The sequence below is a fragment of the Scleropages formosus genome, chromosome 20, assembly GCF_900964775.1.
Source record: "Scleropages formosus chromosome 20, fSclFor1.1, whole genome shotgun sequence".
NCBI lineage: Eukaryota > Metazoa > Chordata > Actinopteri > Osteoglossiformes > Osteoglossidae > Scleropages > Scleropages formosus.
Genome location: NC_041825.1, coordinates 24,378,573 through 24,445,103, shown reverse-complemented (window position 1 = coordinate 24,445,103; position 66,531 = coordinate 24,378,573). Strand labels below are relative to the sequence as shown.

Below are 66,531 nucleotides of genomic sequence, written 5' to 3'. Positions count from 1 at the left end.
TGACACAATCCAGATGCTTGAAGGTAATACCATTTGTTGTAAAGATTGGTGTGATTATGTCGAGAGTTTTAGCATCACCACCCACCCCAAGTACCTCTGTTTTACTGGCATTTAGAGATAAAAAAAAAAAAAAATTACTCATCCATAATTTTATACTGGTAAAACAATTAGCTAATGACACTACACGTGATGGATCATTAGGCTTGAACAATACATAAAACTGTGTGTCATCGGCATACAAATGGAAATTAACATTGTGCTTGCGAATATCATCACCCAATGGTAGCATATAAAGTGAGAACAATAGTGGACCCATCACAGAGCCCTGTGGCACACCATACTGAACTGTAGTAGAGAGGGAGTTAACGGTTAGCTAAATACGATTCAAACCACTTCAGAACAGTACCTCTTAGTCCAACCAGGTTTCCAAGTCTACGCAATAGGATACTATGGTCTGCAGTATCAAACGCAGCGCTCAAGTCTAGTAACATAAGAATCGAGATCTGACCAGCATCAAAAGAAATGAGTGCCATGATTTCGTCCGGAAACAGGAGGCGGACCCAATTGCGGAGCACACCGAAGTCGGTGGGGTAAGTCAGAAACCGTGGTCAGGGACAGGCGTGGGTCTTCTTACGGCAAACGTCGTTTAATGGACAATCCAGAATCGTAGTCGTAGAATTCAGGCGAGGGGTCAAAACACAGATCAAAAACCACAGGAAGGAAGGGGTCACGGGAGAGGGAGTCGGGCTATGGACGGGACGAGGATGAAAGTAAGGAGCAGGTTGGTACAAGCACGGGCGTTGGTCGGGTCAGCGAATCAAGGTTCCACATCCTTCTTGGTTGGACTTTTTCCTTTTATCTTGCTCGGTCCAGGTGCATCCGATTATCCCGATGGCATGGGCGTGGCAATGAGAATATCATTTACAACACGTGTAAGTGCCGTTTCAGTGCTGTGACCAGTGCAGAAACCAGACTGAAATTTTTCAAATATATTATGGTGATTAAGATATTTTACAATTTGGGACGCTACGATTTTTTTTTCTAGAATTTTGGATAAAAATGATAGATTGGAGATCGGTCTATAATTACATGGGTTATTACAGTCCAGATCCGATTTCTTTAGTAGGGGTCTAATAACGGCGATTTTAAGAGCTTTTGGAACACAGCCATTTAGTAATGACGTATTAACAATATTAACAATAGGTTCTGCAAGCACAGAAACTGCGGCTTTCAGTAATTTAGTGGGGATTGGGTCTAAAGGACAGGTAGTACTTTTCATAGAGCGAATTAGCACGGTAATTTCCTCTACAGTTATTATTACGTCGAAGTTAGTGCGGACAACTAATATCATCATCAGAAGCGCTTATGTTTGCTAAAACCGAACTAGAGGGCACTATGGATTTGCGGATATTCACTAATTTATTATTGAAAAACGACATAAATTCGTCATTAGTAATGGTAGCAGAAATACATTGTTTATCTTTGTGTTTACCAGTTAAGTAAGCAATGGTATTAAACAGGAAGCGAGGGTTCTCATGATTTTTATCAATTAACTTTGCGTAGTATTTGGATCTGGCATGATAAAGTGGTTTTTTATATTTTTTAGACAGTCGGACCAGGCTACATAATAAACGTTTAGTTGAACGCCGTTTACGCTCTAATCTATGACATTCATGCTAATCTACAACATTCTTTATGATCAGAGTGATCTGATCAGAACAAAGGTAGAAGACACATGAGGCAGTATGGTAATTCACTGCAAGTCTTGAATCTGTACACGTTCACACACTGCCACACGCAAGGGACAGTAAGACGTAAAGGAGGAAGACAGACTGTCTGGCAGAGGCCACCACAGCTGTAGGGACAACTGCTAACTCTCCGTAGAGTATGCTGGAACCTGGCCCAGTTCACCACATTGAGAAAATGTGAGGCTGAATAACCGATGATACTCCATTTAATTCTAATGGTGGTTAAAGTTCATGGAAACTAAACTGGTAAACGTTTCGGAATTTTTTGTGTTTGTGTCTTTTCTTTTTTTTTTTCTTTTTTCTTTTCCCTGATGGCTTGATGCTTTAAAAATATCTCAATATTACCTCACGGAAATACCTCACTCTTTCTGATTCCACGCCAGGAGATGGAGTGGAAGTGACTAAAACAAACTGTGATTTCAGTGTTGGAGCTAGTGAGGACTTAAGTTTTAATAATGGAGATGGGAATTAAATATGAGTATTTATATTTAATTACTAGTAAAATGTTATTTTCTTTATTATTAATGATTCATGTAAAATTTGATTTACTATTAATTTTAATTGGCATTTTGCTGTTTTTTTTTTTTTTTTTTTAAACTAACTGCAGCAAAGGTTAGTGTTTTTAACAAAATGAATAAGTTAGAGCAGAGACCTGCTTTCCGAGCCTTGTACTGAATGTAAAATGTGTCTGTTAACTGATAGGTTGTATTGGAAGTTTAATGTATTCTTTTCGGACTTCTCTGGGCAATGCTCTCTCTAGGAGATTGTTTTTATGAGTAATGTTATAAATAAAAGTAAATTTTTACTACAGTCACTTTGCCATCATGATGTTTTGCAAGTTTTCTCTGAATGTGAGATCTTTTTGATGAGGTACCATTCTCCAGCATGGTCTTTACCTTGCCAAACTCTTGAAAAGTCTGTAAATTTAGGCCTCAGCTCTTCTGCTTTTGTAATTTAATGCTGAAAGCATAGTTATAATTTTTAATCATGAGAGCTGAAAATGGGATTGTATTGAGGACTCAGACGTATAATAATGACTAGAACATGCACTGGCATTTGAGGTCAGGCAACTTAGACTTGGACTCAGATTCAGGTAGTGATTGTAGACTGTACTTGTGCTTAAGACACTATGGCCTGACTAAAGCACAAGCTGTGCTATCGACACTGACAAAGAACACAGTCCATGTTTCTCTTAATAATTAATGCTTATTAATATATGAGTGATTATAATCTGCCATCGAACAAATCCGTTTAGCTGACAGGTATCTAAAGGGGTGACTAAATTACTGTGTTTGTACTGTGTATGGAGTGATACAGATTTAACACAGTTAAACATGCTCAAGGTTAATGTTTGCACAGGCAAAATGTTTTCTATTTTTTGGTATTTGTATGTAGGGTAGCAGGTAATGTAGCGGTTACAGCTGCTGCATTTATACCCAAAGGTAATGATTCTCCCAGATTTGATTCTCACTTCCAGCTGTTGAACCCTTGAGAAAGACACTTACCGAGCTGTATAAATGGGTAAATAGCTGTAGGGAATTTAACATTGTAAATTTCTTTGGAAAAGCATCAGCTGTATGAAGTAATGTATGCTAGAGGTTTTGCTTGTACAAACCTGCACAAGACTAATGTTTGCACATTCAGATCCTTTGCTTCATTCACAACAATTGTGAAGACATCGTGCTGGCTAGCCGTGACTTATGAAAATTGTCCTCTTCCTTTTTGTACATAGATGGTTCTTGGTAGTGACTTTATAATTAGTGATGTGCAAAGGTTCTTGATTCCGGCTGCGTTGTCACGGAATGACATACCCCTCTTGCTCAGCACTGCTGAATCTTTGTCCACATTTAAAAAGGGTCTTAAAACTCATCTCTTCCAGACTCACTTCGCCCATGATCTGTTAAGTTCATGTAAGGTATAAATGTTCATGATCATGCTCGGAACAATCCTTTACAGAGCCACTCCTGCAAGGTAACGGAAATGTTTATATGTATCTCAAAAAAAAAAAAAAACTACAAGGAAGATGATTAAGAATCGGCGATATTCTAGTAAAGTTTTATGCGGCTACTTGTGTGATGAACATCGGTGCATATGGTGAAGGAAACTAACTGTACTAAGAATAACACATCTGCAGCTATGTCTCTTTCTCCTAAGGTAATGCACAGATTGTGTTTTCTATGGGGGGCACGGTGGCGCAGTGGGTTGGACCGGGTCCTCCCCTCTGGTGGGTCTGGGGTTCGAGTCCCGCTTGGGGTGCCTTGCGGCGGACTGGTGTCCCGTCCTGGGTGTGTCCCCTCCCCCCCCAGCCCCACGCCCTGAGTTGCCGGGTAGGCTCCGGTTCCCCGCGACCCTGTATGAGACAAGCAGTTCAGAAAACGTGTGTGTGTTTTCTATGGGATGTTCAGCGCTTTGGAGAAAAGTGTCTGCTAAATGAATAAATGTAAATTTCATAGATCACCCCCTCTCAGCCTTTGCGCCCGATACTTCCTGGATGGACTCTGTATCATTGCGACCCTGTGTAGTGGTCAAGTGTAGCTGTTTTTTCCACAGTGTCCTTATTATTTACTCTCTTATACCATAAACTATACTGTATGGTGTTCATTTATGTCTTTTTACCCATACACCTTTCCTTAGGTCTGAAAATGTTCAGTTCACACTCTCTCTCTTTGTCTCTCTCTCTATATATATATATATATATATATATATATATATAAAAACTGTTGGAATGCTACTACACAAGTAACCCCAGTGAAAGGGGTTACATGAAGAGGATGTGGGACCTATGGATACTTCAAAACCCAACATCAAGACTAACACCTAAACAACTAGTAGCTCAGTGTTACAACATCTGCAAGAAACAACTGCTATCACAACTAGAGATTGATGAGGTACAACACAAATGTTACTGCAAGGGGGAGCCAGGACAGGTCAGGGGGGAGATATCATCATCCCCACACTCTGAGATTGGGTACCAAGCCCCAAGAACAATGAGCCCTTGTAAGCTGAATGCAAGAGCAGCTGACCTAAGAGGTAAGATCATGGCTAAGAAGGACACCTGGAGCCCCCGTGGCCGATTACCAAGACCAAGTGAAGTACCTACTGAAAGTCTACTAGAAGCTGTGAATGCAGCACTACGAACAATCCCTACTGTGACCATCACTGAGACCAACCAGCTGATGTACAACACAGCAACAGTGATCCTTGAGATGCTTGGATACAAGATGAATACCAAGCATAAGAAGCAGTATCCTCCATGGAAAAGAAGGCTAGAGGCCAAGATCAAGGCAGCACAAAGGGACTGCAGAAAGGTGTGATGAAGAACCTACCTAAGAAGTACAGCAAGCTGTCTATACCTGAGGCCTTAGAAACTGCCAAGCAAAGACTAACAACCTTGGCTAACCGCCTGAAGAGGTACACAAGAGAGATAGAGGGCAGAAGAATAAACCAGATGTTCTTCACAGAACCCTCCAAAGTGTACTCTCAGTGGCAGGGTAATAACATGAGAGCAGACCCACCAAGGTTGAACTGAGCAATACTGGAAAAACATATGGGAGAAGGAAGCATGGCATAACAACAAAGCCCAGTGGCAAGTGGATCTAAGAGCAGACCACAGCAACCTCCCTGAACAGGATCCAGTAACCATCACAGTGGCAGACATCCAAGAAAAAGTCTCAAGTATGAAGAACTGGACAGCACCAGGCCCTGACATGATCCATGCCTTCAGGCTAAAGAAGCTAACTGGACTCCATGAGCGCCTGGCTACACAAATGAACCAGCTGCTAATGGATGGGACCCACCCTGAATGGTTAACAGAAGGCCGGGCAGTCCTGATCCTGAAGGACCCCCAGAAAGGAGCAGTCCCATCCAACTATCGCCCGATAACCTGCCTCTGCACAGCATGGAAGCTGCTCTCAGGTATCATAGCAGCTAAGATGAACAGGCATATGGCTCAATACATGAGCGGGGCCCAGAAAGGAATTGGTAGAAACACCAGAGGAGCAAAACACCAGCTACTGGTAGACAGAACAGTCACTCGAGACTGCAAGACCAGACAGACCAACCTGTGCACCACCTGTATTGACTACAAGAAAGCCTATGACTCGATGCCTCACTCATGGATCCTGGAATGCTTAGAACTATACAAGATCAACAGGACACTAAGAGCCTTTATCAGGAACTCAATGGGGCAGTGGAAAACAACCCTAGAGGCCAACTCCAAGCAAATTGCGCAAGTCACCATCAAGTGCGGCATTTATCAAGGAGATGCATTGTCCCCACTGCTGTTCTGCATAGGCCTGAACCCCCTCAGCGAGATCATCACCAAGACTGGCTACGGATACCGACTACGGAATGAAGTAAACATCAGTCACCTCCTCTACATGGATGACATCAAGCTGTATGTCAAGAGTGAACGAGACATCGATTCCCTGATCCACACCACCAGGATCTACAGCAATGACATCGGAATGTCATTCTGATTGGATAAGTGTAGCCGGATGGTAACAAAGAGAGGGAAGGTAGTCAGAACTGAGGGGATTGTACTACCAGACGGCAACGTAGCAGATGTTGAGGATAGCTACAAGTACCTTGGAATCCCGCAGGCGCATGGGAATCATGAAGAGACCGCAAGGAAAGCAGCAACCGCCAAATACCTGCAGAGAGTAAGGCAAGTCCTGAGAAGTCAGCTGAATGGGAAGAACAAGGTCCGGGCTATCGACACCTACGCCCTGCCGGTCATCAGATACCCCGCTGGCATAGTAAGCTGACCATAGAGGAGATAGAAGCCACTGACATCAAGACAAGGAAGCTCCTGACAATGCATGGAAGGTTTCACCCCAAATCCAGCACCCTGAGGCTGTACGCTAAGCGGAAAGAAGGAGGCCGAGGACTAGTGAGCGTCAGAGCCACTATCCAGGATGAAACATCAAAGATGTTTGACTACATCAGGAAGATGGCACCGACTGATGAGATGCTTAGTAAATACCTCAGGCAGCAGAAACCTGAGAAGGAGGACGAGGAAGAACAGGAACCATCATGGAAGGACAAACCCCTACACGGTATGTACCACTGGCAGATTGAAGAAGTGGCTGATATCGAAAAATCATACCAGTGGCTGGACAAAGCTGGACTGAAAGACAGCACAGAGACACTAATCATAGCAGCACAGGAACAAGCCCTAAGTACAAGATCAATAGAGGCCGGGGTCTACCACACCAGGCAGGACCCCAGGTGCAGGCTGTGCAAAGATGCCCCTAAGACAATCCAGCACATAACAGCAGGGTGTAAGATGCTAGCAGGCAAGGCATATATGGAACGCCATAACCAAGTGGCTGGCATAGTGTACAGGAACATCTGTGCCGAGTATGGGCTGGAAGTCCCAGGATCAAAGTGGGATACACCCCCAAGGGTGGTCGAGAATGACCAAGCTAAGATCCTGTGGGACTTCCAGATCCAGACTGACAAACTGGTAATGGCTAACCAACCGGACATAGTAGTGGTGGACAAACAGAGGAAGAAAGCCGTAGTGATAGATGTCGCCATCCCAAGCGATGGCAACATCAGGAAGAAAGAGCATAAGAAGCTTGAGAAATACCAAGGACTGAGAGAGGAACTAGAAAAGATGTGGAAGGTGAAGGCAACAGTGGTCCCAGTGGTAACTGGAACACTTGGGGTTGTGACCCCTAAGCTGGGAGAGTGGCTCCAGCAGATCCCGGGAACAACATCCAAGATCTCTGTCCAGAAGAGCGCGGTCCTAGGAACAGCTAAGATACTGCGCAGAACCCTCAAGCTCCCAGGCCTCTGGTAGAGGACCGGAGCTTGAAGGAGTAAGACCGCCCGCAAAAAGGGGGGGCGAGTGGGAAATTTTATTTCTTTTTTTATATATATACATGCACACACACATACACTTGTTTTCAAACTTTGAATACCAGTTACGTATTATCTTCAGTAAGATGACATTGAGATTGTTTTAAGTGTCTGTATACATGTTCATCTGCTTGTACATGTGAGCTGTATGTCATGTTAAATGGATTATGTTTTGTTTAACCACAGTTTTGCAAAGCTAAAGACAAGATCAAAAGTGGTAAATGGCCAAGCAGGAAAGACCTCTAGGGTGGAACATTTTCAGAACACCTTTATGTTGCATCATGGAGAAAATTTTCTTTCTTCTTTTTCTTTGTCTTTCATGCTCTCATTTTTGTTTAGTCTTAGACACAGGGTATTGTAAGATTTTTTTCCCTGCATTTTATGACACAAAGGACTAGTTCTGTCCCTCTCAAATAAAAAATAGTGCATAATATCACGATTGAGATTTTTTTATGAGAAAATAACACAATTATAAAAATAGTTATTGTACCTTCAGAGGGAGGAGGTAGTGCCGTTTCCCTCTGTCTGAAGGTCCCTCCACAGTACTTTTGGTAAATGTTCTTACCCTGAACTGTTCCACTTAGAATATCCAGCTTTATAAATGGGTAAATAATTCAAAGGTGAAAAGTATACAAAAACTATTAGTGTAAGTGGCCTTGGAGGAAGAAATCAGTAAAAATATGTAATTAAAATTAGTAACACGAAGTATTGTGGTAGCGCTTTACTAGTATATGCACGTCTCCAGCAGAGGGCATGTTCTCAGATGAGTGGAGGGATTCAGAACTTGCACAGTTGCTTCCATGGCTTCCCCTTCCACAGCTGCTGTGTGAACCATCTCAAAAACAGAAGGAACAATCACAGTACAAGTTTTGAATGTGACGTAGGAGGTGAAGGCATTTTGAAACTGCAGAAACACTGTTTCTCAATCCAGAACCAAAAAGATTCAGATGAATCTAACAGTTATGGGAAACTGCCTGTATGTTTAATAGACAGGTTTATGAAAATACAAGGGAATTTTTTTCCAATTTTTCAAAACTTAAAATGTGTTCAACATGAAATGCTTATGTAAACAACAAAACAATTGAACTGCTGCTCTACATAACATACTGTAGGTAAATGATTATAATTTTAAAGAAGAATCTTGACAAACATTCAACTCCACTTGCAACTGAGCAACAAATAGGAACAAGTGAAACAAGCAGAAATACATTAGTTTCATTTGTTTTTACATTTCACTGAAAGTGAGATTTTTTTTTTTTTTTTTTGTAGTTTTGAGGAAATGATGGCCTTCTCACAGGAAGTGTGGCCAGGGGGGAAGAAACTGTGATGTTGGTCTTCTGCACGGCACACACACGCACACACTGGCTGAAACCGCTTGTCCCGAGCAGGGTTGTGGCGAACCGGAGCCTAGGCAACCCAGGGTGCAATGCTGGAGGGGGAGGGGACACACCAAGGACCAGACGCCAGTCCGTCGCAACGCACCTCAAGCAGGACTCAAATCCCAGACACCCCCAAGAGCCGAACCCCCTCCACAGCACACACACACTATGCCTCATTCCATCCCTCAGTCAGATCAGAACAGCACGTTGAGATCTGACCTTCTAACCTCTATCAGTCACACTATGCACTTTATCCAATACTCTTTGATGCATCTGTGCTTCTGGTTAATTCCCTAACGTTTTACATTTGTTTATATGTCTTATTAAACAGCCAAGACCCTGTTTTAGTGGGTTATCAATGGATGCATACATACATACATACATATAAACTTTATTGGTCCCAAAAGAAATTCCACAATAAATTGTGGGTTCAGTCGATCACTTGATAGCTGTTCATGTTTAATATATAAAATTCAGGATATGAACACAGGATCATAGTCATTAAAGGCTAATTTCCTTAAATTAATATAAACACATCTAAGACACTCTAACATGACACCTTTTATGTGCAACATTAATTCATGCTTCACAGTACAATTAATTTATTAAATATCAGTTTTACAATGTGTGTTCTGGATCAAATTTTGTAAGCCATAATGGAACAAAATTAAATTTTAAAATGTGATAAATCAGCATAGACAGAAAAGATCACACATCTCTGTGAAACTTCAGACGAAGCATGACCGTATGACATAACATGAGAATTTTTAATGAACCACTGTCAATGTACAAACATTTATATTTTATACCTTAAATAAATATGAGGAATCTTTTAAAAGTAAAAAATCAAGTCAAACAAAAATTTGACAATATATTGTATACTAATGCTATAAAATTCCATACCTGCAGAAATTAAAATATGTATGGAAAAAATGAGAAAAGATATTTATAACATGTATTTTATAGTGATGATGTGTGGCTCACCATCTAGATTTATGTACATAAACTACAGCTGCCAAAATTAAAAAAGCAAATATTTGAAAATTCTAAATATAGCTCATAATATACCCATGACTCAATTAACTCAAAATTCTGATGAGTCAATTTACTTTTACAAAAAAGAATTAAGGTGAGTTATTCACCAGAAAATGTGAACATTAGAGGAAATATGTATTTATCTCTGTGTTTTGTGAGACACGATTATTTCAGTAATAAATACAAGCTCCCTTTAAAAGTTAAGGTTATATATGTATATACAGTATATATATTTAAATGCAGTTTTTAAATGTAGTTTTATTCATATCAACTTAGAAATAAACTTAGAAAACTGCTGCAAGCTCTGTGCTTAAACTACTATCCCCCCTGCTGGAGTACTAAATTCATTGCATTAAAACAAGAAACTTGTGCCAGACTCAGTACCTAGTTAATATCTTCAGAGTCCATCACTTGGTCCTGTCTTTGTGTTTATATCTTTTACTGTTAGTGCACCTGTTTCTTACTTTGAGGTGAATGATTTTCCATCTGTAGGCCTGCCTTGAGTTTAGCTTTTATCTCAGGGGAACACACACCCTAAATCATGCTGTGTTTGGTGCTAAATATACCACGAAATCAGTGGAAGTGAAAACCAGAAAAAAAAGCTTTTGCTCTTAAACGACACCTCCTGTGTTCTTACATTTTTTACCTTGGTCATTAAGTATTTCTGCCTTCTTGCCCTTCAATTCAGAGGTATCCAAGTTCAGGGAAATGTGAGACACTGGAATCACGTGCAATTTGAAATATGCCGCTGACTGTTACTGAAAATATCCCCCCCCCCCGATTTCAACATTTTTTTCTCCTACATTTCATAGATGTATTTGTCAACTGTGGCATGACATTTTTACATTTACATTACATTTATTCATTCATTTAGCAGACACTTTTCTCCAAAGAGATGTACATCTCAGCAAATTTTTACTGGTGTGTGTTTGTCCTGAGGAAGCCTATTTACAACATCAGTTTGTTTGGCTATTCAGTGCTTCAATGTTTGACAAGGTGAGAACTTTCCCAGTTTAACCTTCAACAATCATGCATCCGATTCCTGAGGAAAGTTCTGACCTCCAGTGTCCTTATGCAATGTTGTGTCTCATAGAACGCAACTGTAATGGGGTGGATTCCAAACAGCCAGTGTACCATATTTTCATCACACATTCAAACATGTTTTTTTCATCACACATTCAAACAACTCTCTGACAGCATCAAGAGATACTTGCAGGCTTTTCTCAGCCATTGTCCTGCTGTTCTGAGGCTGTATTAACAGCTTAGTTGTCATCAACCGTCTTCAGTTCGAACTGCAGTGACCTCATTGGGCTAACATAGCTCCACCCCTTTTACCCCAAACCCCTCCAGTCATCCTCTGGCTAGTGCAGAACAATCAATGATCCGCAGTGGAAATCCTCATCGATCCTGGGGCACATTATTAATGACTTTCTTCTTGCGTACGCTCACTAGATCGTAGAAAGGGTCCCTGGTGATGCTTGCCCTATTCAGTTAGAAAGAGAAGTTTTAAGCTTTGCATCTGAAGCAATAAGAAATGCAGTCATATTTAACAGCAATATATCAGGTTTTCCTGTTGGTTTTGGTTAGGCCTAAGGTCATAAAACTCCATAATGGCCTCAGATGAATATATTTGGACCTTTAGAGAACTGAAATCTAAAAAGATCTTCAGGATGTCATTCAGCAGGTTCACAATTCTGGGTTTTAGTAGGATGCAGTATTAAAACTGTTGTTTATAAAAGTTTTAATGGCCATTAACAGTCAGTTTTGCCTGAATGAAATTGACCATCCACACCAAAATGACAAGTGTAATGACTTATCCTCCAAAAAAATTACATTTACTCCATTAGCTGACGCTTTTCTGCAAAGCAACTTCAGACGTGAAGCTGCTTATAGTTATTTACCCATTTATACAGCTGGGTAATTTTACTGAAACAATTAAGGGTAAGTACCTTGCCTAAGGGTAGTAGAAGTAGGGATCAAACCTGCAACCTCTGGATCCAAAAGCAGCAGCTCTAACCACTACACTACTGGCTGCCCCATTATTTTTTCAAATTTGTTTTTAATTATTTATTTCTTTTTTTAATTTATATTTTTATTTAAGATTTTTTAAAATGATCTTCATGAACAAGAGTTGGCCTTTCAGGACTTTACACTTGTACTGTAAAAAACTCTACAAAAATGTGAATACTATGACTGTCACCTCACCAGTCCCCTTAGCTGTTACACTTGCATTTTAACCCTTCTGACCTGATGGACTCAATCCACTCATCCCGCTCCTCAGCCGTGGCTGCAGAAATCATGTAGGACTGGTGCTTGCCCTCCACGACTCGGCCGTCAGTCTCTGTTTTGCACGCTTTGATTTTCTGCCCCTTGCTGTTGGGGTTGTAGAGCTCCAGGCAGTACTGCAGACACATACATCCACCAGATCAACAACACACACCAGAATCATGCTGTAGGAACTTTAATAAAGGTACATGGAGTTCTTTTGGCAATAGAATTAAATTAATCTGATTATGGTATGTAATGAGTGCAACGAGTATCCTGAAAGAGCTTGGTAGACCTACTGGTTTGCGTGGACAGACCACTTCTCTCACACACAGATTCTCAAGTGGAATGATGCCTCTGGGCTCTTTGTCCTGGCAAAGCACAATGTCAGACACAAGTAATGTGTATCACTAGTAACTGTTTCATTGAGCTCCTCTGTTTTTACTCTTTGGGCTTCCTTCTCTTAAAACTGAAACCATGCCTTTGCTTTCAACGGTTCCCAGATGGGTGAGGAACTAGGGTGGGAGTTTCATCTAACTGCGTATGATGTAAACCAGCAGCTGCTAAAGGAATGAATTTGCAAAGTTCAAACCTAAACAGCCAAGTTATGAAATCTATACCTATATCCTTAAAGTGGAAAAATCCCACAGACAACACAAACCAGGTCAAAACTACTGTTTTGCTTCTTGCAGGTTTCAGTTACCTAGCAGGCACCTAGTTATTGACCAAAATTCTCCTTTGTGTGAGTGCAATTTGAGGGTACTTACAGTGGTATACTCAAAGTAGTAAAGGCAGCTGTCTGTTAGAATAAACCACCTTCTCTTCCAGGTCTTCACTCGGCCACCTTAACAACCAAGAGAAAAAAATGCATCTCACAGAGAGCAGGTATTGAGAGCAAGTGATTGAGTGGTCTTTTCTCACTTCTACTTTTAAGACCTGTGTAAATCCTACTGATCTTAATCTGCTGAAAGGTCTGCTACATGAACCAGTCCTGATCCATTATTTAAATTTTTTAAAATTATTTATATACAGTGAAAAAAGAATGTACAGCTCCTCTCAGACCTATATTTTTAGATATTAGGACATATTTTTAAACAATTATATTTGTTATTATACAGAATTTTTATTTTTTTTTTGTCATAAATTATGTTATTTGTAAATTCAACCACCAGTTTCAAGTATACTATTTACTCATATTATAAGCAGCAATGTCCAGTGAACCTGTATGAAAGTGTCTCACCAAGTTTGAGTAGCCAGCCCTCTCGGTCAGGATTGAAGAAGGTGTGAGTCAGGTCATTCCCATCATCCTCAGGGATTTTGAAAGGTTCACTTCGGATGCTTTCATAAAGTTTCTGAATGATAGTGAAGATAACGTGATCAGAAGGCCTCAACCAAACCATGGGGCACATTTACTGAATCCTCAAAATTTCTCCTGTAGAGCTTGATGTAACAGTGTTACTTCTTATTAGTGACACCTTGATCCCCTCCCACTGAAGACCCCCCGCCTCACCGTCAGCAGCTCACTGGGTAGATCCCCACCATTGTTGATGCCACGGTTCATACTGATGAAGCGCTCAAGGGTGGTCTTGTCCTTCACATTTGGGTTGTGCAGGCTTGTATTCAGCATAATTATAGCAAAGGACAAGATGTAGCAGGTATCTGGAGAATGAGGATTAAGCCTGTTAATGTTAAGTGTATATGTGAAAGACAATGTTGGACACTACCAATAATGGAGGCTCAAGACACTTATTTCTTAAATGACCACACAGAATAACCAATAAAAAACCATATAAAGAAGAAGCTATGAGCTTGTTACAGTATATATATTATACAGTATATGCAGCAGTGACCATGTATCTAGGTGTGAAAGTCCATATAGTTAATTCTGTGCCCAAGAAAGAAATTCTAAGGACTACCATCCTTATTAAGCAAGGACACTTTTTCACTACAAAATGTAACCATGCATTTTTAAACATCATCAATGCCATTCATTCAGAAATATTCCGCACTTGTCTGGTCATGAGCACTAATGGCTCCCTCCAGAAAACTACACGTTTCTGATTCACCTGTGGACTGAAACATGTTGGGGTTGCAGTCACAGTAGCGTATAGCAAAGGTTTCCATCATGCGGTCGATTTTTTGGGCCTCTCCAGGGAGTCGGAAACTCCACAGGAACTGTCTGAGGGACAGGTAAAGGGCAGGTTAAAAGGGAAATTACGGCTGTTTTCAGAATCACAGGTCGACACAAAGAGATGCATGACCCAACAAGCAATGAATCCCAGAGAAATCAAAATGGAAACAATATTAAGTTGAAATGCCAACATTATCATGGTCTTGAGCCACCACCAACTGCTCAGTGAGTAGAACTGCTGTTTTTTTTATTTACCTCAAAGCCTGAACCAAATTGAGGTCGGAAAACTCATGGAGTTCCAAAAAGGCTTTCAGAATCTCAATGTTCATTTCATCCCTGTAGATTAAAAAAGTAAAGCAGGCACATGATATAACAATTTTCACCACACAGGTGACTTAAAATATTTAAATATTTAAATATTATCCCCTGTATGATGTAGACGTTAATACCTCTCTCCCAGGAAGTCCCCTATGGCCGTCTTGTTCAGGCCTTCCTCTTTGTACAAGAATTCAGCCACATTCTGGGGCTTCCAGTCCAGGAGCTTATTATCCACAAGATATCGCATGCCCTGGAAGAGGGTAATGAGAGTGAGAGGGTGTGGGAATTTGATGAGGGGATGAGAATTGCTATAGGGGAAAGGGAGGAATAAAGCAAATGGACATCTTAGAAATGCTTACAATGCTGGTTTCTCACATTCATAAACCCCGAGAATCGATTGGAATGCAGGCAGGAATAACAAATCCATTTTACCATTTTTACAACCTTTTCATCAATCACTTTTATAAATGCATAGATGCAAAAAATACCCGTGAATTTGAACTTTCGAAAGAACAAAAGCTGGCTGCAGTACAGAGACCCATAAAATACCAGAGCTGGCTCAACAAAACCAGGTAACACAGTTATGTAGCAGTATTTGTATTTATATGATAGGGAGACTTGTTATAAAGATATCAATACTGCCTTTGTATATATGAGTGCAAGTGTCTGAAGCAGTCCATTCTGGTCCATTTCTGCTAAGCTGCACATATTCATAATGAGAAAGCTGTGGGTTTTTTCTTCTCTAAATTGTGTGTATTTTTTCTGCAGAGGAAGTCCATATGCAGGCTTCTCCCCTTCTGCATACTGTCAGTCTCTAGCTGGTTGCAGCAAGACAGCAGCACAATGCCGGAAGACGGGCCAAGTAACCTCACAGGACCCAGCAGCCAGTTGCCCTTCTTACTTCTTGCACCCTGACACCCTCAGAGCTCTCAGAAAGAAAGGGCTCAAACACATAGTGAATAGATAATCATTTTGCCAGATCATTTAAAGCAACATGCAGGCCTACAGTTTCACACAATTGCAGGGTTTTTTTGGAGCAATTCAAGTATCTTTCTCAAAGATATCCCAGTAGACCCCCTCCTGGAATTTGAAACAACAACTTTTGCATTAAAGATCCGTGTTGCTAGTCAAACCTACAAACACACTGTCCTGAAATTGACACATCAATGAGTCACATTTTCTCCTCTGAATCAACAAAGATCAGCTTTGCCCTGCAAATGTTTCAGAATAAACTTGCATTCGAAACCTTCAGCAAACTCCTGCAGTGGTGTGCTTGAAAGTTCATGTGGCTCCAGTGAAGGTCTTCAATCTACCAGCAGGAGCTGGGGTGTCTATTTCTCTTGAGTTTGAGGCAGGATGTGGTCTTCTCTGTCTCCTATGCAGCGCTCATGGCCATGATGTCATGGGTAGTGCATCTCTTATGTCTGTTTATTTATTGGCTTGCCTATCAAGATCAACCCAAACCGCAGAGATGCTTGGAACGTCACAGACTTGCTCAGACCATGCGCCGTCTTGTTACGCCACTATGATCGCATCTTATAGGTTAGCAAATGGCACCAAAGGACAAGTAAATAAACAGGTAACAGCCATGAGTCCTAGAATGTAACATACTTTTTCATGCCCGTCTTGGAACTTACATTTACATTTACATTTATTTTTAGCAGATGCTTTTCTCCAAAGCGACGTACATCTCATAGAAAATACAATGTGTACACTACATTAGCAGGAAGAGAGACTTAGATGCAGACGTGTGATTCTTAAGCAGTTTGTTACTTTCCACCATATGAACCAATGTACATCACACGAGTAGCTACATAAAACTTTATCTGAATATCGACAGTTCCTTTGTAGTAATTATGTATTGTGGCCCTGCGATGAACTGGCATCCAATCCAGGGTGTGCCCCCCCCCACCCCTTCAGCCTTGTGCCCACTGTCTCCAGGATAGGCTCCGGCTCACCGTGACCCCACTCTGGACAAGCGGTTCTTGAAATTGGTTGCTTGGTTGCTTGTATAGAGAAATAGTACATAAACATTTATGTTACAGGAGTACTTGCATGAAAGTTTATCCATTGTTTAGCAAATAAAACGGTTGGTAATGTAATAGTTAGAGCTGTTTCCTTTGGACCTGAAGGTTGCAGGTTTGAGCCCTACCTCCTGGTGTAGTACCCTTGAGCAAGGTACATATACTAAAATTACTTCAGTAAAATTACCCAGGTGTACAAATGGGTAAATAGTTGTAGGTAGACTAACATTATAAGTTGCTTTGGAGAAAAGTGTCAGTTAAATGGATAAATGTAAAATATAATACAAATTCCTCCTAAGATTTGAGTGAAGTGATGGTTGGCAAAGTCAAGAATAATCCACTATTATCTCAACCTCCTCTGGCTGTAAGATATCATTTTAAAGACAAAAGAGGCAAGAGGTTAAAAAATTCATGTCCTACTACTATTATTTTACCTCTGAGAAAGATGCACAATTACTCTGTTAAAATATCCAGTTGTAAAAATGGGTAAAATCCATTTAGTGAGAGAAAAGATTAATAAAGTGGCACAGCAAGCGTTAGTGGAGCCTCGCAGCTGCTAGACTATAAATTTCAAATTGCATTTGAATCCGGCACAGTCGGTATCTCCCGTTCACATGAGTTTCCTCCCACAGCCCAGAGACATGTGTTTCAGGTCATTTGGTGACTCAGTTACCCATCATTAGAGTATTATGGAGTGAATAAGTTTGTGTGGTTGACCTGCGATGGACTGCTGTCCCGTTCAGAATGGACCCTGCAACACGCCCTGTGTTTCCAGGATAGACTCCAGACCACTGTAACCATCAACAAGACTAGCATTTTACAAAAATAGGGAAAAGGTACCCTTATATTTGTAGCCGCCATTACCACCACCTTAATCATGTTTTTTATGGGATCCTTCATTTTCGGGCAGGGTTTCACACTTTATCTGTGAGGATGTCTGGCAGGGAATCTAGGTTATGGTATGTTCGCTGTACTCTAATGAAATTTGCAAATGAAACCCTTTCCAGTGTCATTTAAAGTCACATATAAGCCAAAAGACTTTACAAACAGTACCTGTAACAAACTTCAACATTAGCAACGCATCCTTGTCATTGCTTGGTCATAGCCTTCAAACATCAAGATTGTATTTCACATTGCTCATGGGAATGTTATGTCCCTCCCTCATTATTTATTCCATCCCTCGTTATTTTCTCATATTCTCCGGCACTGTCAATGCATCTTTGCAAATGTTGTATGTATGTATATATGTGTATATGTATGTATGTTTATATGTGTATATATATATATGTTGTTTTTTTGGCCAAATAAATTGGATTCTGATTCTGAGTCTCAGTGACTTACTGCAACAGGGACCTTGTTATTGCCAACGTGGCATTTTTTCCTTCAACACCCAAGAACCTTTGTTTCAGCTTGTTTTGTCACATTTTCTACCCACTGAAGATCAACAATTTTATCTTTCACAGTTTCAGTGCTTGTACAGTTAATGCACACAATTACTATGCTTTACGTTATGCCACATTTAAAATAATAGCGTATACCTTTTTTATCAACAAGATGCCAACCAACCTTTTTAGGGTCCATGTTGAATTTCTTCTTGCCCCTTGCAAACTGCTTACCCTTCTCGATAGTTTTACTGCATATAGAGAAGCAAAGAATGCAAATCCAAGGATAAGAGACACTGTAGAATCTAAATTTAGGATGCAGCTGAACAACAATCATGTTCTCTGCATTGCTTAGATAAAGAGGGCAAATATGGAAAAGGATTTGAAAATGATTCACACACTGTAAATAATTAGAAGGAATTTACCAGTAAATTCAGAATGTCAAAACTTGCCTTGTTTTGTAGGTAAATTATTTTTAACTTTCTTGAAAGAAATGGTCCATGAGATACTAAACTCACTCTTCCACTTCCCTGCAGTCAAACTAAAGAGAGGAGGACCAGGATGCTGCTGCCCACAGTTTCATTTAGCGAATGACTCATTTTCCAGCAATGAGCTAATCTGTAGTCCACTCACTTCTCCTCGGCTGTCTCGAAATCCTGAATTTCTGCCATGACGTTCTCGATCTCCATTTTCAACTTCTGCAAAGCAATCACAAAAAGATGTTGGGGAAATGATACAACAGATACTTTTTTCAGGAGTCACACAAGATTTTAATTTAGCAGTGTCCATGGGTTTTATATATATGTTCATTGATATTTTAAATAAATAATATGCCTTCTTATTATTGAAAAAAGTTATTCTCTGCACTGGAAGAAGATGTTAGCCCATCATCGACAGTTCAGCCCTAAATTTAGTTGCAGTGTGTGGCGTTAATCCACTACCTCGATGTCGTGCAACAGATCCACCTTATGCATTCTGATACTTTCGATCTCCATCCTCTCCATTGGAGTGAAGTCTGATGAGACTGCAGAAGACACACAAAAAACATGTCAGAAGTGTCAAAACTATCACAGTAAAAAAAAAAAACATGAGCAGTGAAATTCAATACCTGTAACACTGTATTTCTAACAAATTATTGCAAAATACCCTAACCCGGCAACTCAGGAGGGGGAGGGGACACACCCAGGACGGGACACCAGTCCGTCACAAGGCACCCCAAGCAGGACTTGAACCCCAGACCCACTGGAGAGCAGGACCCAGTCCAACCCACTGCGCCGCCACACCCCTGGTGCCAGGTTAGGCTCCGGTTCCCCGTGACCCGGCATGGGACAAGCGGTTCAGAAAATGTGTGTGTATGTGTATTGTGGAATAATTTTTTTTGGTCAGATGCATATCTACAAATAAAAAATTTGTGAAGTTTGACAGAAATCTGCTGTGTTTGTTATACTCCTTTAACCTGAAAAGAGGACTCTTCGTTAAGGTTGAACTTTACCTTTGAAATACTGAGCCTGTGTCCTCTCAAAAAATTTATTCATTCATATATTCATTCATTCATTACCTATATCAACATGTCCAATGCACCATCACAAAGCTCTAGAATCTATCACAGAAGAATAAAGTGCAACATGTACATTCTGGATGGGATTTTAGCCCATTGTAGAGTAATCACACATATTGACTCACTGACATGCATTTGCACACACAACGGGCAATTTAGATCCTCCAATTCAACAGAAACACGTTTCTATGGGGAAACCAAACCCCTGTGAATATGCAAACACCACATACACTGATCTGGACTCAAGCCCACATCTAAACCCACAGCCCTGAAGCTGTGAGGCAGCAGCAGAATTTGCTGTTCCACCTAGCTGCCTCCGTACATACAGACTTCCTTTGTGCGTTACTTTGCTAATTCAGACACCTGGAAGGTGTTAGTGTCTAATATTAATTTTAATGTTTTTTACTTTGTGGTGGCTACATGAATGGCAGCCTCATTTCTCAGTGTTTTACTTCTTGCATTTACTGAAACACAAATCTCCAACCGTAAGTCATAAAGTGTCAACAAAATTAACTAATGTAGAACATATATGTGTCTTTGCGCTACAATTTAATGTGACTATAACATCCCACACAAGCACTAAATCCACCTGACGATATGAATATGACACCCAAACCACACTGCCTACCAAAATACGTCTCCCCTGTTTTTCTTACTTTTCTTGAAATACCAGTGGTTTCCTGCGATCCGCAGCTGCAGCTCTTTGAGGTTTTGGTAAATATTCAGTAAAAACATTGAAAATACAGTGATGAACATAGGGCTTCATCGAATGTGCCGAAATGGTTATTTTTACAAGGTGCATGTGAACAGCAAGTTGTTTTCATCACTGAGGACAGTCTTGTGGTTTTTGGTTTGTTTCATCTGAATGAAATTTTTGGTCCACAAGATTCATGGCAACTATCTGGAAATGACTGAATACTTTTTGTAAGCCTCAAATACATGTCCACCTTATGTATTTACATATTATATATTTACTTTGGACTGACACAATTTTACTATTGGTAATCAATCAACAAATGTTCTTATTCTACTTAACTAATCAATGACTACAGACCTGTCGCCTTAACGTCTGTGGTCATGAAGTCACTTGAAAAGCTGGTGTTGGACTACCTGAAAGACATCACTGGACCCTTGCTGGACCCCCTGCAGTTTGCTTACCGAGCAAACAGGTCTGTGGATGATGCAGTCAACATGGGACTGCACTACATTCTGCAACATCTGGACAAACCAGGGACTTATGCGAGAATCCTGTTCGTGGACTTCAGCTCAGCCTTCAACACCATCATCCCACACCTCCTCTTGTCCAAATTAACCCAACTCTCTGTGCCCACCTCCATCTGTCAGTGGATCACCAACTTTCTGACAGACAGGCAGCAGATAGTGAGGCTGGGAAAATTCTCATCCAATACTCGCACAATCAGTACTGGAGCCCCCCAGGGATGTGTGCTCTCCCCACTGCTCTTCTCCCTGTACACCAACGACTGCACCACTAAAGATCCCTTTGTCAAACTCCTGAAGTTTGCAGACGACACCACACTCATCGGCCTCATCCGGGATGGTGACGAGTCTGCTTACAGACAGGAGGTCCAAGAGCTGGCTGTCTGGTGCAGTCATAACAACCTGGAGCTGAACACGCTCAAAACGGTGGAGATGATCGTAGACTTCAGGAGAAACACCTCAGCATTATCCCCACTCACCATCATGAACAGCACTGTGGCAACAGTGGAGTTATTCAGGTTCCTGGGCACCACCATCTCACAGGACCTGAAGTGGGAGCCCCACATAGACTCCATTGTGAAGAAGGCCCAGCAGAGGTTGTACTTCCTTCATCAGCTGAGGAAGTTCAACCTGCCACAGGAGCTACTGATGCAATTCTACTCTGCAGTCATTGAGTCCGTCCTCTGCACCTCTATAACCGTCTGGTTCGGCTCAGCTACGAAGTCTGACATCAGAAGGCTACAGCAGATAGTTCAGACTGCTGGAAGAATCATCGGCACATCCCCCTCCCCCCCAGCTCTCCAAGAACTGCACTCGTCCAGAGTCAGTAAAAGGGCTAACAAAATCATTCTAGACCCCTCACATCCAGGCCACTTCCTCTTCAGACCCTTGCCATCTGGCCGGCGCTACAGAGCACTGAGCACCAGGACAGCCAGGCACAAGAAAAGTTTCTTTCCTCAGGCCATCTACCTCATGCACACCTAAATCTCTCCCCTAGAGAGTACACCAGTGCAATACATAATGCTATTTATATTTATATTTATAACTATTTATCACATCATATCTCTTACTCACACTCCCTTGCATTTGTATCTAGTGACTATTTTTGTATATTGGGTACTTTATATTTTTAAATATTTTTTATCCCTTGTTCACCTACTCTATCTTCTCACCTGTCTTGTCACTGTCATTCTGTCTGTGCTGTGGAAATTCCTGTCACCAAGACAAATTCCTTGTATGTGCGAACATACTTGGCAATAAAGCTCGTTCTGATTCTGATTCTGATGTACCTACATAATCAGCTGGGTGTTTTAGTGATAAAGCTTTACACACACACATGCGCGCGCGCACACACATGTATTGTCTGAAACCACTTGTCCAGAGGAGGGTTGCGGCGGCAAGCCAGAGCCTAGCCCAGCAGCACAGGGCGCAAGGCTGGAGGGGGAGGGGACACACCCAGGATGAGACGCCAGTCCATCACATGGCACCCCAAGCAGAACTCAAACCCCAGACCCACCACAGAGCAGGACCCAGCCAAACTTCCTGTGCCACTGCACCCCCCTTAAAGCCTTACATTCAGCTACAATAGAATCAATGAGGGATTTAAACCAGCAACCTTCAGGTTCCAAGTTAATGTCTAAAATCACTATGCTACCTACTGTCTTCAGCTAATATATGTTACTTGTTACCGTCCATAGCTGTTACACCACCTTCTCAATCCTTTTAGTTAATGAAACATGTTGCATTTCAAAACATGAACAATTTTTAATAATTTGCTCAGGCTTGTCTGAAAGAAAATTATGTCTTAGCTTCAGAGGAGTAGCTCTCTGTGGCAAAGCTGAACTGAACCCCTCCCCCCGCTCTTTTAGATGATAAACAAGCCACCAACTGTAGTTAAACACGTTAACTGCACTGTTCCTTTGATCTATTAATAATTCAATAAGGTGGGTTATCTGCTTGGTGTCTTGTGCATGGCTCCTCCACAGATGAAAATACCCACGCTCTTTTGCATGTTGCTTTCTTCTTCTTAACCTAAAGTGCTCAACCATGCAGAAATGCTTCAATGTAGGTGTGGCATGGCTCCAAAAAGCACAAAACCTGTACCTCTTTTATAGTCACATCGCCCCATATACAGTATGGCTTTCTCATTTTAATTAAAGTATCTTTCACATCAGAATAACCCACATTGCCTCTGCGTATATTTAACTAAATATATACCCTTAATACTAATCCAAGAAGACATTGACATTGACATCATATACTAGAATTGGGACTGGGGTCTTCTGTGGAAGCATAATGATATGTACTGCATGCTCAAGCCAAGAAAGACTAAGAGGTACAAGCCAAGATGAGACAGTAGGTAGCATAGAGGAAGGTTTTCCTCCATGCTAATGATGACAGAGTCAAACATTGACACCTGGAGACTGAACAACCTTAGTTTGCACTGGTTGAACAAGCTGGAGGCTCAACAACCTTGAGAAGCCCGGGTTGAAGAAACTGGAGACTTACACTAGAGATGTATTGATAGAGCAAACTGAGGACTGAGCAACCACAACCAGAACAACCTTGAGAAAAACTGGTTACACAAGCCAGAGATGCACCCTGCACTAGCTAGGATTTTCTGAATGGGTGTTTATTATCATGTATGTCTCAGTGAGGGTCACAAGCAAATAACAGTAGGGGACTTTCATTTTGTGATGTAACCCCCACTCTCATGTATTTAGTTTTAAAGAGCATTTATTCTATAAAGCATTGCATTAAAATGTAACATAAGCATTGTTATAATATAAAGTTTTCCTGCAAAACTGTGCTATACACAGTTTCAGCCACTCTTATCATATCATTAAGTCATAAGAGATGGCAGGTAAAAGTGGACACCACTGTATTTCTTGAGAGCAAGTGTGTGATTTGACTCAATTAGACTGAAATCTCTCATTTGCATTGTAAGAGCTGACTCATGTGTGCAGCTGACGTCCTCCTGAATTTATGGAGAATTGGCAACAAGCCACGAAACTGTGCAATCACAATTTTCTGTGTAAATTTGTTCAGTCTACTGACTTTTGGTGACCTCTTGAGGTCACTCCTCTTCCCATAACCCCTTGGGACTGCTCTGCCACTATAAAGCATTTACCTAATATCAGTCACAGTGTGATTTGTTGATGGTTTTATCTTTTTGATAATTTGATCTTAAGTTTTTTGCATGCGACCTTCAGTATCATACTTCATCGAAGATAGGTAACATGTAGTTGGTATATTAGCACTCTTCAAAGCACTATGCATTATTTTTTGTATTGATCGGCAACAGTAGTAACACTGTGTCACTGCAACACAGAGATAGAAAAAGCAACACAGATCATGAGTTCATTCATATATATAAACGATGGACAAAAAGTTGGAATATTTCAGAAGTGGGATCTGGTACCACACACACACACATTTTCAGAACCGCTTGTCCCATACGGGGTCGCGGGGAACCGGAGCCTACCCGGTAACACAGGGCGTAAGGCCAGAGGGGGAGGGGACACACCCAGGATGGGACGCCAGTCCATCGCAAGGCACACCAAGCGGGACTCGAACTGCAGACCCACTGAAGAGCAGGACCTGGTCCAACCCACTGCGCCACTGCGCCACCGTGCCCCTGGGATCTGGTAAACATTATTCTAAAAATCCACTGTCTAAAAAGCTGTCCACAATTTATGAGTTACCATACACACACACACACACTTTCTGAACCGCTTGTCCCAGACGGGGTCGCGGGGAACCGGAGCCTACCCGGCAACACAGGGCATAGGGCCGGAGGGGGAGGGGACACACCCAGGACGGGATGCCAGTCCACCGCAAGGTACCCCAAGTGGGACTCAAACCCCAGACCCACCAGAGAGCAGGACCTGGTCCAACCCACTGCGCCACCGCGCCCCCCAATTGCACACATGCATTTTTGGAACCGCTTGTCCCATACGGGGTCGGGGGGAACCGGAGCCTACCCGGCAACACAGGGCATAAGGCCGGAGGGGGAGGGGACGCACCCAGGACGGGACGCCAGTCCGTCTCAAGGCACCCCAAGTGGGACTCGAACCCCAGACCCCCCGGAGAGCAGGACCGTGGCCCAACCCACTGCGCCACCGCACCCCCCAGAGTTACCATACAGATCGAATTAATTTTTTCTAACATAAGAAAATTCATCTCTCACACACACACACACACACACACACACACACACACACACACACACACACACACACACACCTGCAGAACCGCTTGTCCCATACAGGGTCGCGGGGAACTGGAGCCCACCTGGCAACACAGGGCAGAAGGCCAGAGAGGGAGGGGACACACCCAGGATGGAACGCCAGTCCGCTGCAAGGCACCCCAAGCGGAACTCGAACCCCAGATCCACCCGAGAGCAGGACCCGGTCCAACCCACTGCACCACCGCGCCCCTCACGTAGATCAGCCACATAAATAACACTCAAAGAACTGTATTTATATCAATATTGCAGGTAGTACAACAAAATCCTTTTAGTTTAATTAATAGCTGAAGAGCATCTCATACACATCCAGACCAGGTCCACGGTGATGTGGGCCTCTTCTAAGGAGAAATTTTCACCTACGGTGTGGTCAGCTTGGTGCCTACAGGGCTGTGACTGGAATAAAGTGAATACTTCTTTCAGGACCTGTCGCTGAAGTCCAGTGAGTAACGCTATTCTCAAAGTGAGTTACATGGCCCAGTGAGACCCACAGTCAGTAGTCAGTGTTATGAAAAGTTCACATCAGGCCTGTGGAAAGAGCAGAGGTGTGTGTCTGGGTCAGCAATCCTGAGATGGTGTGTGTGTGTGTGTGTGTGTGTGTGTGTGTGTGTGTGTGTGTGTGTGTGTGTGTGTGTGTGTGTGAGCGTGCGTGCGTGCATGCTTTCAGAGGGAGAATAAGAAACTGGGTAATTGGCTATGACTGGCGTAAGAAAAAGCATCAAAAATCCAAATAACACATAATTAAGGCCTGTCCCTCCAAGGTGGCTGTCAATCACTTAGAGTTTCATTTTAGCATAAATCAAGATCTTCTTTTTTGATTTAATAGGACAGGTCAGCATTAATTGTCCCTCTTCCTTGTTTAAAAGAATTCAGGCTGAATCAGCTATCAGAAGACTAGAGGGTAAGATCCAGGTACAAAATTCATACAAATTCCAGGAAAGGGTTTTGAAAGTCATACCACATAAAAAAAAAAAAAAAATCCTAAAAAAAATAAAGAATGGAAGATTTACACACATTGACCCTCAGTGGTACAACAATACATTCCCTGTTTCTTGCTGCAACAGTGAAATGGTTTTGAGTAGATAAATTCATTTAATTTTTAATGTATAGAAGTTACCTGTAACACATAACAAGAAACATTTAAATTTATGTTTCATAATTATCTCATGGATGACTACAAATTTTAATTATACTTTTTTATCGTTACCTCATTGCCATACTTGTGACTTTCAAAAACTACTTACACGTGAGCTGTTAAACACAATGCCTCTGTAACCATAATCCCTGTACACAAAAGACTTTTTACAACTTACAAAAATCATACTTAGCGAACCTACATGTTTTTTTTGAAAGATGGAGTATGTAAAGACTTAGCTATCTTATTTTTATGCATTAAATTAATAATAATTAATTTATACTTAGTGGATGCATAATTTCAGGGTCACAGGGAAGCATAGTTAAGGTGGGTACACGCTAGGTGGGATACCAGTCCTTCATAAGGTTGCCACCCACACCCACACACACACACACACACACACACACACACACACACACACACACACACACACACACACACACACACACACACAAACATAGAGCGCAACTTCGAGTTACCAATTTACTTGAACTGTATGTCTTTGGACTCTGGGGGGGGAAACTGGAGCCCCCAGAGGAAACCCATGCAGACACGGGTATTATGTTATTAAATGTATTTCAAAAAATGTCATCCATTGAGCAAAAAAAATTATTAATAAAACAGATCTGACACTTCTACATGAGACACTAATGACATATCAAAGCATGCACACTGACTCATTGACATCTGACCAACTGTTCATGTAGCTCAGCTGCATCGAGACCTAAAAATAGGCGGGGAAGTCTCAGACACAAATAATTGTTATTCATCAGCAGTTTCTATATCTGTAGTTTTTCTGGCATCTTGGCATACATTTCCTAAAAGCGGGTCTTTCCTTCCTTACAGAACGTGGAAGGGAAACTGAACCAAGAGGATACAGGTGTGCTATAGTACTAGTATATTTTAAAGCTGGACTTTTTTAATGGAAGCTTATACACTATGTTTGCATGTCAGGACTGAAACAGACACTTCACAATAAAGTGACATGTACAAACCCCATTTCCAGAAAAGTTGGGACACTTTCTAAAAATGCAATAAAAACTAAAAACTGTAATTTGTTCAACCACTCGAACTTTTATTGAACTGATAGAAGTACTGAGAAAACATTTTCAGTGTTTTCACTGACAAAGCTAATTGTATTTTGTAAATATAAAAAAAACAACAGAATATGACACCTGCAACACACTCAGAAAAAGTTGGGACAGAGGCAAAACAAGACTGAAAAGGTTACAAGTAACACTGTTCTGGAAGGTTCCACAATTAGCAGTTTAACCGGTAACAGGTGAGGTTATCATGATTGAGTATAAAAGGAGCATCCACCAAAGGCTTAGTCTTTGCAAGCAAGGATGGGTCGTGGTTCACCGCTTTGTGTCAAACTTCATGAGAGAATTGTCAGTCAGTTCAAAGACGGTATTTCTCAGTGCAAGACTGCAAAGAATTTAGGTCTTTCACCGTCTACAGTTCATAATATCGTGAAAAGATTCAGGAAGTCAGGGAAAATCTCGGTACGTAAAGGCCAAGGGCGGAAACCGCTGCTGAATGCGCGTGACCATCAAGCACTCAGGCAGTATTGTTTGAGAAACCGTCATGCTACCGTGATGGACATAGCCACATGGGCTCGGGAGTACTTTGAAAAATTGTTGTCACTCAACACAGTCCACCGCTGCAAAAGAAATGCAACTTGAAACTGTATTATGCAAAGAGGAAGCCATTTATTAATTTTGCACACAAACTCCGCCAAGTTCTCTGAGATTCTCAGAGTAATCTGAGATGGACCGAAAGACAGCGGAAACGTGTTCTGTGGTCAGACGAGTCTACGTTTCAGCTTGTTTTTGGGAAAAACAGACATTGGATTCTACGTGCTAAAGTTGAAAAAGACCATCCAGACTGTTACCAACGAAAATTGCAAAAACCAGCCTCTGTGACGGTATGGGGGTGCATCAGTGCCCACGGCATGGGTGATCTGCATATATGTAAAGATACCATTGATGCAGAGGCTTATGTTAGAATTTTTAAGAGACGTATGCTGCCGTCAAGATGACGTCTTTTCCCAGGAACTCCATGTCTATTTCAGCAGGACAATGCCAGGCCTCATTCTGCACGAGTTATAACAACATGGCTTCGGAGGCATAGAGTGTGTGTGCTTGACTGACCTGCCTGCAGTCCAGATCTCTCTCCTATTGAAAATGTATGGCGCATCATGAAGAGGAGAATCGGACGACGGCGACCACAGACTGTTGAGCAGCTCAAGTCTTGCATACAGCAAGAAGGGGCGAAAATTCCACTTGAAAAACTGCAACAATTGATTTCTTCAGTTCCCAAACGATTGCAAAGTGTAATAAAAAGAAAAGGTGATGTGACCCAGTGGTAAACATGCCTCCATCCCAACTTTTTTTGAGTGTGTTGCAGGCATCAATTTCTAAATTTGTTCATATTTAACAAACAGAATTAAGTTCATCAGTGAAAGCACTGAAAATCTTTTCTTTGTCCTCTTGTCTGTTAAATAAAGGTTCAAGTGAATGAACAGATTACAGTTTTTAGTTTTTGTTGCATTTTTAGAAAGTGTTCCTACTTTTCTGGAAATGGGGTTTGTAAACGCTTATAAACAGTTATGAATTCTTTCAAAAATCCTTGGACAAACTGGAAAAGTGTAAATCGAAGGGGGATTATGCGGGTTTGAATAGAGGTGTATGTGAAGGAAATAACTATCGGTTAAATTTAAATGATGAGAAAATCTGTATTTTTCCATTTTTCAAAGTACAAAATCTTTTCCCATATGAGATAAATTTGTTAAAATAAATAAATTTGTTAAAACAGCTGATTAATTGTCTTGCTGTTGGTTGTCTTTCTAATAATAGTTATAATAATGTCTTGCTAATAATACACACACACACACATTGTCGGCATCGCTTGTCCCATACGGGGTCGCGGGGAGCCGGAGCCTAACCCAGCAACACAAGGCGCAAGGCTGGAGGGGGAAGGGACACACCCAGGATGGGACACGAGTCCGTCGCGTCGCAAGGCACCCCAAGCGGGACTCGAGCCCCAGACCCACCGGAGAGCAGGACCCGGTCCAACCCACTGCACCCGCCTCTTGCTAATAATAGTGATAACAATATATAATTATTATTATTACATAAAACTATAACTAATGCATAAATTGTACTTTTGCTGAGATGTACATCGCTTTGGACAAAAGCATCTACTAAATGTATTATTTAGAGAGATAGGAATGAAGACCTTGACTGTGTTAAAAGAAAGAAGAAATGGAAAGACTAAGTCACAAGGTCAATCCAACATGTATGCATAGTATGTCAACACTGAGGTGCAATTATGTAAATGTTTTCCCAAAATCTGTCACATTTTCTATATAGAAACAGGATGTATTGGAACGGGAGGTAATCGTGGCACGTTTCTCGGATGATAATGAGTGAGGAAATTTGTGAAAGTGTCACAAGCAGCAATTTTGATATAGGGTTGGGGAAAAAAAATAAGGAAATTTGACATCAGCAAAGAGCAGTGGTCAGTGGAAACCCATAGTCCCATTTTTAGGACTACATTTAAAATGATCATCCATCCAGAGATTAAACAAAAAGGCTAAATCAGCTGCAAAAAAGTGCATGGTAAAACTATGAAGGATCCTGTATCCTTTCAAAATAAGATGGAAGAGAAGTTCAAGTTACTAAACATTGTTCCCTGGCTCCTGGTGTTATAAACAAAAATACAAACATTCTCTGGGTAATTAATTATATTGTAGCTGAATTGTCCTTTGAGCAAGGGAAAGCATAACCTGTGTTTACAGGCCCAACTGATAGGCGTCAGTGAAATGCACACAAAGAGAAGAGGGTGTTAACACCTCTTGTGAAGTTTACATTTATTCATTTTAGCTCATGCTTTTCTCCAAAGCAATTTACAGTTACTTATCCATTTGTAAAGTTGGGCAATTCAGGTAAATACCTTGCTCAAGGGCACCACAGCTGAAGATGAGATTCAAACCTGCAATCTTTGGGCTGAAAAAACAGCAGCTCTAACCTAGAAATTGCCAGCAGCCAGTCTGGTGTTTTCAGCGGCAGCGATCAGTATCGAGATAATCAGCGCTGCGTATGTTTATGTGATGAATTAGTCAAAAATCAGGAAAAAATAATGTTTTTGGAGACTGTTTTATTTCGTGATTTTAATAAGTTTGAATTTTAATGTACTTTGAAATTTAAAGTATTAAAGTAAAAGTATTTTTACCGTACCTATATGTGGGATTTTTACTAAACCAATATGAAATAAATGCAGGGGACATTTATTTGCCCATCATATGCATCATGATGTATTGTTAAGGTTTTATTAACTGTGAGTTAATTGTAAAAATGAAAGCAGTTATGCTCAAAATGAATTGTGCAACCCCAGTTGTACTTGCTGGTGTATTCTGGTTGCAAAGCTCAAACTGCTTGACACAAGGGAAACACAATGCAATCTTATCTGCTATCCTTTATCATCATCTACACTAAATGACATGAAGACAAAATCAAAACTCTTCAGACTATGGAGTTAATGGGTCTCAAGATACCCTGACTTTAAAAGTTAAAAAAAAAAAAAGAAATACAAATTCACGAAATGGCAAAAGGGGCAAGGTAGCGTCCCATGTTCCAATGGAAAATATATTCCTTGCTGAAAGGCTGGATATAACCCCCACCTGCTGGGTTGCACTAAGATCAAGGCAGGTGAAGGTGATGATGTCAAACACTTGTCTCTGAGTTCTTTATGTGATTTCTTATACTTACTGAAATGAATCAAAAAAGTTACATGCAAGCAGAAAATATTCACTTTATGTTTAACCACAAACAAGGCTATTCTGAGCATTTTTCCTTCAATTCATATGTTTAGCTAATGCTTTTCTTCAAAGTCACTTATAACAGTAAACTACTTACAATTACTTACAAGTTTATACAGCTGGGATTCAATCCTTGAAGCGGTGGTTCAAAGGCACGAAGTGTAACCACTGTGGTACCAGTTGCACCTTACTACAGGTGGTAAGCAGGTAAGCAGAAAATACTGCACCGCTGCTACAGACAAAGGACCTTCGGACCACCTGACCTTTAACACTGAGTTCATGCAACATACAATATTGCCTATTACTAGTGGGGCACCTTGTCTAAAAATTTGTTTTTTTTTTATTCTGCAGAGCACAGGTTTTTACTGACTTTGAGCAACACTGTAGATTCTAAAAATGTTGGTTTCAAAGTGGCCCAGAGCCTGGACAATGTGGGACACAGCTGTCAATACTTTACAGTTACTTCCCAAGCCAGTTACATACTGTTTGAAAAAAAAAAAAAAAAAAATACAAAGTGGGGTTAAATTGTTTTACTCATCTTTAGTATTGGCTAAAAATAGAACCCATCATGCACGGTCGTTGTGCTTTGTCAGACAGAGACCCAGCGAGGTCTGTTTCTATGTTTAACTCAGTAGCAGGTACCCTAGCTACATTTATTTATTTAGCAGACACTTTTCTCCAAAGCCATTTACAATTTTACTCTACCGACAGCTATCTACCCATTTATACAGCTAGGTCATTTTTACTGGAGCAATTTAGGGTAAGTACCTTGCTCAAGGGTACTACATTTCAAAGTGACAATGGAACCTGTGACCTTTGGGTCCAAAAGTAGCAGTTATAACCACTATGCTACCAGCTGCCCCAGTTACTATTTTATATTGCTTAATGTTGCATTTACTGCCTGTGTATTTATTATTATTATTATTATTATTATTATTATTATTATTATTATTTTGCTTGTATGTATTATTCATTATGAGTCTGTGGGAGAGTCCTGAAGTCCTCATTATTTCTGCAGTATTCAAAAGCATCTGCTAAGCGAATAAATGTAAAATATAATGTAAATGTATCCTTGACCATAGCACTAACACTGAGTTACTCCAGTAAAAATGTGGTGCCAAGCACTGTAAACTGCTCTAAAAAGAGATACAGTTAATACCATATCTGTTACATGTGTTTATGAACTGATGGAGGCAGGAGCAGCAAGGTTTTCCCTGTTCTTTACGAGCCCATCAGCTCCTTGGCACTGGAACACACTCCACTGTTCACTTTCTCCCTCCCCAGGCACAAGAAAGCCTCATGACTTAGATGACAGAATGATGGTAAATGGTTATTACTATCATTATGACCATGATTTTTGCGTTCTCCAAGTTTGAATGCGCGTGTATTTCAGAGAGACCCCCCCTGCGGACACCTGCTGCTCAAAACGTGTCTAATCGGACACTTATTTAACTGTCAGTAAGGTAGAGCTGCGCGGAAAAGTGAAACAGCAGAACATTAAGATTTAGTTTTTCACTGTCCGTTGCGTTGTAGCATTTCAGATGCAACAGACATAGGAAATGAGAACGAGTGAGAATAGGAAATCATGTTATTAGTATTTGTTGGTCAATGTACTAAAAAAGGGAAAGAAAGAAAGAAAGAAGCGGCGGACCTACCCGGCTGGCAGCAGTATGTCATGGTAGCCCGACGATCAGCTGATGAATCGATTAAGTCAAGTGTATTGATCTGCGATCGCTGGGGTCCCGAGTGCGCGCAGGAGCTCCGCGCAGCGACGGACGGGTCACATGCAATGCGAGCGCGACGAGCCGCGGGAGAGGAGAGCGCTACGATGGAGCTTCCGAGCGGCGACACCTCGGCCTGACCCTGCGAACACACCCGTGCACCTCCGTTTCCGCAAAATGATGAGGATGATGCGCGAGATGTGCGCTGTCAGTAGACAGAGACCTCCCACGGTAACTTCCGTCATTGTTTATTATTATTATTATTATTATTATTATTATTATTATTATTGGCCTGCTGTGTTTTTTTAACAATCTGACTTTGTGTTCACAACAGTTCCGCTTTTTAAATCCCTGGCTGAGATGATATCATGGTGCTGAATTATTAGGGTATTTACGCCCACGCACACGCACAGACACACACACACACACACACACACACACACACACACGCACTGACCAGCACGCTAAACTACAGTAAGATGTCCGTTTTTTTTTCAGAAGTAGCCGCTGCTTCTCCTTTCGCCTCTCGGACCCGCGGTCCTGAAAGTCTCCGCAAGTCCGGTTCCTATTTGTATTTCTGACGTCGGTCTTGCTGGACGGAATGAGTCAAGAGGGAATGAAGAGCACTTTATGCTTCTTCGTCCCCGGTGGGGAACTTACTGTCCAGAGCTACAGCCTCGGGAGACCATCGCTGTACTGTGTACTGTACTGTACTTCACTGTACTGTACTGTAGTGTATGTACGGTGCTTTGGCACCCCCTAGTGTCAGTGAGTGCACAGTACACATCGCAACCCCCAAACACATACCTAGCTCAGCGTCATATACAGGTGGTCCCTGACTTGCCTTCCACGAAACCTGTCGTAAATCGAAAATGTCGTAAGTCGAAAATGCATTTAATACACCTACCCTACCGAACACCATAGCCTAACATTCGTGCGGTGATCCTTACGGCTTGTCACCTTCATGCTGGGAAATTATCTTGAGTCTAGTAATTGCCCTCCTTTTCTTCTTCCCACCAGTAGCAGGAGACAGATGGGCGTTTCTGTGACATTATAAATCAATAACCAACGGTGTATGTGTCTGTATAATATATAGATGTCTCTGAAATTTGTTTTACATCACAGTAGCTTTGTCCCTCAAAGACAATGACATATTACACATCGGGGTCAAAACTGTTCTTAACATTCAGTTAACCGAAACATTAATATAAAATATGACAATGAACACATGTACTATGCATGATAATGTTGTGTGACTACAAAATGGCTCAAAACATTTGATTTTTGTTTTTTTTTTTTGCATTGTTATTGGGACTACATTTTGTGAGGAATAATCACATTTACTGTTGAAAAACATAAATAAAAATATTAAAATGAGAAAAGTCCAGTTTCAGATGCATCCACCCCCTTCAGTTGTCGGGTATTTAAAATGTAGTAACTGCCCCAGAGCACAATTCTAAAGATGTTTCACTTATTGTAAAATGTGAAAGTAATATAAATTTCCATTTAAAAGACCAGAGTCATCCGATAGAACTTGCTGAAACTGACAACCATACCATATACATGGCGAGCTGGAGCCTAACCCAGCAACACAGGGCACAAGGCCAGAAGGGGAGGGGATGCACCCAGGACAGGACGCCAGTCCGTCACAAGGCACCCCAAGCGGGACTTGAACCCCAAACCCACCAGAAAGCAGGCACAGACCAAACCTGCTGCGCCACTGCACCCCCTTCCATACCATGTAATTTACTGTAATTTAATGTAGAAAAAATAATGGCTTTTTCATATTTTAAGCAATAGAAAATGAAGTTCCTTTAGACTGCAGTGTTTCTGTGCACATGTCTGACTACATAGTGGGAGGGGTGTAGGGGGAGTGTGTGTGTGTGTGTGTGTGAGAGAGAGAGAGGGAGGGGGAGAGTGTGTGCGTGTGTGTGTGTGTGTGTGTGTGTGTGTGTGTGTGTGAGCAAAGGGGAGAGTGCGTGTGTGAGGGAGGGGGAGAGAGAGAGAGAAGCAGAAGAGCAGCAGAAAGATTTTAAACTTATTTCCTGCACCGCTAGAGAAGAAGTGCAGTCTGAGTGTTTCCCAGCCTCAAACCGTGCCTGAACACCTTTAACTGTACCAGTATGCAAGCCATTAAATGTGTGGTGGTTGGCGATGGGTGAGTTTGTTTTATTTCTATTTGTTTCACTTTTCATTTATGTTATTTCATTTGGCTGTGTTTTGTACTTTGTCTGAGTTTCTTTTTTTCTGGAGACTTTGACACTCGGTGACAGTTCACAGAACATTGTATATTGTTTCTCGGATTACAGAGATTTTTTCAATGGATTCTCAGTTATAAACACAGACAGTAAATTGGAAGTAGTCAGAGGAATACCATGTGTACATTCATACAAAAACCAACATTTACTCAACATTTTTACTGCTTCTACAGTATTTGTACATACACAAACACCCAGATGTGTACAGTATACTACAAACACAAAGGTTATGTCCTTTAACTAAGGGGGCAGGGATATTGTAGTGGTTACAGCTGTTGCTTTTGAATCCAAAAGGCTGCTGATTTGAATCTCAGTTATTGCTGCTGTACCCTTGAGTAGAATACTTATCCTGAACTACCCAGTTGTATAAATGAACAAAAGGTTGTAAGTAGCTTAACATTGTAATTTGCTTTGGAGAAAAGCATCAGCTATATGTAGAAATGCAAACTAGAAACCTAGAATTGAGGCATAACAGTAATTTAAATGCTAATTTATAGATTCCTGATATATACCTACATAAAAACATACATCTAAATAAATTTATGTATACACATATATGATGAATCTACAGATATATATTTTTGAGTGTATGTGTGACACAATTGGTTTGGCTGTACTTTTACTAAGTGAAGTATGTTAAAAAACTGATATTTCACATCTTCACAAACTGATATTTCACAAGAGGGAAAAAACTTGACATAACCGTAAAATAATCTGGAATGTACTGGTGATATTACACTGTATATATTATATATATATATAATATATATAGTTAACTTAGTGAGAAGAAAGAAAGAGATACTAATGAATTTGCACAGACCCGGAAGCTTAGCTACATACCAGGCAATGAGGAAATAGTGTTGCCCATATGCACAGTTCCGCCATGATTCTGGTAAAGTTAATTAGGCTGTAGGTATGAGACAGCGGGGAGGCACAGTGGTGCAGTGAGTTGGACTGGGTCCTGCTTTCTGGTGGGTCTGGGGTTCGAATCCTGCTTGGGGTGCCTTGTAATGGACTGGCATCCCGTCCTGGGTGTGTCCCTTCCTCCTCCAGCCTTGTGCTGCCAGGTTAGGCTCTGGTTCCCCGCGGCCCTGTACGGGACAAGCAGTTCAGACAGTATGTATGAGAAAGAATAGTTTTGCCATTTGTAGTCTGGTTTTGAGAAGTTATCGCACCCATTTAAAAACCATCTTCCTAGCAGCGGTAATTGGTGGATCTGGACATTGTTTTCTTGTGGGGGACCAGCTTTCAGAGGCCTACCATGAGGGACATTACACAGGTTGTGAAGAAGAACCAAACAGGTCACACAGTGTCACAGTGAATAGCACTGCCACCTCACAGTGCCTGGATGGTATGAGGAGGTGAAGGTTTCATTCCTGCTCATTCTGTATGGAGTTTTCATGTTCACCTTGTGTTTGCGTGGGTTTCCTTTGATTGCTCTGGCTTCCTTCCACAGTCCAAAGACATGCTATTCAAGTGGATCGATAACTCTAAATCACCCATAGTTCTTATGTTAGTGTATGGATGAGTGACCCATTGTAAGTAGTGTATCTAGCAGTGTAAGTCACCGTGGTGAATAAGCTGTGTGTGCTGATAACACTACATAGAGTTCTTTGGAATTCGCTTTGGAGGGAAGTGTCTGCTAAATAAAATGTAAAGGGTTCACCCAGAGGGGGCGCGATGGTGCGGTGGGTTGGACTGGGTCCTGCTCTCCAGTGGGTCTGGGGTTCGAGTCCCACTTGGGGTGCCTTGCTATGGACTGGCGTCCCGTCCTGGGTGTGTCCCCTCCCCCTCTGACCTTACGCCCTGTCTTGCCGGGTAGGCTCCGGTTCCCTGCCACCCCATATGGGACAAGCACACAAAAGTGTGTGTGTGTGTGTGTGTGTGTGTGTGGTTCACCCAGAGCTCAAAGACATTTTGCTCAGAACTGAGATTGTTCTGGAGTGCAGTTTTCCCACCCACTGATAGACTGTCACATACTGTTGAATACTCAACAACAACTATTCAGAACTGAGCTTCAAACTCATATCGAAATGGTGTTTACGTTTCCATTTATACAGTTATATTTATTTAGCAGATGGTTTTCTCCGAAAGGACAACTCAAAGTAAATAAAAGTGTATTCAACAATAAAAAGAGGCACATGATTATTGAAGCACAGCTTGTGTGTTTGGTACTGTAAATTTGCTGGCATCCACTACTCAGGTAGTTGATTATAGAAGTGAGAATCTGAAAGGAAACACACAGAAGATCATATCAGATAATATCTGCAAAAAATCTGCTCTCAGAAGACTGGGACTGGGAGAGAAGTGGGTCTGAAACACACAGTGAGGGATTCAGCAGCTCTGAGGGACAGAGGGAGCTCATTGCAGCACAATGGGACAAAATCAAGAGTCAACGGAGTTTTGGTTTAGGCCTCCTTTGAAAGGGATTGCTTAGTGGCCAGTGATGGTAGATATCCGGTTTCTGATGTCTTTAAGGTGTTGTAGGCCATACCATAGTGTTGAACTTTACATCTACAGAAAGCCAATTGAGAGAGGTGAAGAGAGGGGACCCAAGGGATACTTACTGACCAGTATGCATCCAGGCTTAGTTAAACTGTCTTTACCACTGTTTACTGCTTTGATCCCTTGTGCTTGATTGGAATTTGGTATCAGTACTTTGGCACAACTTATGTTGTTAAAAAAGTATGCATTCAGCTCTTGAGCCTTTCTATTTTGTGATAAGAACCTCACAAAATGCATATGAATCAGAGGGTGTTGAGATGGAGAAAAAATACTGGATGCTCTTTTTGATTCAGTTCAGCTGAAATAATTTTTTAAATGTCATTAATTTTTTCATATTCTCAAGGACACGTGCAGCGCAATCAGTGTACAGTACACACACACACATTTTCTGAACCGCTTGTCCTGTACGGGGTCGCGGGGAACCGGAGCCTACCCGGCAACACAGGGTGTAGGGCCAGCAGGGGGAGGGGACACACCCAGGACGGGATGCCAGTCTGTCGCAAGGCACCCCAAGCGGGACTCGAACCCCAGACCCACTGGAGAGCAAGACCTGGTCCAATCCACTGCGTCACTGTGCCACCGCCCCCCCCCAGTGTACAATATACTCTGTTAAAGTAACTGTGCCATTTCAAACATAATGACATGGCTATTATACACAACACTCACTCCAGTAGTCACAATACACTTATATTACACTTAACTCTTGTGTTTGACAGCATATCCAATAAAAAAAAGTTTCATGAATTCTTGCTGAAGCCTGTGTCAGAACATAGTAAAGCATCATAATTTTACAAAAATTAAAATGAACATAAGACATGATAGAAGGATCTGCTCAGAGCAGCAAGTGACACAGCGGTTAAAGGCTCTTGGCAGTAAACAAGAGAGACCATGCTTCTTTATTATGGTCACACCTCATGTGAAACATAACACTTCTTCAAGACCACCTAAAGCAAATCTGTCTTTTTAAGGTTGAGTAATTTACCCATTCATACATTCAGGCAACTTTTTAGTAGAAAATTCAGGGTACATTGCTCAAGGGTTATGGTAGCAAGAGGTGGATTTTGAACCTGTGACCACCAAGTCTACTGGCAGTAGAGCTACACTACCTGCAAGGCTGAGCTTTCCTTCCCCACTCTCTCAGAGCACCTTATAATATTTTCCTCATTATTTATTTGGAATCCAAAAGGAGGTCTCTGCATTTTATTAATAAAAATATTAAATTGACAAATTCACTAAGAATTACACAGTGGGATTGCGCTGAAAAGTCCAACAGAGTAACTTAATTTTTTTTTAGCGTTTTCTAAACACCACCACCGGTGACCATCTGACATGAATACTGAAGCAAGAAAAATAAAAATACAACGGAAAACTGTGTGACAAGAAACTGAAGGCGTACAGTCATTTTATGAAGCTCTCAGGGTCTGTGGTGTGGTGAACTTCTGTGTTGCAGCTGCGTGACAAAACATAGGCGGGAAACACTTTGAGACATGATCTTAAGTACTTATTAAGGGAATTAATACGCACAGAATTTTTTTTCTATAGCCCCATGGGGTTATCACACAGTTTGGAAGAAGACTGACTCCAGTGCTGAAGCTTTGTACCATCATAATGTAGACACTATCATCTCAGCTCTTTCATTTCTTTCATTCATTTTGTGTTTCTTAACCAAAGTGTTTTCTTTGGTTTGTCAAGAAGGAAGTAACCTCAGAAATAAGTGATACTGTTTTTCAAAATATGTATTACGAGAAAGAGGTATGAACAAAACCAAACAGGAGAGTTTGAGCAACACAACACATACACTATGGGCAGTTTAGTGTCACCAGTGCACCTAAAACATATGTGTCTGGGCACAAACATACGAAGAACATGCAAACTGCTCACAGGCTGAGCCAGATTTGAACCTATGCCTGAACTCACAGTTCAGCAGCTGTAAGGCACTAGAGTTAACTGCTGAGGAACCTGGCTACTTGTACATAAGGATGTGAAGAAACTCAGTCCAGTGCAGTGAAAGGACTGCAGATGCTCCTCTACTTACGATGGTTCGACTTACAATTTTTCGAAGTTACGACAGCCATACTCATTCAGTGCATTACATTTACATTTATTCATTTAGCAGACGCTTTTCTCCAAAGCGATGTACATCTCATAGAAAATGCAATTTGTGTATTACTTTAGGATAAAGTAACATAGCTGCAGATGTGTGATTCTTAAGCACAGTTAGTCTCGTTCACCATATGCACTGACGTTCATCACACAAGTAGCTCCATAAAATTTTTTTATAATATTGTCGATTCCTAATCGGCTTCCTAGTTTTTTTTTTTGTTTGTTTTGTTTTTTTTTTTTTTTTGATATACATATGAACATTTACGTTACATTGCAGGAGTGACTCTGTAAGGACTGATGCGAGCATGAACATGTATACCGGCTTACGGAGATGAACATTTATACTTTATGTGAACTTAAGAGATCATGGGAGAAGTGAGTCTGGAAGAGATGAGTTTTAAGACCCTTTTGAAATGTGGACAAAGGTTCAGCAGTTCTGAGTGAGAGGGGGTGGCCGTTCCACCAGAACGAAGCCAAAATCGAGAACCTCTGTGCTTTACCTTTTGCGTGTGGGACCACCAAGTGGGCATATGTGGAAGAGCGTTAGCAGCCTCCCTGACATGTAGTGAAAGAAGTGAATGTACAGTAGAATCCATACTTCAGATTTTGAATTTTGTTCAGTTCCAGCGCTTGCAATATACGCTACGACATTCTCTACCAATGCTGGGCGATGGCAGCGAACTGCAGCATCCGCTCAACCATGCTCACAGTCTCTGTAGCGATCAAGCCAATGAGTGTAAAGAACCGAAAGTGTCAACAACTGATAGATACTGTGTTAAAAGCGATTTTTTATTTTGTGTTTTCACATCCCATCATGTCTACTAAATGCCTATCTGTGTCTCCTGCTTAAATTTGCCCAGCTGTAGCCTATGATGTTTCGTGTGATACTGTATTCTTTTTCGACTTACAATTTTTCTGCTTACGATGAGTTTATCAGAACGTAACTCCATCGTTAATCGAGGAACATCCGTACATAGTAAGCAACGATAATGAGCAAAGAAACTGACAACATGGACATTGACTTTGCACTGATATTATTATTGATTCATTTAGCAGACACTTTTTTCTCCAAAGCAACATACAAGTCAGACTATACAGAATATTTCCGAAAACAGCCGAAAAGCTTTGGATAAAACACATGATTATTAAAGTACAGCTTGTACACCTACACACTGCTAGACGTCTCTTATGGTAACGTTCATAACATATTACATTTACGCTGTTCAGACTATGTATCGTGCTATGAAGTGAACCTGTAACATGTCGACATCCTGCTTATCGGGACATCAAGAACATGGGCCGTTTGTCAGAAACAGGAAGCAAGTTTGTGAGGCCCTCGTTCACCACGGTGAACCTCGGAAGCAGAGCTGAAGAGTAAGCAATAGATCTGCACTTTGACACAATGGAGGATGGAGTGAGGGGTTGAGCGAAACACAGTTGGGTCAACGCAATGCCAGAGTGTGATCTACATGGAGTGGGGTGAAGGAAGAGAGTCTGAAAATAGCACCATGAGTGGTATCATCTTCTCATAGTCCTTCCTGTTCCTAGTTTTTGTGTTGAAAGAAACAGGTTCCTTATTTGCAGTTTTGACATTCATAATGACAAGGCCATGTTCCTCTTCTTCTTTGGTGCCATAAGGAACTTACACTTTAGACAGTACAAGCTCTGTTGTTGTTGTTAGGTGCCATCAAGTTGTTGTTGATTCATGGTGACTCTATGGATAGTTACCCTGAAAAGCGTCCGGTCGTCCACCAACTGGCTAAGATCTGAAAGTGGGGCATCTGTGGCTGTGGTGATTGTATCTATCCACCGTGTAGCTGGCCTTCCTCTTTCATGTTGACCTTCCACTTTGCCCAGCATGATGTCCTTTTCCATTGATTGTTGTCTCCGCGGGGGGGGCGTGGTGGCGCAGTGGCGCAGTGGGTTGGACTGGGTCCTGCTCTCCAGTGGGTCTGGGGTTCGAGTCCTGCTTGGGGTGCCTTGCGATGGACTGGCGTCCCGTCCTGGGTGTGTCCCCTCCCCCTCCGGCCTTACGCCCTGTGTTGCCGGGTAGGCTCCGGTTCCCTGTGACCCTGTCTGGGACAAGCAGTTCTGAAAATGTGTGTGTGTGTGTGTGTGTGTGTGTGTGTGTGTTGTCTCCGCATGATGTTTCCAATGTAAGAGAGTCGAAGCCGTGTTGTTTAAGCTTCCAATGACATCTTTGGTTTGATCAGCTGCAATACCCACTCATTTTTTTTCCGGTCTTATTAGCTAGCACCATAGTTCAAATCTGTCAATGTTCTTCCTGTCCATCTTCTTTACTGCCAACTCTCGCATCCGTATAACATGATTGAGAAGACCATGGCTTGAACTAGTCAGACTTGGTACAAGCTCTATATACTATCAGTCATAATCTGCACAGATGCTTGATTGTGCCTTAAAGTAGAGCTGGATAAATATGGCGAGTTTGAACTATCTAAGGAATAAATTTGACCTACCCAACTGGGACCTCTAGAAATACCTACAGCTATTACACTTTATTACAGACATGGTGAAAGAGAACAGACTTTTAGACAGGATTAACTCAAATCGAGAAACAGTTGATTATACCAAGTGACCTCATCATCTCTGCATTATGCACTTTTTTAATCAAGTGTGTTGGTTCTTAGGTTGCACTGAGGGAGACTCAGGAACACGACTTGGACTTGTGTTTTAGTGGTTATGAACATGGATCTATATGTGTTAAAATATTCTCTGCCTGCACCTCCCTTAGCATCCTGGAGTAAAACCTGAAGCTCATTCACCTCACCCAAATGTATCTTTATAGGATGTTCAAAGGGACATTCCAGCTGTTTCAGTGCAAAGTCTCTTTGAGACATTTATTCGGGGAATGTGTTAGGTTCTAGGTTGTCTGCATCTACTTCCTTGTTAAACCACAGCCCACATTCCTTTTTTGATGAAGTCATGGAATATAGGTTGATGGCTCTTTCATGCATGGCAAGGAAATGTATTTTGATGAGCAAAGGATCCAGCCTGTCTACACCTGAAGTTCCCTCTGTAAATATGTACAGGACCAAAGTGTTTTTTTCCACTTGAAAAATTACCATTTGATCTGCATGATAATTCTAAGGAGTTTTGGAATGTCAGGACACCCTACATAATCATACGTGTGAAATATTAGAGTGCTTTGTCTTTGAGCCTTTGCTCTATATGTGAAGGTGTATTGACAGTTTCTCCATGTACTGTCTCTACCTGTATGATGCTGTGACACTGCGTTGATCATAAAACTAAAAAAAAGTTGCAAAAAAAATGCAGTGTGTGAAACTCAAACACATGGCTATGAATCAGAAGCAGCAAGGTCAGCTGAAACGGCTGTACCTTGTGGTCACTGTTTCCCACTGGCCTACTTTGTTGAATGATATTTCTGGACTGGTTCAGAATTGGGCCAAACAGTGATGTGTCAATTTTCTTACTGTGTGCTGCAGTTGACAGAGAGCAGTGTCTTCCCCACTGCTCTCTTTAACTGTGATTTACTGTTGCTGTAAAAGCACTTTGTTTGCTCCCTAGGGGTATCCTCACCATGATCAGACATGTTTTGTGTGTGTGTGTCTGTGTGTGTGTTTGTGTTTTTGTGCCTTGAGGATAATGTGCAGTTATTTCTGTCTGTTGCATCTACATGTTTAATTCACTTACATTCCAGGAATATGGAATAAAACACCCTGACACTCTGATCTAGATTTATATCATACTGCTCAATTAAGATATTTTTTTTTCCAAGAGGCACCCGCTGAGATGAAAATTTTGTGTAAATTTGAAGTACAGTTTGTGTTTGATTGGGCTCAGATGTATATCCTTCAGATCTTTAACAATACATTTTCTATTCATATACATTTACATTTATAGTTTAGAAAATCTAGTGTTTAAAAATTTTTGAATCATATATTTATGTAGAGCAAGGCAAAAAAAACTGTTAATTGCTGTGGATTGGTTTAGAAACTCAGCAGAACTTTCAGAACTGTGTAATAGTGACAGATATGATCACATCAAAATGTCTTATTAACATAGAACTGTAGAATACACCAAGTGACCAAACATGAAATGTTGTCAGCTAGACAATCAAAGCTGGACAGCACAGTGTCCAGGATGGATTGGATGTGAGCTCTCAACTGACTGCTCACAGATTGACTGGTCAGGGACACATACCAACAGTACATAGCAAAACAGTTGGACCGAATCTGGAGTTTGTTGTCACTCTTTCTTGGGGACATAATTCAGCTGGGCTAGGACAGAATACTCATGATACCAATTGGCAGCTTTAAACAAAGGCTTCCCAGTATGCAGGGAGCAGAAGTGCACCATGCCCAGCCTTGAGGGCACAGTGAGCTGTTTTCATTCCCTTTATTGTTGTGGCAGATAATGTGTCACCTTGCACTAAGTCGGTTCTTCATGTATCATGACTGCAACCTTGGATGAATAGAGCTGGGCACTCCTCTTAGCTTGAGAGCAACAAATTAACTATGAAAGGGTCTGGATTATACTGTCAAAAATACTTTGCTTTGCATATGAAGAGGTGTTTTAGATTTTTTAAGTTTAATAAGTTGGTTAAAAAAAAAAAAAAAGTTTTGTTGGCATCCAGATCATTCATTTCTATTTATTTGATTACTGGCGTTATCCTCTTGTCCAGTTTAGGCACTTGGTACTTTGGATCCTATTCCAGATTTAGATAACTGATAGTACCAAATACTAGAGTTCATATAAAAAGAAAGATAAGTCAAGTGTTTACACATGGAGAAACAGTAATACATTCTTATAACTGTAGGGACAAAATTATAAAAATAACGAATAGCTATATGAAGTCTTTTACAATGCCTGGTTCTTCCAAACTTGGTCTTTTTTAATTGTTTAATCCAAACGTCCATCCATCCATCCATTTTCAATAACTGCTTTCTCCAATGCAAGGCAACCGTGGTCCAAAATCTATCCTGGAAGCATAGGGCACAAGCGAGTAGTTTGAAGGCCAGGTCAAAAGAAGTTAGGACACGAATGCATTTATGTTTCTAATAAGTCAGTCATATGGCTCCTCTTCCGGACCTGAAGGTTTCACAATGTTGCCCAAGACTGAGTAAGCTATACTCTCCTTCAGGCTACTGTTCTTCCCCACTCTAAATCATGAAGCGAAGCTTTCAACAGGCCCTCTGAGCTCCACATTCCTGCCCTCCTGTCCCAACAAGCTGGTGGCTCCAGCTTGTGCAAAGAGCACCGCACCCTTTGTTTTCCTTCACCACACATGAGAAGGTCTGTCCAAATATACTTGGGGATCCTTATGGGAGAAGCCTGTAAACTGGCGTTGGACATTGTATGGCATAACTTCAAGGAGTTTACTGCAAAAATATGATAAATATTAAAGACACGGTTAGTAGAAACGTGGTCCATAGCCTGTTTGGAAATTAAAAATACTTCCTGTACGTCTCATACGTTCCAGTATGTTATACATTCTCTCATATTTTCTCTTATGGCATATAAGTGGAAGACTCCACTTGTTTGAGTAGCCTATGAGAAACTTATAAAGGAACCGAAAGTGAGCTTGGATGAACAGTGTGTTGTGTCAACTATCGATCAGGATGTCAGAAACCCCTGGTTATAGAAGAGCTTTGTGGCCCATGTTGTTTGTAGCCCAAACAGTATGTCAGCTAAATTATGCTCTTCCTGATTTTTGAGCTGCCAGAGGCAACTTCTTCTTTTGACAACTGCACATGTGTGCTTTTTACGGTTCAGCTTCTGTTTCGCATAGTTTTCCCAAGAACACATGGGCGTCACTGTACACTGTCTCAAAGTCAACACTTTCCTCTGAGTAACCGTTGCTTCCGTAAAAGACCAAGGCACACTATATGCCTTCGTGTGTACATGCGTGTTTTTGCCCATCACCTTAACCTGCCCACCCGTCCCTAACCTCCTCCCTCTTGTTTTTCAGCGCCGTGGGGAAGACCTGTCTGCTCATCAGCTACACCACCAATGCCTTCCCTGGCGAGTACATCCCCACCGTGTGAGTAACTTCCCTCTTTGGTGAAACCTGACACTGAAAAGCGGTTCCTGTTCCCTCCCCTGCACCGAATGCTTTGAACACACAAGCAACGGCATTTCAAATGAGCACAGACCACGTGGGCTGTGGTGTAACACTTCCGCTGAGCTGCAGAGATGAAGCTCATGCAGCTCTTTGAGGACTGCAGAATTTCCATTTCATATGTTCTTACTTTATTGATACTAATCATTAAGAACTAATGTTCTGCAAAACATTTTATAATGCTAGGGTACCTGTAGGGATTTACCCATTTATACAACTGGGTAATTTTTACTGTAGCAATTGACAGTAAGTACTTTGTTCAAGGGTACCACAGCAAAAGATGGAATGTGGCCATGCAACTTTTGGATCTAAAGGCAGCAGTTCTAACTATAGCGCCACCTTCTCAGTGTCTTAAGCTCACTTGGATATTGAACTTCCATAAGCAGCAGTTGGTCTTGAAAAAAAAAAGTTCACAACTTTATAAAAAGTTATAAAAACTCTCGGCTGAAGTTTGTGTTTGAGATAATAATTATGAGAAGGGAATCTTCAAGTTCGAGTTATATGAAGAGTCATACTGATGTAGCCTTCTCTGAAACTGTAAAAATAGGTAAATTCACTTAAAGTGTTGTCAGCGCACTGGTACGTTCGGCTTGGCCTCTGCCTGCTCTCTGGCGGGTCTGAGGTTCTAGTCCCACTTGGGGTGCCTTGTGTTGGACTGGCATCCTGTCCTGGGTGGGCCCCCTCGCCCTCCAGCCTTATGCCCTGTGTTGCTGGGTTAGGCTCTGGCTTGTTGCAACCCTGCTTTTGACAAGCAGTTTCAGTCAGTCAATACTTCAATCAAGGACACTACAACAGTGGGTGGGATTTGAAGCTGCAGCCCTTGAGTCCAAAGGCAACAGCTCCAAAGAGAATGCAATTGTCTGCCCTGTGCTTGAAACATCTTGGTCCTGGTCATTTTCTTTTCTTCCCAATGCTGATTCATTATTTCCTGAAGGTTCGACAACTACTCAGCCAATGTCATGGTGGACAGCAAACCGGTCAACCTGGGGCTGTGGGATACAGCAGGGCAGGAGGACTACGATAGGCTGAGGCCCCTTTCCTATCCACAAACGGTATGACTCTCGGGGCAACTCCCCACACACCGACATATCTTATGTCACACACAGTCATACTTCATAATCCATCCATAACTCCATTAATCTAAGCATTACCAGGAACATCTTGCCCAGTGCTGGATCATTGTGGTGTATAGCCTAAGATGGAAGCATAGCGTGTGAGGAAGGGTACGTCCTGGATGTGATGCCAGTCCTTCACAGTGCAATCACACACACTCATTCCCTCACACATATATAATAAAAGCAGTTGACATCACAATTTTTACCGGACTGTTTTTACTCTTACTGTCAACCCTGGTCCAACAGGCCAGGGCACATGCAAGGTTTCACTTTACAAAAATACATCACAAAACACGTGACTTGCTTAGTTACTTCCTTAATAAATTAGTTCAGTCTTTGTCACAGGGTAGAAGTAGGGAAATTAGCTTACAAAGACTCAGTAGAACCGCAACTGGCAACCGTTAATTCCGATGGCTGTGGTCTAAGGCCAACATTGTTAAATTATGAAGTTGCTGGATTACTGAATGTCTCACATGTTCCACTGTCCTTCACTCTATGGAGGAACCTAAACTGGCATCAGATCACCAGCCAAAGTGACCCACTTTCATTTTGCTCTTCGGGTCCAATATCAAATACAACAGGAGGGGAAGTGTAACAGATGGTGACCTGTGCGTGTCTGTGTGTGTCTGCCTCCAGCGTATACAGATCAGATAGATTGTTTCTGGTCCTCGTTTCCACACCTCACAGTTGATAATGAGGTTGGTAGGTCAGGGTAACGTGAAACCTGGGACACGTGCTACTGTCACGTGTGCCCTGGAGGTGCTGTTGTGCATCCAAGGCATGTCTCACGCTCCTGGCGAGACATTTCTTATGTTTTTCAGTAGAGACCTCTGGGTTGTAGTGCAACGATAAAATATGAGGCACAAAGAGTGTCTCACACAAACACACACACACACACACACACACACACACACACACTCACCATCACACGGCGGGCAAAACTCACATACTGACACTTGCGGAGCATCTCCTCCCACTGGCTACAGGTAGAGAAGATGGAGATTGCAAATATTTAAAACTTTCATATTTTGTGTGTTGAAAATGTTCATGCTACTGCCCCAGTATTACACTTTGATCAAAAGGCAGAGAAGCAATATGTCCCAAAATTAATCAGAATATGCTCTAGAAGGTGTCTCAGTGACCAAAAATGACTGTTGTTGCTCTGCCCTTTCAGGACGTGTTCCTCATCTGCTTCTCCCTTGTGAGCCCGGCCTCCTACGAGAACGTGAGAGCCAAGGTCAGTGTCAAGTTCAGCAGGGGAAAGACTGGGACACCCAGCGAACCTGGAATATGCTTCAAATAGCTAGTACCGTATGGCTGTTCGTGCATTCTTTAGACAGCCTTTCAGACATGGCCTTTGTGGTGAAATAGAAATAATGCAACACATGGTTTTGCAAGGGTGTTCTGCATAAGAGCACAGCCTTATTGGCCAATGGTCTTCATTGCATAACAGGTAGACCTGTTTTACCTATCATTGTAATTTGAGCAAACAAAAAAGCACCAGCATGCTTGGGTTAACGTTACGGTTGGGGGATTTGCCGGCAGTTTGAAAAGTAAACACGTATTTGAACTCCTGCTGCTCCTAATGCTGGACCTTGGGTCAAGGTGTTTGCTCTGAACTGGTAAAATCATTCTCAGTGATTGTAAGACACCTTGGAGAAAGGTGCCTGCTATGTACATTAGCTTATAGTAAGTTTTCCTGGAAATTATCACAGACACAAAGTTTAATAATACACCTGCTCATCCAACAGTACTACTTAAAACAAGAATCTAATGAAGAGCTCTTCATTAAATTGGTACATGTTCTCTTAACAATAACTAAACACTACAGTCAAATCTTTAGCTTCTGGAAAAACCACAGACACCATACGCATACTTGTCCAAAATATTCATATAACCTCACCATGGTTGCCAGCCCTTCCCCAGGCTTCCTAGAATCCTTCAGGGCCAACTGTTGCAGAAACAGTCAAACACCCAATCAGCAAGTCACACACACAAGCGCATGCAGGACTGTGAAATATACAGAAATATATAGTATTGACACCAACTATTGACAGATACTTGCATAAATCCCCTCAAAAACATTACAAAGAATAATTTCTGCGGCAAAGCTTATTAAACCAAAATTTAAAGTTCCCAATTTTCTATTCTTTTTTTTTTTTTTTGATGTATGTTGCACAGATTATGTGTCAAATGGACCACTCAAAAAAGAACTACTAATAACAAATGCGGGCTTGGTCGGGTCCCACTCTGTGGCGGGTCTGGGGTTCGAGTCCTGCTTGGGGTGCCTTGCAAGGGATTGGGGTACTGGCCTGGATGTGTCCCCTCCCCCTCCAGCCTTACGCCCTTTGTTACCGGGTTAGGCTCCTGTTCACTGCAACCCTGTTCAGGACAAGCAGTTTCAGACTGTGTGTGAGAGAGAGAGAGAGAGAGAGAGAGAGAGAGAGAGAGAAAACTAGAAAATAACAGTTCTGATATATGTAATCTATACATATACCCTGGATACTCATTATATAGAATATGTAAGGATATTTAAAAAAAATAATAAAATAATAATAATATACTATATCTGCAATATATTATATATAGCATATGTTAATTTGCATTTACATTTACATCAATTCATTTCGCAGAAGCTTTTCTCCAAAGCGGAATACATCTCACAGAAAATGCAATGTTTTATTTATACAATGAAAATACAAGTGATACAATTTATGGATGAGAGATACAAGCTATACAGTATGTATTATTATATCAAACATTTACGTTTACATTTACATTTTACATTTACATTTATTTAGCAGATGCTTTTCTCCAAAGTGACTTTCAATGAACTCTATGTAGTGTAATCAGCCCAAGCACCGAGGTGATTTACACTGTTAGATATACTACTTCCAATGGGTCACTCATCCATACATCAGTGGAACACACACACTCTCTCTGTCACTCATACACTCACTCAAATGTACATAAACCTTGACTGAGCATTAAGTTTACTGATTATATCATGGTAAATTTGTTTCAAGTCTTTTACATGCCATATGTGACAAAGAAAGGAATACAATAGTTCATCTTAATACATGCAGTAGTTCCTCAGTGTAAAATAACTGCAAAAAGGATACAAGTGCCTCCCATTGGAGAACACTAGATGTCAGTGTGGAACAAGAAGAAGCCCCAGAAGTGGGTTATGTAAAGTACCATGGTAAAGAACAGGGTGTGCAGTAACAAAAGGGCTCTCCACCCCACTTGTGTAAGCATCATTACCACTAGACTGTGACTTCTTGGGGGAAGTTGCACTCTTCGTCCCCGCGTTCGTGTGGATGGTGAAGCCTTGCTGTGTGGCATCACTGCAACTCTGATCACTCCTAAGGAAGAAGTTGGATTGGTTAATGTGCCACCCTTTTGGGCTGTGAGTGATAAACTGATGGATTCTAGGCTGAGCCCTGGCTTTGGATAGTGTCCCTCAATGGTGAATCTGTCAGTGAACTCAGTGGACAGATGTAATGAAGGTGGGCTAAGGAAGATGGGCCCCTGGATAGGTTGGTTGAGGACCTCAGCTCACACAGGCTGGGCATCTGATGACAGCAAGGGAAAAAAAGCTCAAAGTCTGAATTGAAGCCTTGAGTGCATTGTCCTCAGCGCTCCTGACTGAAGTTGTGCTTGAGCCGTGTGGCTCAGAGGGCAGGAAAAAAAGACGGACTTTGACGCATATTGGCAAGAAAATATAAGCAATACTTTCCTAATTCAGTCAGAAGGGTCCTTTGCAATTAACTGCCAGCAAAGGGCATCACAGTGTGTGTCACAATGACATTATTATGGCAAGAAAGAAACACAGTGAAATGCTATTAAATTTAAACATACTTTATCCTTAATTACAATAATTATCTTTCATTTAATAAATTTCCATTCATTCATTCTCATTCATTCATTCAATGAAAACAACTTGAACTTTAGCTGACACTTTTGTCCAAAATAACTACAAATGTTCGATAATAAACTTTCTAATGACTTATCTACTCATACAGCAGGCTACCCTAACCATACTGAATCAGGGTAAACACCTTGACAATGGGTACAAGCAAGAGGTGGGATTTGAATCTGAAACCGTCACGTTAGTACCTACCTCTTTTCATTACATGCTCAGTATGGAAATGTCTTATATTCTTTTTAATCTACATTTAAAAAATATTACCAGAAATTTGCTGTTAGAGTGATCAAGTTGCCGTATTTTTTCACACTGAAAACACACTGTTGATTCTATGTGACATGCAAATATTTTAAAATTATACACATTTTCTCATAACACAAAACTGCAGTAGCAGCAAAAGGTTAGTGTTTGATTTGTAGTAACATGGTAATTGGTTTGATTTATAATAATTTATTTCAAACAGACCTATAGCACTGAAAACAGTGTATTGTTGGATTTGGTTTTAAATCTCAGCCTCTGCTGCATTTTTCAGCACACAGTGATGCTCCTGCAGCCCTGCAGCCCTGTACAGAATGGCACATGGCACTGTTCCTCCCACAGTCCTTCTGGTAGCGCTGGGCTACGACCGCATTGCTGACGTCCAGCCACATCACATCCACCTGTGGCCGCTATATATAGGCTTAGCTACCTTGCTCTGCACCAACACATAGAGGTATACAGAGATGTGCGCATTCATAGTGAGACTGGAACCCAGGACCACCACAAGGATGCTCTGCAGCCTGTTTCATTCTGTCACACAGGAATACTATTTCCTCTCACAGAAACCACCAATATGGTAATATTCCTGGACATTTACAGGATACACGTGTTTCGTACAAATGAGAATTAGTCACCAGCAAGTGAATAATAATAATAGTAATGCAGCATTTCATAGAAACAGATATGCATCATGCACAGAAAAACATAGTCAGGAAACAGTAATATAGAATTTTTTTTTTTTTAAATCAAAGTATTATGGGATGTGTGGTTTTAATTCTCACATTTAAAAACATGACTTGGGTTGAGAAGTTTGGGGCACTAATTAGTTTCTCCAGTAAAGTTTCTCGGTCTTTTAGAAGCATATCTGACAACCAAATAAAAGTAAATCAGAGACAATCGGGGCTGCAGCAAGTACCACAAGTCTTTCTGATCCACTGAAAAGCATCAATTTGCTCCACGCAGCCATCATGTGCCCCCCATACTCCCTTTTTTTAAGTAGCAAAACAAAATCTTAAATGAATTTCTTTTTCCTCTGAGCTTTGCTTTCCCATACAGTATCCCCAGCAGGTCTCCATGGCAACGCAATCTGGGTCTTAACGTGAACCTTAAAGATTAGAAAGTCTGTTCAGTGAGTTGCGAAAGTGCAGAGGTTCTCTCAACTGGGGAGGGGGGTTGTCTTTTTTATGAGCTCCAGGTCACGTTTGGCCCACTTGATGCACTATTGGAAGGTTCTGGAGCGAGTGCTTTGTGAGAGCTGCAAATTACAGTCATTGTTGTCGAATGACGCATAAGTAGCAGGGACTGACATGAGTGCACTTGTCGCCGGTCCCTTTGGCTGGGCCTGCGGAGGAAGGTTTCTGGAGTCTGTCACCTGAGGTGCTGTGTGGCGGTGGGAGCTATTACATCCAAAGTGGTTGAGCATCATCTTTTAATAAGCAAACAGGCCGAATTGTAGTCATGCAGGTTCAGAGACCTAGCTTTAAAAACCCAATTCAAGAGCAAACGACAGTCTGGTTTGTGCTCTAATGAGCCCTGCTGAGCTGAAACGCACAATGTGAGCAAGATTTTAAGGGAAGATGGTCCTACAACCATTTCTTCTTTTTCTTTCTTTTTAAACTCGGACCCCAAGATAGTAAAATCTCATTTGGCATTGATTTTGTGTCCCAAGGTAAAACCTCATAGAGAGTAAACAAACCTGAGCGTTCATTCATTCATTCATTCATTCATTCATTCATTCATTCATTCAAAGTAACCTCTTTTCCTGTTCTGGGTCATGGAGGTCTGGAGCCAATTCTGGAATCACTGTATGCAAGGCTGGGGAAGGGTACAGTCTGGATGGGACGTCAGTCCATTGCTGGGTCCTGTTCATACACACAGTCTTATTAAGATCGTTATTACTTTTTATTTACCTGTCACTTTTGTGGTGTTAGTTTTACAATAAAAGCTATAAAATTGTGTACATACAGTATTTACATTACAAGACACAGATGCATTGCCTGCCTGGCAGGTGATGTCTTATCTTTAGTGTGTTAATATACTGTAATAAATATAAAAGAAACCCACAGCAATGTGTGCTTTGTAACATATACAGAAGACACAAGCAAAACTATGAACAATGTTTGCGTTGTGTGCAAAGCTACTTACAGCGATTTACCCCGTACAACAGGACATTCTTACTGAAACAATTTAGAGTAAGTACCTTGATAAAGGATACTACAGTAGGAGTGGGAATTCAACCCACGTCCTTAAATCACAACACTATGGCTCTAACATTATCCTAATCTGCTAGTCCAAATAACTCAAAATAATCCTGTGCATGGAGCTGCATTAGAAGAAAGCGATAAGGGAGCATTCCACAACCCCTGCGAAGGTGGAGGGGGATATATGGGGTTGGTGCTGGACACCCGCCTGGCACCCGTTGTGTCGCACTTGGCCAAACAGACACTTTCTCCCTCCAGGGGAGAAATAATTTTAGGGGCAGGAATCTAGAGCCCACACCATCTAACTGCAGCACAAGTTCAGCAGCATCGCAATGTTTCTGAGCGTCCTCATCACAAGCTCTTCGCCAAGGTGACGCTGCCATAGTTACGCACAGTTTGGAACATCTCACTACACACTGATTTATTTTTTAACTTTTGCAATGTTCAATAAATGTACAATTTTTTTTTTTTTCAAAACACTTATCATTTAGGTTTGCTGTTCATTTTTTTGGGGATGGTGTTCAGCTTCGCTGTCATGTTGTAGAACTGAAATTGTCGTTTCATTTCAGCTCACACTTTTTCCCTGTCTGTGAAATATGAATACTGAAGTTTTCATTAATATTCACCTGCTTGTCGCCATCATTAAGAGTGAAAACAATGGCTTTTCATACCTCTTATGTGCCTGCTTTTTGTGTGTCCCCATGATAACATCTATCTCTCTATCTATCTATCTTTGAGATGAATTTTTGTCTCTCATTTACTCATATCAAACCAGACATCCTGTTTGACCTGAAGATCCGATTTAGGGTCCAATCCAGACTACCTGTTGTCCGCTATGTGGTCTCTCTGTTGACATTTTCAGAGCCTCTTTGTTTCTCCTTAGTGGTACCCTGAGGTGCGGCACCATTGTCCTACCACACCCATCATCCTTGTTGGCACCAAGCTCGATCTGCGGGACGACAAGGAAACCATTGAGAAGCTCAAGGAGAAGAAATTGACCCCCATCACATACCCACAAGGCCTTGCACTCACTAAGGAGATAGGTAGGAGTGTGAAATAGACTTGCTGAAACAGATACCATATTTTGGTCATTTAACAGCATCTATCAATGTTGTGTTTGAAACATTAAAAAGGACTTTATATTAAAGGAGAAATAGATAAATTAATGAATCTAAGCCATAAAGATATCATATATCTTCAAGAGTTTGTCATCAGTTTGTGTAGCTCAGAACACAAAAAAAAAAATCCTCCCTTCCATTGATGTGCATTGAAGGTTAAGAACCACATTATTATTTGAACGAAGGCCATTTCCTGGGACTGATTAGTCTGGAGAAGAGAGCAAGCGACAGATGGAAATCATTATTTTTACTCCTCTTCAGTAGACACCTTTATGATTTTGAGAATTTTCACTTTTAAAGCTGCTCACAAAGACATGAACCTTTCAGTTTCAAGTTCATACAGTTTGTGTAGCTATAGAAAAAGAGTTCATTATCTTATGCAAAATCTTTCATGCTCTTCCAAATGCCCCTATTAAAGAAATTGTTCAAGGGCTCATGGAAGCCTTGGATTCTCTATGTTTACATCAAGTCGGTCGGCCTACTCTTGCTGGGGATTGAGGCTGAGCAGGGCATTTTCAGCCATTTCATGAATTCACCTTGAGTTGCGTTTCCCATCCAAGGAAATCAGTCTTTTTTCCTGCCTCTAACCCATTCACTGTCTGCACTTCCAATTACATTAAAGTTTCTTTTTAAACAATGAGGGAGGTGCAATAAAATCTGTGTCTGAGGTATCTGTGACTGCAGCCAGTATGAAATTCACTCCCTGACTTGCAACTTGTAATAACTGGGTTTTTTAAATACATTGAAATGTACATTATGCTTCTAATTTGATGAGCAATATTTTGACTTCCTACCATTTTTCTTTTGTACTGCTGTGCAATTAAATAGTCACACTGTAATTGTAGAAATTCATTCTTCTACAGGAATTTTTATGTGGCTGACAACTACAAAAGTAAACAACAACTACAGATCTTGCACTCTGCTGAAATCCTGGAATTTAATATTATTCAGTTACGGCCTTTTGAAAATTGAACAGAATCTCAGTACCAGCTCAAATGTTGTGATTCTTTTCTCTCCCGGACCACTGTCCGAACTCCTCAGCATTGCCCAGATATCCCTTTAAGGCAGTTTTACGAAAGCAATGAGCAGGGAAAATTTGGCACTCAAATGTGCACACTGTTTATTGAGTCCTCACTATTTGCCCCTGGGTGCAGACGCAGTGAAGTACCTGGAGTGCTCGGCACTCACGCAGCGGGGGCTCAAGACAGTTTTCGACGAGGCAATCCGTGCCGTGCTGTGTCCACAGCCCGCTAAGGTCAGGAAGAAGGGCTGCCTGCTCCTCTGAGGGCCAGATGATGCCTGGCAAGCCTGGGATCAAGGTGAGTGTACAATGGAAAGAGCGCCTTCATTTACATACCCCACTCAGCCCAGCCAATGGGGGCAGTGGGGGTTATATCTTTTAATGAGCTCCATTTTCACCAGAGCGTTAGGAGTTGTTCTCCAAGAGAGGAGAAACTGGGGGAACCACTTCACATGCAGACCAAAAATTATAGGGGCAAACAGGAACAGCTGGTAGCACAGTGGTTAGAGCTGCTGCCTTTGGCTTTAATGGTTGCAGGTTCAATCCCCCTCTGGCTGTAGTACCCTTAAGAAAGGTACTAAACTGTTCCAGTAAAATTACCCAGATGGGTAAATAATTATAAGTTGCTTTGGAGTGAAGTGTCAGCTAAATGAATGTAAGTGATTCTTCACCTGACTTAAAGATACCTTAATATGACATGTGCTTAGGCACTGGCATAACAATAAAAGAAGTATCCCCCCAGATATTCATCCTAGCTTTGTGTCACCCCAATATCTGTATACAAGTGGTGGCTGATTTACAATGGGGTTAAGCTCCCTGAAACCCATTGTAAGTCAAAAATGCATTTAGTACACACCTCTGTGTGACAGACTGGGAGATGTGAATTGCTGTCCAACTTCATGAGAGTATTGCTTGCCTGGGAAAAAAAATCAACATTTGAAGTACAGTTTCTACTGAATGTCTATTGCCAGCTCACCATTGTAAAGTTGAACTGTTGTAAATTGGGGACCACCTGTGTATCTCTTCTGAGTTTTACTAATGATATTTATTATTTAAATTGTTCCCCTAGTACTTGATAAGTTGTGTTCCAGGACAAAAATGTTCTTAAGGTGACATTTAATTGGGGGGCGCAATGGGTTGGACGGGGGCCTGCTCTCTGGTGGGTCTAGGGTTCGAGTCCCTCTTGGGGTGTCTTGCGATGGACTGGCGTCCCGTCCTGGGTGTGTCCCCCTCCCCTTATGCCCTGTGTTGCCGGGTAGGCTCCGGCTCCCCGCGACCCCATATGGGACATGCGGTTCAGAAAATGTGTGACATTTAATTGCCACCCAGTTGTCAGTTCTTATCTATAATGTAATTAATATATTTAAATAAGATAAAAAGACATTTATCAATTAAAAATTTAGGATTAACAGAGCATCTGGTCTGGCTACTGTCATTTCAGTTGGGATGGTAAGAGGTGAAAACTGTTAAGTTTCACAAAAAAAAACAGTCTTTTGTTGCTGCATGTCAATGTGTAGTGAATCTAAGCCAGGAAGAACAGTACACTACATGTGTATTTTATTTCTTCCTGATCGCCACTGGCATATAAACCAAACTGCCACAGAGTAGGAAATGACTGCTTTTAAGGCTGTCTCGACTCTTTTTTATACTGTCAGCATGAGGGTCTGCAGGTCGATGTGAGAAGGACAGAATGCTGTTTTAGTACATTGCAGGAGGTGTTCAGCACATTGGCTGTTTCTCTACTCAGAACATCAAAATGACTGCACTATTATGCATTGCTAAATTAAAAAGGGGGGAAAATGTTGAATGAGCAGAAAGACTTAATTTGCTGGTTTCTGTGTAATTGTGCCACTTTTCTTCACCCAGGCTTTGGTGATAAGTGCACTGCTTGTACAACAACCACGGAGCTGCAAGGATCCAGTCTCTCCAGCATCCGACTCCTTAACAATGGTTACTTTGGCTATTCAGTAATATCAGTGTATCAGGGTATGAAAATATAATATTTAATGGGTAAGGGTCTGGGTGTTCATCTTTTTATAAATGAAAAGCAAGAAATCATAATTTTAGCACTCTTTCTTACAAATCACATTTTTGTTACGATATTATTACCCTGCCTCCTTAACACCATAAGGTCAACACATAAAAATGTATATATGATACAACTTTCTTTTTGATTGCTCACAAGGTCTCAGCCCACACTCATGAAATTTAAGGAATGTCATATCTTAAATGGGCAAAACATCCAGATGTAGACTATTGTGTCAATCTGGGTAACACTACCCCTGAAATATTTTTGGGATTGACATCAAGTTAGCAACAAATAATTAAAGGAATAAATAATACAGCTTTTAACTTTGATAAATATTGAGTGAAGCGAAATAGATTTTAAAAATGTAAAAGTTTCAAATAGTGTATCCAAATTTCTATATGTTAGATCCAAGAATGACTGCACAGTATATCCATGTATTCTAAATGAGTTCATTTTAAAATTGTAAGAAATAATGTATAAAAAATTAAATTCTTTCACCTTATCTGGGCTTGTATAAAGACTTCCTGTGAATAGCACCTGATGTGGGTTTGATCTGTTGTAGCAAGAAATTTGTTTTAACTTCACTTTGTTCAAAAACTTGATTGTATTAAACCAGAAATAGTATCATTTCATTAATAAATGTTTTGTCAAAATAGTCAGCTGTGTTGAATTTCTTTTGGTTGTGTCATATTGTTCTGTCCTTAGAATTGGTGCTTAGAAGGAAATTTTTGATCAATTAATTGTGCACAGGTTGCCAAAGAAGTGCATCAAGTAACAATTCCCAGTCCTTATCTTTTTTCACTGTCATTTTCAAGGAATTATCTAGTTCATTACAGTCAGTGATCTTATACTGAGCACCTACATTTTCATAAAGAAAAATATGCAGTATGCTTAGCTTAGCTGATACTGAGGAGACACCAGACATCTACTCCAAAGACCTCAGTCGAGACATCAGAGCTTTGTATCGTCTTCTCAGTGTGACCAATGACAATCGTGGGGTAATTTTCTCATCTGCTAGTTTGTCAAGAGGGTAAGATATATGTGCAGCACTAAAATTGGGTCATTTATTTCCAGTGATTAACAGTTAATTCACTGATTGTTGCTAATAGTTCATGTCCATGATTGCTGCTCACCCTTTAGAAATAGCACCTGTGAAACTCAGGAAGCCATTTTTGACCGAAATTGAGTCATGAAAAACAACTGAGGCCTTTGGAGTAGATGTTTTCAAAAATCTGGATGTAGGCTTCAAAAAGTTGCAAAAGTTCAACACATCAGCAAAAGATGGATTTTTGCTTCATCTCTCTGTTATTTTTCCCTGTTCTATACCTGACGTGAGGCCATGCTTTTAAACTGTTGCCTATTGGTTAAGTCATGTATGACTGAAGGTAGCCTGAGGTTTATAGTGGTAAGGTCAAAACTCACCAGCTTATAGTTTTTATATAGCCTCAATAGCACATCAGTTGTCCTCAGACTGAACTCCGGAGAGCAGGTATTTCTTTCCACGCAGAGCAGAACCTGTATCATTTGGATTGTTTGTGCCAAAGGTCTTCTGTTCTCCTCCTGGAGGACACCATTTGTATATACTTTCATTTCACTGGAGTAACTACCTGCACTGTTTGCTAAAGCTACTTACCTCTCCATGCTAGGGTTTCTAAAGGAAACAAAGTCCTGACCACACCAGGCACCCAGGCGACCACCTTGAAAGATGACCTCAGATTTATCTCTCCCACATCTTGCAGAACTAATGGGTGTTGTCAATGAAAAAGTGAATGAATACCCGGAAGCATCATGTGACACATGCATACCTGAGGAATCATAAATAAGGACAGAATATGTACTTTTTACCTACTTATTAGCAATTATCACAGATATCCAGCTCATGTCTGGTGTAAATGTTCATGCACCGTAGCTTCATGAGCATCCCCAGATAAGCCTTTTTTCAGTCGCTACTCCGGCGTTTTATGTTCTCCTTCTTGAGCGATGGACATCGGTGCATCAAATGGAAGGTAACAAACTAGGTTTACTTGAGAGTCACATGTCTGCAGCCATGTATCTTTCTCGTAATGTAATGCACAAATTGTACTTTTGCTGAGATGTACGTCGCTTTGGACAAAAGCATCTGCTAAATGAATAAATGTAAATTTAAATGTAAACTATCTCTGCCTAAAGAGTGTGCAATCATAAGGCAATTATTAACATGACAAAAGTTGTTTTGCAGAATAACTTGACTGAAAACAGTCAAGAAAACAGACTCCAGATATACTTGAGCGGATGACACGTGACATTACAATCAGCCCATTCCATCAGTGCTCCAAAGCGAAGTTTGACTGAAAGCGCTCTCTGAAGGATGTGTGCATAGCTGATAAGGACCTATTTTGAAGCTATTTCTCGCTGCGCTTTTAAAAGCAAAGTATGAAGACTCTCTGATTTGTTTTTTTTTCTAAGTAGGTTTATGCAATCTTTTTTGAAATGTGGCTGCTTTGGGAGCAAAATCGAGAGAAAATGTTGATATGTGGGGCATTTTAAGCATTGCAAAACTAGGGCTTGAATAGACGCAGATAAGCGGCCAAGAGTTTGGATGTGCGTTGAGCCTATCTGAACATAGCACTTGGTTTTACTGCAGTGTAAGAATGAGCTTCCATGACAATTTCTTACTTCATGAGCAGTATCCAGTATGTTGAGGGGGAGGAAATAGTACAGTTTCGTTTAACCAGACCTAAAGGCACAAAAGGAACCAAAGGGAAAATGCTTCAGTGAACATCCAACTGTCTAAAGTGCAAGAACGATTGCAAGCTCTTGTCTGTACCTGAAAAAATTATAATTGCCTAAGTAATTACTGACTCTTAGGAGTATGATATTTCTAGAGCAAAAGAAATCAAATTCCAGCAAGCGAAAAAGATTGAGTCTCAACATGGGCAACAGCTGGTGTGATGGGTACAACTACTACCTTTGGATCCAGAGGTTGGGGGTTTAAATTCCATCTTCTGCTGTAGCATGGTACTTACCCTGAACTGATATAGTAAGAATTACATGGCCGTTGAAATAAGTGAAATAATTATAGGTAGCTCAGAAGTGCAAGTCCCCTTGGAGAAAAGCATTAATTCCATATATAAACACAAAGGTTTGTTTGTGAAGTGTACAATATCAAACAGCTACAGAAGAGCTGAGTCAGGTAGACAGTTATACAGCATTATGGAGTACTTAATTAAGTTGAAATGATTTATTCTGTTCTGTTATAAGAACTAATGTTATCCGTTGAAGTAATAGCGTCCATTTCAATGGGATTTGGTGAAATGTTAGCATGAATGTGTCTGAAAGGCTCCTGAATGCATGAAAAAAATTACCAGTAATTGTAATATGACAATATTTACATTTTCAAAGAATTCACTTTACAATGGGTTTTCAGTAATGCACTACCTTACTAAGGTTGGTGAATACTGTATTTGAACAAGGTTCTTCTGTCAAACTTTGGCCTGCCACCATTCCCCAAGGAGTGTCTCAATTCAAACTGATGGAGCTCTAGAAGTGTATTGGAGGACAATTAATCACAAATAATCCTTCCTATATCCTCCTTTGTTGAGAACAGTCTGAGAAGCACATAACTACACTAGTAAGGTGGACTTGCAGAACATTATGAAGAGTAACTGAGGGTAAAAATGTGAAAGGTTCATGCTGGAGATTATCAAATAAGCAATCAATCTCTTTTTTAGATCAAATAAATTATTCATGATTTTGTTGTTCTCTATACAATAAGCAAGTGGTAAGATTATTACAGAATAGCATTATTATTATATTTCCTTGGATAAAGACACTAAAACCATAAATTCAGCAGAATGTAGTTAAAAACACATATAGCTGTGTGAGGTCACACCCAGGGCAGTAATGGAGTTGCTGCATTTAGGGAAGCAGAGGTGTCTTTTACAATGAGTCATTCTTCTCTAAGTACCCTTTACCAAAGTAAACTGCTGGAAGAAGAAACCTACAATTGCTCCAAAGCAAAAAAAAGACACGGCCTCATTCACACTCATTTGATGCAGCCTATCATGTCATTTTTGACATAGTGGAAATGTCAGAATGGTACAGGTAGATACTGTGGCTGCCTCCACATCAGCAACGCCATGCTGGGACAATCCATCTGGAAGATGGGGGGGGCAACAGGCCCTAATCTAAGGTTCGTGTGGGACTTCATCACGGGTCAGAGCTGATGCATGGCCATTTGCAGAAATGTCAAGCTGGGGTTTGAACAAGCAGCATTCACTCTGGCCAAATAAGACAATAAGGAAAACACTTTGAATTTCTCATCCTGGTTATTTTACATAAATTCATCCACTGAATGCATGACATTATTAATTACTTATGAATATTATGTAGTTATATAGGCAGTGCTTTCAACGAAAGTAACTTATATAGCTTGTACCATCCATCCATCTAACCATCAATTCATTTTCTAGCTGCTTATTGTGCTGAGGGCCAGTGACAACAAAACCATATGTCATATACCTCCTTGGTCATACAACTGACTGTTTTACTGGAGAAATTTGGATCAGTAAAACAGTCAGTTGCATGTATGATCAACAGCAGGATCCCTCCTATTAGTCAGCAGTCTGTAACCATAAGAATAGTGACTACAACACTCAAGTCTCATTTGTTTGTGTTTTAAGAGAAAGATTAAGATATTTTCACCAGTCACTTGGTCAAAGCAACAAAGGCAGCTACAAATTCAGTGATCCCTCTAAAGATATGGAAACAGAAGATTCGGGATAATGTCCCAGTCTCCCTGCTAGGGCTCTAGAACACTGATTCCTTTATTACTCACTTCAGTGATTTACAGCACTTTGTGTTAAATCCTTCACAGTAGCTCACAGACATCAGACTGTTCATTTGCCCATATATGATACCACTCAAACTAGGAGGAAACAAATTTGTGTTCAATTTAAGGAGCTCAGTCTGAACAGCACATGGTTATGTTCAAGAGTCCACCTGGGCAGTTACCATTAATGGAATAGTTTCTTTGAGGTAGGCATACAAGATTTCAGTTAATTGTGTATAAAACGTTGGCATGAAAAGTATCATCAAAAAGTCTAAGCGATTTCGCAGTGAAGGGTGACAATTAGCAATATTAATAGAAGCACCTGCAAAGGCTGAAATGATGGGGTCCTTCGGGCCATTCCAGGATGGCCTCTGACTCATCATGTCTGGGTTAATAGTGTACCCCTTTCAAACCTGCTGGCTTTATTCTGCAACTAATAACTAACAGCGCAGCCAAATCTGCTGAAATTCCCCAAAATAAAATAAGGGTCATTAGTTCCTGCCAGGATGTGTACTTGTGTGTGTATGTGTGTGAGAGAGACTCAGGAGGCTTGGAATAATGTGTTCTACAGGACTCTGAGTTGAGTCAGCCTAATTTTGCGTCCTCAAAATGCCAGAAAAAGGTAAAAACAGTTGACATTTTAAACTTCTCTCCCCTTCCTTAGGTAGAATGAAGACTTAGTGTTCTCCATTTGGTTATTAAATGCGGGAGCACACACCTCAGCCTGCAGTGCTCCATCGCATATCACTGCCATTAACTCCCCAGGGTCAGTTCTTCTCCAGGGTGTGGGCATAAGAGAGCAAACGGCATTTGCTGGAAATTTCTGGATGAGACCCCTGCATCCCCATGTCTTGATCGCCACTTAAAGGAGGGGCTCTTAACCTGAGGTCCATTGACCTCTTGGTGGGGAACATGGATAGACTTCAGGGTGCTCATGAAGTACAGGTTTGCTTTGAAAATAGCACAAACTATATAAAAATTAAAAATAACATCTGTGACATAATTCTGTTTGAATGTAATCAATTTTAAATGCAATTAAATGAGTACAGTATTTTCTCTGAATTTATGTATGGACATTTTTGTAGGAGACGTCTTTCACTTTCAGCACGTTCTTAAAGGAGTTCTTGGCCTGTGAAGGTCAAGAACCCCTGACTTAAAGGATGAAGAATTCATAAAAAATCTAGTTGACATGTCTCCTTTGCACAGTTTATAATAAAGTTTTGATGTCAATAAGTCCCTGGATGCAGATCGGTAGAGAAGTTAAGAAATCATTTGCAGACTGGAGCCACAGAGTTCTTGTACTCTCAAGGGCCTACTTCAACTGCCTTCTTCAATCTGGCATTGGCAAATTCATTGTATGCAGCAAAGACTGACAGTCTCAAAAAGAAATTTTTTTTCTGATGCTTGAGGAAATGTTGAACCTTCATGTGTGACAAATGAAGGATACTTGACTGCTTGCCAAACAATGGCTGTTTACGACTCCGTCAGCTTTTTTCATTTTGCTGCATTCATACTGTAACAACTCACATTACCAGGAGTTTGAGCGGGAAATGGGTTTATTGTAAATAGTTGTATTGTGGGAAAAATGGAATTAAATGTTCAACTGCTGGGGGAACTTATGGGAAATTTAAGGGGCTGACTGTGTTTGTCAGGGGAAGAGGGTGGAAAGCCTGAGGGATGCTAAGCAGGCTGGGAAGGGGTCCTCGGACCAAGAGCATTATCATGTTGTGTGCCAGCGTTCCAACAAACGTTTGTAATGAGTGCTGTCCGTATGTCCTTCTTTGCTCCATCTGAACCTGGACAGCAGTGTGCTACAACACATCCCACTATACGTCAAATACACAGTGCATTATACCACTCAGAATACTCAGTGAAGCAGCTGGAACAGTGTATGATTGGATTCAAGGGGGTCCAGATGATCACCTTTCCAATACCCCAAAAACAAATCTGCTATTACATGGCAGTTCACAGTGACCCTGATGGAAGCTCAACTATGAGTAACACCTGCGCTTCCATGCTGTTGAACTGCAGAATGATGGTGACTCACACAACACAGGAGGTCAGCAGAGGGATTTATGAGAGATTTGAACAGACGAGGTGACAGCCAGCCACTCGGAGGGCAGGGTTCGAGCCCTGCTCCTATAATGAACTATTGACTTTCTACATACTGTTGTCTTCCTTTGAAGCCCCACTGGTTGCTTTGCGGCCTCACCCTGAGGAGACAAGCTGCTGCTTTAATTTGAAGAGCATCTCCACCGGCTCGCAAGCCATGCTTCCCTTCCAGGGCAGATGCTTTTAACACCGGCCCAATAATCTCAGGGGCAAAGCAAGGCAAAGGAAAAAACAACAGCTACCTTTTTTAATCTTACAGATTAAAAACTCTGAGTTGTTTGGAATTCCGCATCTAATGGCAAGTTATGGAGCTGTAGTTTGGCAACCAGTTGTTCAAAAGAGCAACAAAGGTTATATACTTCATTTAATTGTAGAACAGATGTTTTGATTGTTAAATTCAGAAAAGCAATTGCCATTCGAGGGTCATCCGCAGAAGTGAGGAGCAGGTGTTGAATATAGTTGCACTTCATCCAGGACTTCATCCTACTTATTCTTACATACCATACAAATATGATAATAAATTAAATTTTGCCTTGAGCCCCGTGCACTTCAGTCTGATCTTTTCTCTGGAGACATTCATACACTCCTGTTTTTTCGAACTCTCCAAAAGAGAGCAGCGGAAGTCTAGACAGCTAGCTGTGTCAGACGCCATCGATTGCTTATTAATAAGCAGTGCGGGTGTGAATGGAACAGCATTCTACATTTTTTGGATCCCACTTCCAATGGCCTGCGCGGTAGATATTGATAGCTTGTCACTTTGCTATTGTCAACTTTTGCACATTTCACGGCAGACAGCCAAACAAGACTGTGGACTGCTCGTCTCGGTGTGAAGCATTGCTCCTGTCACAGATGCTTGTATTAGGTTTGATATTTTTGTGATTGAAATGAATGTAACACTGCTTCCACTGCCCTATATAGAAGCTGTCTGGATTACTGGGCAGTCCACAGCACTACAGTAAGATCACTAGGAAATATGCAAACAGGGTATGGGACAAGCGGTTCAGAAAATGTGTGTGTGTGTGTGGGTGTCACAACAGGGCAAGTAGTCATAATGAAGGAACAGGACTTATGATTAAGCGAATGCCAGTGGAGCCAATGGGTAGCATGTTGGATAGAACCATTGCCTATCACTTGAAGGACCCATATATGCATTCCACCTGTTGCTGCAAGGTACTTATAGTTACCCTAACTTAATAGAGTAAAGACTACTTAGGGAGCTGTGGTGGCACGGTGGGTTCATCAGGTATTCCCTGTGTCTTGGGCCTAGGGTTTGAGCCCTGCTTGGGGTGCCCTGCAATGGAGTGGTGTCCTGCCTTGGGTGTGCCCCTTGGCCCTATGTCCTGCACTAGGGGGCAAGGTTCCTGCTCAGAACAAGCAGTTGCTGCTGATAGATAGATAGATAGATGGATGGAAAACTACTCAGCTGTATAAATGAGTAAACCATTGTAAGTATTCAAGCATAATATTACAAGTCACTTAATGCTTTTCAGAATAGCTTCCCTTAAATGCATTATTATTAAATAATAATATGTAAACGGAGTTGTCACATTTAAAACTGTGAGAAAAGGAGGTGGCATAATAGTGAAGGAGTAACGCTTACGATGACAAAAAATTAAAAGTTTTGAAGGTATATTCAATTTTATATTGCAAGTTTTATATAGAATACTGTCACAAGGACGAGAGATAGAGGAGTTGGTCCGGACTCGAACGCAGGTTCATTATAGAAGCACATATATAATTATAAATCAAGTAGAAATATTCAAATTATTGGCTTCAAGAGATGTAAAGAAAAACATGTCCTTACTTGAAACAAATCTTTGCATCTAGGAGGCAAAATAGAATTCAAATTTTCACAAAGTGTTTTTTGATCAGACTCATGATCCTTAATTTTCATAAATCACAAACTCCTTCATTGTGTACCAAACCATCCTGAGACATTTACATTTATTTATTTAGCAGATGCTTTTCTCCAAAGCGACTTCCAAATTCAAAATTCAAATTCTTTTTGTCACATACACAACCATACACAGTACGACGTGCAGTGAAATGCTTTATACAACTGTCCGACATAACAGTTTAAAAAAAAAATAACAAGTAGTAATATGTAAAAATGTATATAAAACCTT

The 66,531-nt window shown here is 41.1% G+C and overlaps 2 protein-coding genes across 2 annotated transcripts; one reads left to right on the top strand and one right to left on the bottom strand.

The window, feature by feature from the left end:
• Nucleotides 1-11,209: 11,209 nt before the first annotated feature.
• Nucleotides 11,210-33,072, bottom strand: LOC108930662 (cytohesin-3-like). Its single transcript, XM_018746028.2, has 13 exons — nucleotides 32,782-33,072; nucleotides 19,089-19,171; nucleotides 18,781-18,845; nucleotides 18,332-18,398; nucleotides 14,873-14,991; nucleotides 14,679-14,759; nucleotides 14,359-14,471; nucleotides 13,803-13,951; nucleotides 13,533-13,644; nucleotides 13,060-13,136; nucleotides 12,592-12,663; nucleotides 12,275-12,429; nucleotides 11,210-11,510 (listed from the first exon to the last, which is right to left on the bottom strand). Exons 1-13 carry the CDS (start codon nucleotides 32,801-32,803, stop codon nucleotides 11,426-11,428), a joined length of 1,200 nt encoding a protein of 399 aa, XP_018601544.2. The 5' UTR covers nucleotides 32,804-33,072; the 3' UTR covers nucleotides 11,210-11,425.
• Nucleotides 33,073-34,842: 1,770 nt separating this feature from the next.
• On the top strand, nucleotides 34,843-58,116 carry rac2 (Rac family small GTPase 2). Its single transcript, XM_018746062.1, has 7 exons — nucleotides 34,843-35,005; nucleotides 45,664-45,735; nucleotides 46,748-46,865; nucleotides 48,103-48,165; nucleotides 54,199-54,358; nucleotides 55,588-55,752; nucleotides 57,321-58,116. The coding sequence occupies exons 1-6, from the start codon at nucleotides 34,971-34,973 to the stop codon at nucleotides 55,716-55,718; spliced, it is 579 nt and encodes a 192-aa protein (XP_018601578.1). The 5' UTR covers nucleotides 34,843-34,970; the 3' UTR covers nucleotides 55,719-55,752; nucleotides 57,321-58,116.
• The last annotated feature ends 8,415 nt before the right edge of the window (nucleotides 58,117-66,531 follow it).

Coding starts and splice junctions, on each gene's coding strand:
- LOC108930662 (XM_018746028.2), bottom strand. CDS start 32,803: ATGACATACTGCTGCCAGCCGG. Junction 19,172..32,781: donor GACATACTGCTGCCAGCCGG/GTAGGTCCGCCG, acceptor TGTCTTCTGCAG/TCTCATCAGACTTCACTCCA. Junction 18,846..19,088: donor ATCTGTTGCACGACATCGAG/GTAGTGGATTAA, acceptor ATTGCTTTGCAG/AAGTTGAAAATGGAGATCGA.
- rac2 (XM_018746062.1), top strand. CDS start 34,971: ATGCAAGCCATTAAATGTGTGGTGGTTGGCGATGG. Junction 45,736..46,747: donor GGCGAGTACATCCCCACCGT/GTGAGTAACTTC, acceptor TATTTCCTGAAG/GTTCGACAACTACTCAGCCA. Junction 46,866..48,102: donor CCCTTTCCTATCCACAAACG/GTATGACTCTCG, acceptor CTGCCCTTTCAG/GACGTGTTCCTCATCTGCTT.